General features: G+C 49.1%; 2 pseudogenes across 2 annotated transcripts in view; both read left to right on the forward strand.

The window, feature by feature from the left end:
* The window catches only part of LOC309890279 (delta-1-pyrroline-5-carboxylate synthase-like), an 18,062-nt pseudogene extending 17,172 nt beyond the window's left edge, over positions 1-890 (forward strand). The window contains exons 10-11 of the transcript in view: positions 1-76; positions 688-890. The exon at positions 1-76 is cut by the window's left edge and continues 11 nt beyond it. The product of the transcript in view is annotated as a delta-1-pyrroline-5-carboxylate synthase-like (transcript). The remainder of the gene's footprint in view (positions 77-687) is intronic.
* A 36,128-nt stretch (positions 891-37,018) lies between these two features.
* Positions 37,019-54,946, forward strand: LOC309890280 (delta-1-pyrroline-5-carboxylate synthase-like; annotated as a pseudogene). Its single transcript has 11 exons — positions 37,019-37,117; positions 37,586-37,730; positions 39,982-40,055; positions 40,281-40,389; positions 41,491-41,717; positions 49,741-49,878; positions 49,988-50,183; positions 50,414-50,535; positions 52,314-52,500; positions 54,046-54,132; positions 54,744-54,946. The product of its transcript is annotated as a delta-1-pyrroline-5-carboxylate synthase-like (transcript).
* The last annotated feature ends 16,369 nt before the right edge of the window (positions 54,947-71,315 follow it).

The following is a 71,315-nucleotide window of genomic DNA, read 5'->3' on the forward strand; positions in this document are numbered from 1 at the left end:
GAGTTCTTCCTCCAGCATGTGGACAGTGCTTGGAATGCCAGTAACCGATTCTCTGATGGATAGAGATTTGTACTCTGTATGTGCCTGTGGTGTGCAGGCAGCTAAGCACCACAAAGCCGTTTGCTCCCTCAGCAGTGTGGGAGGAAGGAAAGACTGGAACAAAACTGAGTATCAGTTACCTAAGTAAACAGGTGCACATACTAGGAAGTGCAGAAGACAAGGGAAACATTAATTCCTGAGGTAGAAACTACTAGAAATCGCTGTAGCAGGCTTGAACATGCAGTGCTCTGTGTGTTAAAAAATTGTGTTTAGGGTTTTATAAGATCACGCAATAGTCTGTTTAAGAAGAGGAAAAACAAAAAAGGATATAAGAATGGAATCCTGACTAACTTAGTTCTTATTGTTCAAAGGGTAAACCCTCAAACAAATGTACGATGTATGTAAGACACACGTAGCTTTCTGGCTTCTTTCTCTCTAAAAGTGAAGCTGAAACTGACAGAAGTATAAACATTCCAATTTAGAATAAAGCTCCTCTGATCAGAACAGGTAAAAATAACTTCTGACACTTGGGGAGGAGTGAAGGAAGGGAGGTGAATGACTGCTTCTACATAAAGATGCAGGGCTATATAGTACAAAGTTGAATATCTTCTGAGGATCAACTACCTTTACCTTGTGTGTTTTCTACAGGTGATGAAGTTGGAATTAGTACTTCTCGTATCCATGCACGCGAACCAGTGGGAATTGAAGGACTCTGAACTACAAAGTGGTTACTGACAGGGGACAATCATGTTGTTTCTGACTTCTCAGAGCACGGGAGCATGAAGTAGCCCCATGAGAGCCTACCTCTCCCTCAGAGAAATACCGAGTACATTGAGAAAACTCATCAATAAAATGTTTATTGAAGACGTTCAGGCTTCAGGGTACTCTTTGGGGAAAGAGATTTGCTTTTCAGCTCTGAGATCATTGTTCTTGGTCATTGTGCAGTACAATGAATATGAAGTGATCCCATCCGTGACACGCATTATTTGTTGCTGTCTCTTACTGTTTCCTTAGATAGTATCTGCAAACTGACCTTGCTTTTGCCAGAGAGGTTTCTTTAAAACATACAGATACCGTAAGGAAAAGTTGAAATATCTGCTGCGTTCTGTTCATGCCCTTGGTCCCCTCCAGCAAAGATGCCTGGTGGTAGAGTGTAAATTTTTTTCCCTGTCTTTAATCTGAACACCTGTCTTGGTGAACAAACTCGGTAGCTTTCCTTTAGTCACGTGACCACAGCAGCTCTTGAAAGCTCTAAAGCTTTAAGACACTTACTGTCTTTGTCTGATCACTCTGTGATTCCTATGCGTTTGGAACGTATATTTCATTAATGTTTTGACCAAGCAACCTTTTTTATCTAATTTCTTTGTATTTTTGACAACTGTAGATAAATAGCGCAACTGTATACGGTGTGAATTTTGTTACCTCTGTCCACCAGACATTTATTTCTCATGGGTTTTCTGTGAAATGTAATCCCTCCAAACCCGTCATCCAGATGCAATACTACCTTGAAGTTTAAAAGAAGCTCTGAATAAATGCTGCCTTTTGCGTACTGGAACAAAGGAACTCACGTGTGCATGCTGCAGCCAGGGCTCAGGGAAGCCCTCCATAGGTCAGGGTGGTTGGAGTGTCAAGGTGCATGGGGAGGGAGTGGAATGGTGCCACACTGCAAATGCTGGCAGGGCAGGGAGTGGGATGGGTGCAGCCTGCACAGGGACATTCTCTCCTGTGCATCCGTTTCTTGCTGCTAACTTGCCTCTGCATGCTTTGTTGACTGCTGGCGTGTGCGTGGTACTCAGGAGCCAACATAGTGGCACACAGGACCTATCCGGGCATCTGGGTGTCTGCTGGGTAGCCATGTTACCGCACTCACCCATTTAGGACCATTGCACTCTACTCTGCAACCCTGAGAAAGCCATTATGCCCCACGCTCCTCTTGTGCTTCTATGCTCTCCTGAGACTTTGTGACAACTGCTTGCACTGCAACCACAACTGGTACTGCCCATCAATGATAAAAGCACTGATACTGCAGCACCCAGTACTGCACGCCTGCAGTAGCGTTCCCTGCAATTCCTCTGTCCAGCTACCGCTGTTACTCCTTCCTCTGTCCCACTCGTCTCTTGATCTTTTTTGATTCCTCTGCCCTTCTCAGTGTCTGTCTTCCTCTATCCTTTCCCCTGGTCTCATAACATCTAATCTAACTCCCCTCTTTCTCTTTTAGTTTGGAAACTTCCTTGCCCTGTCATTATCTGTCTGAGCAAAAAGTTGCTCTCCAACTTTTTTTATAAGCCACCTTTAGGCACTGAAAGGCGGCAATTAGCTCTCCCTGGAGCTTTTTCTTCTCCGTGATGAACAACTCCAGCTCTCTTGGCCTGTGTTCAGAGGGGAGAATCCCCATCATTTGTTCTAACTTTCGTTGGGTTAACCATTTCCATTAATGAGGGAACGGTTAAGGCAATTACTCCACAACTACCCAAAGCAGCGATAGTGAGAAGCCCACTTCCAGCATCCATTTCCCATGCAGGGACAGATGGACACCGCTTGATGTCTTGCCCCCCAGGAGAAGGGGAGTCGCCGCCTGTCCGTGTTGTTTTTTTTTTTTTTTTTTTTTTTCTTTTTTCTGCGAGTGATATTATTACATTGTTTATTTACATGTTTTTGTTTTTGGTGTGTAATCTGTTATGCTCCTAGATTTTTCTTCCTGTGTAAAAGAAAGGTTGAGCTACTTCCAGCTGAAAAAGCTGGGAGTTCGGTTACTTGCTTGATCATATTGTTCTTTCAATATTCAAAGCTGAAGCAAAAGCATGGGGATTGCTGCTTGTAGAGAAACACCAGTTCTCTCACTAGAGTACAACGCTTTCTCAAAAACATGACAGGCCATTAGCTCAGGGTAGCGATCATGCAGCTTATCGGTCACAGTGCGCACAAGAGCATCAGGTCCCCCTCTCGTCACAGAGCCTGTCCGTGGTGTCTCCACTCCACTCTGTGCCCCATCCCGTTCCTTAGAGTCAGCACACGGATATCTCCTACTGCGACAGCATGTAATGTTGGAGGCGTTGGAAGTCCTGATCCATCCATTCGGAGCAGGAGACTGTGTTTTGATGCAAATGTGGAAAGAATCGAAGCTGCAACGTGAGTGGGAAGGACTGTTCCAAGTGCTCCCGACTCCTGAGATGGCAAGAAGAACGGCTGAGAAAAGTGCCTGTTCTCGTCCTGGTCTCCATTCTGCCAACCTGCTCCTTTTCATTCCTTCTTTCTGCTTCTTTATTGATGACATAACTTCGTCACATCGTGTTGCCTTCCTTTTTGTTTTTTTTTTTTTTATCTTGAGGGCAGGCTCCCCTCCTATACCCTTCTCTCCACAGCAGTTCTTTTCAAAACAACTTTTCATTGGTCAAACAACTTTGCAAATAACAGTAACAGTAAACACCCAGAAACTTCCATGCCTCAATGGCTGGAGAACAAGAAACCCGAGACTGCATGCAGTCTCCTGAATCACCCTTCTCTGTTCCCTCTAAACTCTTTTACATTCCTGATGGCCTCATCGAGAAGAGTCTAGTGTTAGGGTGGTGTTAGTGTCTAGTGTGGGGCTTTCCAACCCCCATGGCCACCCTCCCAAATCTTCCCCTTCTTTATTAATATCAACCATTTTCTTGACATGAATTACCACTCCATATATAATACTTCCAATTAGGTGGTAAATTCTTCCTTGCCCTCCCATCACCACATAGCCACCAATACCCTATACCTAATTTTCACCCACTTTCCAAAGATCCATCCACTCCAGACTCCTTATCAGGGTCGTATGCTACTTGGATAGTAATATTACAAAATGACCTTAAATTGGCTAGATTATATCCCCCTGCATTTACAGTTTTTGAACAGTCGGGTTCCCGACCAAAACTAAGCCCCAGATCACGCAAGATCTTTTGTTCGCTGCCATCATTGACCGCCATACACCGACTTTTAACAGTAACGTTTCCCGTGCTTGTAAAGCAAATTTCGGTCCCTCAGGGAGGGTATAATTTACCCTTTCCACTCCCCAACATTGAGCGGACCACGTCTGATTAGTCTATATAATGCATTGTTCCAATTTCTGGAGGGTATCCCATATAGCGGGATTTCCATATTGCCCCTCGGAAGTGCAGTACATATCCAACAGTCAGATAAATTTAAAGATCGGGCGACTCTTTCAGGTATGTTTACATTCGAGTTTTCCTTCCATGCTTGAGCTGATACAATAGTTACAAGCAATGTCCAAAGTCCATACGTGTTGCCTTTTCAATTTCAACTTATTGGGTCCCATCGTTTCAAGTGTCCATGGACCTTGCGTTGACTTCTTGATTCCCATGTGGTGAATCCAAGCAGGTTGTTCATTAATTTTTACTGCGGTGTATGATGTAAGCAGCACCTGAAAGGGTCCTTCCCATTGGGGTTCCAAAGTTTTTTTCTGCAAGAGACTTTACATATATAGATGTATAATCTCCAGGTTGTACATTGTGTATAGGTCTATCCAAAATGCTACTCCGGGTTCCAGCTACATATTTTCCAATTTTGTCTAATTGTTTCCCTAATGCCACCATATAGGATGTCATAATTTTGTCTCCTGCTTGTGCGGACATCGCCTTCTGTATTCCATAGGGTTGTCCATACAGGATTTCAAAAGGGCTCAGTCCCTCCTTTGCTCTTGGCCTTGTTCATATGCATAAGAGAGCCAAAGGAAGAGACTGAGGCCAGGCCAGATTCGCTTCCTGTCCCAACTTTACAATCTGTTGTTTGATCAAGTGGTTCGTCTTTTCTACCTGGCCACTTGACTGAGGGCGATATGGGGTATGAAGTTATCAATCTATACCTAGATGGCGGCTGATATGTTGCACTATTCTTGAAATGAAATGAATATCCTGTCAGAGGATATAGTAGCTGGTACCCCAAAACGTGGTATTATTTCCTGTATTAGTATTCTTACCACCTCCCTAGCCTTGGCTGTTCTGGTAGGAAACGCCTCTGGCCAACCTGAAAAGGTGTCAGTTAATACCAACATGTATCGGTACCCCCCTTTTCTTGGCAGTTCCAAAAACTCAATCTGCCATTGTTGTCCAGGCCCATTACCTTTTCCAATTTGGCCTATCCCTAATTTTGGAGTAGTTTTGGGATTAGTCTGGAGCCAAAGGTCACACTGCTGAGTCAGTTGTCTCGCAGTAGTTCCTTGCTACAATTTCTCTGATCCAATGTTTATATAAGGCTTCAGTCCCCCAGTGCCTCTTTCTATGTTCCTCTCTTATCAAGGGCCATATCATATAAGAGGGAATAATCATTTTCCCTTGGGGTAAGAGCCCACCCTTCCTCATTATAGGAACCTGCTAGATCAGTAATTAATTTCTGATCTTCCTTGGTATATTTGGGCTTACCTTCTAGGGAGATTTGCCCACTGGGGATCAGGGCCCCTTCTGTTTTTACCTCCCTTTTGGCCGCATGTTTTGCCTCTCTGTCTGCCAGCTCATTTCCTTTTTCCAATTCTGAGTTTGCTTTTTGGTGTGCTCTGATGTGCACGATTGCCACTTTCTCAGGGAGTTGAAGTGCTTCCAACAACTTCAAGATTACTTTTGCATGCTTGATATTTTTGCCATGCAAATTCAGTAATCCCCTCTCCTTCCAGATCACTCAATACGCATGTACAACCCCAAAGGCATATTTTGAGTCTGTATAGATGTTTTTGATTTTGTCTTGGGCCAATTCCAAGGCTCGGGTCAGATCAATTATTTCCACCTTTTGTGCAGAGGTGTTCGCAGGTAAAGGCCCGGATTCTACTGCCTCTTTACAAGTGGTAGCTGCATAACCATTGTGTCGTTTGCCACTTACGACTTAGCTGCTCCCATAAGTGAACCAGTTTTCTGTGTCTTCCATAGGATTGTCTTTCAGATCTGGATGGCACGAATATACTGCTTTGATGGTTTCCAGACAGTTGTGATGCACTGGGTCCCTTGTGTTCCCACTGAGAAAAGAAGCTGGATTGACAATGTTGGTGACTACAATTTCCACATCATCCTGTTCCACCACTGTAGCCTGATATTTCAAAACTCTTTGTGGGGAGAGCTAATGTCCACCTTTTGCTTCCAGTACTGCAGATACCGTATGGGATGCTAACACGGTTATTTTCTGGCCCAAGGTAAATTTTTGGGCCTCCTGGATGTTTAGTACTATGGCCGCAACCGCTCACAAACATCCAGACCATCCCTTTGCAGTTGTGTCCAATCGTTTGGAGAAATAAGCAACTGCCCTACGGTATGGGCCCAGGTCTTGTGCTAATATTCCCAGGGCAATCCCCTGCTTCTCGTGGGAAAAAAGGTAAAATGGCGTACTCACATCTGGGAGTCCCAAAGTTGGAGCTGACATCAGGGCCTTCTTCAGTAGCTTGAAAGCTTGTATTGCTTCCTTGTTCCATTGAAGGCATTTCTGTTCAGTAGTCGTGAGTGCATACAGGGGTTTAACAAGCAGTCCGTAATTCTAAATCCATAGATGGCACCACCCGCTCATACCCAAAAAGGTCCATAGTTCCTTCACTGTTTGTGGTCTTGGAGTTTGGAATATTGCCTCTTTTCGAGCCTGTCTCAAGGTCCTTTCCCCAGCACTGATTTCATATCCCAAATAGGTTACCTGTTGTTGTACTACTCGGGCCTTTTTCTTAGATACCCTGTACCCTTGGAGTCCGAGAAAGTCTGGCAGATTCACCGCCCAAGTCAGGCAGGTGTCCCTTGTTCTAGTAGCAGTCAGAATATCATCAACATATTGCAGCAATTTCCCTTCTCCTGGTGGGGCCTCCCAGGATTCAAGATCTTTCGCTAACCGATTTCCAACTATTGTGGGGCTATTCTTGAAGCCTTGGAGTAACACCGTCCAGGTGAGTTGGGTCCTACGCCCACTCTTGGGGTTTTCCCATTCAAATGCAAATCTTTTCTGGCTGGCTTCATGGAGAGGGAGGCAAAAGAAGGCATCCTTTAAGTCAAAAACTGTAAACCAGGCTAGTTCTGGTGTTAATACAGTTATTTATTGCCCGTAGATCCTGGACCACCCTATATGACTCATCCAGCTTGTGGACAGGTAATATAGGGGTATTAAAATTGGATTCACATTCCCTCAACAATCCTACTTACACTTTTATTATTGGTCAAATTCCTTCCCTATCTTCCTGCTTTAGAGCGTACTGCTCGATCCTCACTGGCTGCTTTCCCTCCTTGAGTCGAATCTCAACACGTGGGGCATTTTTAGCTCTCCCAGGTTCATCAGTAGCCCATACGCCTGGGTATACCTGGTTTACGACTTCTTCATTAACTTGTCCTTCCATTGGCAGGTTGACTAGGGCTAAACTCATTACCTGTATATATTGTTGATCCTTTACCTCCAGAGTAATCTCCCCTTTTTCAAATTTTATTACTGCTCCTAATTGCTCTAATAAATCTCTACCTAAGAGTGCCCTTGGGGAGTTAGGCATATATAAAAATCTGTGTATGCCCCGTTGTTTCCCTAACTTGTACTTCAAAGGTTGACAAAAATAAGCCTTTTCAGGTTGATTGGTTGCACCTTTTACCCTAACATAATCATTCCCTAAAGCCATTAATGCTTGATTTAGAACTGAATATGTTGCCCCCATACCAATAAGAAATTTCACTTCCGTTTCTCCCCTATCTTCATTATAACCAGTGGAGGATCCGTTAGGGTAGATTCCCCAGGTCCCCGTTATTTCTGCCAAAATCAGGGGCTGATTACCCTAGGAAAAGGCTAGTCAGTTTGTTCTCTGAATCCGAGAGATCTGGGTCCGAATTTTTTTTATTTATTTTTTTTTCCATTACATTTTAAAGTTGGTCCAAAAATTCCATGGGGGTTTCTTTTGGACCTTGTTGGAAGCATATTCTCAATTCCCAATTCAAACAGATTCGAGTATTAACTTAACTTCATAATTTTCGGGATGATTAGGGTCTCAGTGGGGTCGGTCAGGGGAATGCAATTGTCAACAGTTCCCTGAGCGGTCCCATTGGCAATCTGAGCTTGCACATGAACTCAGGTTGTTTTAAGAGTTAACTGCTTTTCTGTTTCCATAACAACTCTCTCTGGGACCCATCATGATCCCTTTGCCCCAGAGGGCTAACACCTGTGATTTTGAGATCTCAGCCTGGGGCTGAGACAGAGCTTTTAAAATTCCTACATCCTCTTTCCCTGCTCATTCAACTTTAAACACCTTTAACACCTTCAACAACCCTTTTATCACTTCCTTTTCCTTCACTCCAGCCTGTACTTTTCTAATGCCAACACCAAAGGCTCAGTCAAGGGCCAATTAAATCCGCTCCTTTTCTCTCTAAGATGCTGAAACAACATATCTGTATACTACATTTCATCCTATTTTCCTTCTCTCCTCAAAGGACTTTATTGACTGTAATGAAGGACATATTGACCGTAATACGGTGTTATGATTAATAGTTCCATTGTGGGGCCACTCCTCTCCATCCTCTAGTTTATAAAGTGGCCACCACTGATTACAATATTTGATAACAGTTCTTTTACTCTCTGTCCCCCCTCTTCCCATTATATCCCTCCAATGTGTTAGTATACATTCTAGGGGGCTTTTCCGCGGGATTTCTTTGCTTTGACCTTTTCCCATTCTAATCTATAGCAGTTAATATTCCACCATTTTCCTAGGAGCTCGTTACTAGTCAATCCCAATCCCTCCAAAATCCACAATATATAGAGATACACAAGTAAAATCAGACCACTGTAAATTAACTGCCTGTAGACAATTACACTGAGGACATTTAAACCCGACGAGCAGATAATATGCCTGGGCAAATTTCGTTCCCTTAGGCATACACCTCAATGGCAGTTCTTATATTATATTTACATATTCACATATTAACATATGTTTAAAAGAACACTTTAACAAAAATGCCCGGGCCTTTACATATACAACATACAGTTATTATTCCAGTTAGAATTATTCCCCAGCAGCTGCAAACATTATGCCAGTTACCATTAAAGCTCGCCTACCCTCCTCCCGTCTCTTCTATGATCTTCAGGATGTTCCTTGTGGTTCCTAGAACCAGGGTATGGCAGCTTCTACTCAAAACCCCTTTTGGCCGCTCTATCGGCCACCTCCGTTTGGCCACTCTACCGGCCACCTCCCAAGACGCCTTCAGGGTTCGTGTTGCATGCTAGACATCTCTATGCGGCTTATCGACCTCCCCGGCCAATTGGCTTACCTTAATTAAGGTGTACCGTTTGCCCGCAACCACAGGAACTTCCTGTATCCCTGCAGTGAGCGGCTGGGAGAGGAGCTCCTCTGAGAGAGAAAAAGGGGCTCGGGGTGCGCCTAGGAGGTCTGCTCCACAGTCGATCCTGCAGCCGAACAGAGTCCTCCTGCCTGGCTCGCCAAACTCATGCGCAGAAAAGACTCCACAACTATAGGGTTGCGATCCTGGGGTGTCATGGCATACCGCTACTTGTGTTTGGGGAGCTGGTCAGAGCACCCACCTCCATTTCTGTTTATGGTGGCTGAGTTTGTTCAAGTAATCCCTGACTTGATACCTGTCCCCTGCTGGTGGTTCTGCGGAGTCTTGCCTTTAGGCACAAAGACCCAGGACCAGCCCTTCAGAAACCCACACTGGCTACTTCTGATCCCTCCGTTGTCCCGCATGTCAGCTGCAGCGCCTTCCCTGGCCCAGGCTCAGTGCTCATCACAGCAATGGCTGACATCCCAGCAGAAGCCAGCCCGCTCTCTTTGGGCGCTACCTCAATGCATGACTTTGCTCACTTTGGCCCCTCCAGCTCTCTCCCCACTCCCGGTGCAAGGACGGAGTGAGAGAGCAGCTGTGTGGTGCTCAGCTGCCCACTGGGCAGCCAGCATGGGGCACAAAGGATTTGAGATAACAGCATCACTGGCGATCACCTGATTTTCACCTACGTAGAAGCAAGCAGCTCCAACGCAGCCGTGTACCTACTGCTCCATGGGATGCTACTATGCAGTCTAACCCCTCATGGTTCTGAACTACCCCTGCTGATAAGGATGTGACCTCCTGTAGCGCTGAGGTGATAGAATCTGCCGGAACATTAGTAATTTGCTCCACTGTAGCGGACGTTTAGTAAAGCATGTTGTGTTAAAGGATAAGGAAGTTTGGCAGGACCTAAACCCCCTTGCGTTCCAACTTGTCCTCAGATATCAGAGGGGCTGGGAGTGGCTGGGTTTGGATTCTGAGCGATGCCCTGTTTGGAACTATAAATCCAGTTGTATTCAATAGACTAAATTATCGTGATCATGGGTGCACATATCGTGTAATACACTTTCAGTCTAGTAAATGACTGGTGTAGTTTATTGGAGCAACACGAGCACAGGTTCTTTTGGATTGCCGCTGATGAAGACTCTGTCTGCAAAGCACGTGCAAATACCAAGAATATGACTAACACAACCAGCTACATATACGTTAACTTGTGGAACAACTCTATAGAGAATGTTAGGTTTCCCAGGGAAGCACTCGCTGTAACTGAGGGTTCAGACCTCACCCTGTAGGCATCCCTGTAGGGGGGAAGAGAGGTTCAGCACGGCAGCCTTCGGCTGATGCCAGGAGTCAGCGACGTCCTCCCTACTTGTCTGTGGTGGTGTCTTCCCCAACATTTTCCTCTCTTGAGCCCTTTTTTTTACTATGTTCCTGCTTTTAGGTAGTGAGCGACTCAAGTCATATGCGCCTTTGTTGTGACTGGTATACATTTTCCTGGCTTTTGTTTTTGCTCAGGGAAATTCAGAGCGTGTGCTCAGTGAGAGGTAGTTGCACCTTGGAGGCGGGTAGCCTTGGGGATGGAGGTGTATTTTGGCACTGTAGTGAGATTATAATGAGCAAAGTTCATCCAGAGGACATGAGTAGGTTGTCAGTTAGACTCAGGGCTGGCCATGTAATCTCTCAGTTCCGTACCATCAGGCTCACTCTAAAATCGCGCTGTTCCTAGCAAAATGGCCCGACGCCCAGGAAGGACGAGGCAGTGGGTTGCTCTAACACGCTGTGGCCAGGGAAGCAAAAGCTTTCCTTCCTCTTGGTTTCACAGCCTAGCAGAGCAGCTTGGTGCCGTGGAGTTTTCTAACCATTCAGTTTTCACACAAAAAAATGACACGTTCAAGCAGTGAAGAAAGAGGGCTGTTTCTTTGGGGAAAGTCCAGCAGAGAGGTTACTCGGCGGGGCCCGAGGGCTGGAGCTGGGCTCAGCACTGAGCACAGCTGCAGCAGCATAGCCAGCCAGCTCTCGGGACACGGGGCCTCCTCTCCCACACCCTCCGGAGCCGGTAACGTAGTGCTTGCAGGCTGAATGTGGAGGAAGTTCTCAGGACCAGGATGGTTTCAGTCACCAGGGAGGAGACTGAAGGGCTGCTGTAGCCCTCCATGCTTCTCAGGGCTGACATGGAAAGGAACAGAGGGCAGCTCAGAGCCTGTATCACTGGGAAGCACGCCCAGGAACCCCTCCTGCCAAGCCCACCCCACCTCCTCAGCTGGGGCAGGGGTCGCAGCTCACTGCCCAGGGTCTTTTCTCCTCCCAGCCAGTTCGTGCTGATACCCCACTGCCCTCACTCACCCTCGATGATGTTCTCTAGCTTCTCCTTGCGCCCATCCACCAAGTGCTGCCCAGCAAGCCCTAGGTACACACAGCCCGTCACAGATCCCGCTGGCCAGCTCGCCCCAGACACAGTTCCCCCCTCAACATCCCTGCCGGCTTGGCCATGTGTGCCCAAGTGTGACACCACCCAAGGAGGCTGCGAGGCACTCGCTAAGCTTCCCACCAGCAACCACTGCTTGGGCAGGGGGTGGCCGAGGGCAGCAGGGAGCCCCCACAGGCACTCCAGACCCACTCTGAGCTGGCAGTGCTCTGCAGCCACGTGGCTGATTCGGCAGCAGCTGGGGCTGCGGCCAAGCTGCTGTGGGGCACAGAGGGCCCATGGGGTTGTGACTCACCAATGAACCTGATGGCCGCCTCTTGCAGGGGCTCCTGGGGGCTCCACAGGTATGGCAGGCTCTGGCACAGGTAGTCATCCACTCTGCTGCTGTGCCCCACCAGCTGGAAGAGAATAGTACATGTGGATGGGGCTGGTGCAGCCTTGCCCCTTGGCCAGGCCAGCCCTGTACGTGGGACTGGCTTCCCCTGCTGGGATAGCCTGATGCAGTGGCTAGAGGCAAGGGTAGCCACCCTGCACCCTGGGCCAGGGCTGGCAGGCCTTGTCTGGGCCAGGTTTTGGGAGCCCTCGGGCAGTTGTCCTTACCAGGCACTTGCCAATCCTCTGTGGCTGCGCTGTCTCCAGCAGGTTCCTGAGCTGCTTCCACTTCAGGAGCTTGGCAGCACCAAGGAGGGCTTCCCGAGAGGCCTGCAGAGCAGCAGAGAGTGGGAGATGAAACCACTGCGCATTGGACATGCCCTGGTTGTCCTGCACCTTGGCGAGGCTTGGGGGCTTTTCTGGCCCTTGCTGGGGAGGTGCAGCAGCTGGGGAAGGCATCTGCCAGAGGGTTCAGTGCTCGGGCAGAGGTGTGGGGCAACCACCAGCTCCGGCACTTCATGCTGCTGGGGCTGCAGGACAGAAGTCCCCCAGAGCTGCTCATCTGCAGCCAAGGCCAGCAGGCAGGTGAAGCGCTGCAGTCACTGAGGCACCAGGGCAGGAGGCAGCCAGGGACGCCACGCACGGGGACCCCAGCAGGCTGTTCCCTAGGGCCTGGGCTCCAGAGCCCGCCACCGCGGACACAGGGCCAGACCCCTGCCCTGGCTGCGGCTCCCTTCCCAGGCTGGCAGCCATGCTGGCTCCTGCAACCCCTGGCAGGGGCTGCACCCTTCTGCGTGGCCCAGGGCAGCCTGCAGGCCAGGGTTTCTGCAGCGAGCACGCTGGCGGCTCCAGGGTGCTCATGCCCAAGAGAGCAAAGGAGCATTCAGCCTAGGCATCTGGCGGGTCCCTGTGCATAACATGGGGTCGACAACTGTTGGGCACCTCACCACTGGCCTCAGACACCTGCAGGCACAGCTGGGATGCCCGTGAAAACTCTAGTGCCTAGGTATCTGTGGCTACGCAGCACTGCTGAGCACAGCTGGGAGCAGGCAGGGCAGGTCTGGAAAATGTCCGTGCCCACCTTCTTGGCCCCTGACAGCTCTGGGGCTGCAGGAAGCCTCCCAGTGGGCTTTTCTGTGGAGGGCTGCATGCGGGGCTGGATGTGGGGCAGGGAGAGGCCCCTCCGCTCTGGCCCTCTGTGCAGGCGGAGGTGTAGTAGGGGCAAAATGGCTGTGGTGGGCCTGGTGCAGGCACAGAGGGGCTCTGCACCTTTCTTTTGGATTCGGGACCTTTGGCCCTGAGGTGAGGCACATTCAGAGGGAGCCTTGCTAACAGCCCATGCCCCTAATGCTCAGGCCCTCCTGAGGGGTGTTGCCCCCTCAAGTGAATGCTCAGCTTAGTGTCCCCACCTCAGCCACACGCTGGTCCTGGTCATGCAGGTGGAAGAAGAGGGGGAGGATGGTGCTCTGCACTTGCTTCTTCATCTCCATCTTATGGGTGCCCTCTGCAACCTCCATGGCATCCTTGCAGAGAAGGATGGAGAGCTCTCTCATGCAGCTGGACTCCTGGTGAGACAGAACAAGGGAGGACCTCAGTCCAGGCTCTTCCGAGCTCACAGTGAGCAAGGGGTCGGTGTGGCAGACAGGGAGACACACGCTCCTGGCTCTCACTCTGCAGTGAGCTGTGGCAGGTAGGCCAAGTGTGTGGGCAGTGCAAAATGGCTCAAGACACAGGAAGGGCAAGGCAGTGGGTTGCAGATGGTCCACCCTGGGGCTGGCAAGGGGACACATGGCAAGGGGAGAAGCGGCCATGGGCAGCAAGGGGCCGAGGAGAAGTTGCCATTGTGGAGCACACATCTGCAGGGCTCTGCACAGGGAGGGGCTGCCCCAGCAGGAGAGCCCAAGAAGCAGCAAGCAAAACGTTTCCAGCCCGTGCCCAGGGATCGTGGTGGGCGAAGAATCCGCAGGCCAGTGAGACACGCGGAGAGGGACGCACCACCCCCAGGCCACATTCACGTGCCCCGTGGCCACGCTAGCCAAACCTCCTGCTTGCCCACCAGACTTACGTTTTCAAAGAGGGGCAGGAGCCTGTCAGGCAGCTGCAGAGCGATGGGGCCAGCCACTTGCCCATCTGCTAGGCGCAGAGTGTTGCGGAGGACAGTCACGGCCTTCATACTGATGTCGCTGTTGGCATCCTGCAGTTGCTGCACGACCTCTGGCAGCAGGTCTTGCAGAGTTATTGTCTACATGAAACACAGCAGTTCTGTTTCAGAAACACCGAAGACCATCCTGGCAGAAGCCCTTTGCTTACAGCAGGCACAGCCCAGAGCAGAGGTCTGTCTCCAGGAGCGTGCTGAGGCCCCTTCAGACAGAAGGCTGCTGCCTTGGGTTGCAGAAGTAGCCACTTGTGTCAGCCTGGCCCCGTGCGGGGCCTCATCTTCCCAACCTCAGCAGGATGACTGCTCTGGGTAGAGTGCTCCTGCAGCTGAGGCAGCCTTGCGCTGGCTGGCCTGGGGCCTGGCATTGACCTCTTTCTGGCACAGCAGGAGGTGCCTTTGAGCGGACACTGGTGCCGCTCGCCTCGTGCTGCACAGTCCAGGCAGGGGCTGCCCAGAAGCGCTCAGGGGCTGATGAAGAAGGCAGTGAGAGCAGTGGAGCCACTACCGCCTCTCCCGATTCTTGGCAAAGTCCAAGCAAGCCTCTGCGGGCAACAGCACCTGCAGCCCAGCCCCAGGCAGATGCCGCCACTTGGCCCAGATGCCCCCACTCACCATCTTGGGTCTCGTAGACAGCGTGACGAGGCTTGTAACCGCCATCCTACGCAGCACCGAGGACTGACTGCGCAGGTGTGAATGAAGAATGTCTGGGATGCAGGCATTGACAAACTGCTCAAAGTCTACGCAGTCCAGCAACTGAAAGACACCCAGCAGCCCAGTGAGAGCCTGGCCCAGCCGGCAGGACTCCTGGCAGCACGCTGAATCTGCCAGAGAGCCCAGAGTTTCAAGGCACCTTGGAGAGGCACCGCTTGCTGCTAGGCCCTACCTCCATGAAGACAGCCATGGCGGTGATCTCCTTGTGCTTCTGTCTCTGGCGGAGACATATGACTGCCTCTTCAAACGCCGAGGCACCGAAGAGCGGTGCTTTGCTTCGCAGAGCCCTGGCCAGGGGAAGAACGCATTGGTAGTACCAAGCTGGGCAAACAAACCTCCTTGGGACTGTGCTTTCAGCGCTAGCTGTTATCCCATGGGCCAGACCAGGGCAAGGCTTGCATTTCTGCACTCTGCTTCAGCAGCTGGTGCCATCCACTTGAGGAGAGGCCGCCCGCCCTTCACCACATACCTTGCCTTTGCAAACATGGAGGGTGACGAGCACAGATGTGCTCGATTCACTGAGGGATGCCCTGCCTACACACAAGTTGTGGCCTTCCAACAGATGCCATTTCCTGACCACTTTGGATCCCCAGGCCACTGAGCCTTCCCGCGCTCTCTGGCCACCCTTCCGGCTGCTCTGCCACACAGCTCCAGTGCAGGCTGTGGCATTGCCTGCAGAGCCAGCCCCAGCACTCTCCTGCACCACTGGTCCCCGAGGAAGGAGTGCATTGGAAGGTGACAGGTCCTGCGAGTCCTCCTCTTGCACTGGGCAAGAGCAGCCCTTCACCAAGGAGCTCTCAGAGGCAGCAGCATGGAAATCATAGAATGAATCGTAGAATGGCTCGGGTTGGAAGGGACCTTAAAGATCAAAGAGGCCACTTCCCCTGCCGGTCTCTCCTGAGATCCCTCAGTCACCAGCACTGAGGGTCAACGCTGTCCCTCGGACCCCTGGGGACACCTCACCAGCCACGAGGAAGGGGATCACGTGGGGCCCTCCACCTCTGGGGGAAGAGTGCCAGGGGAGACAAGGACAACTGATGAGGCGCTCACCTAGTCAGCACAGCAACACCTGTGTGGAAGGTCTCATGTCTTAAAAGCGTGCACCAGCCACCCTGCGTCTGGATGTCTTCAACCAAAGTGGCACCCCCCACGTGTTGGAAAAGAGCTCTCATGGTCGTCACCGCAGTCCTGCATGCAGAGCACAATGCGCGTCACATGTGGCGCCCCAGCGCTGGCTCCGGCCTGGGGCACAGACCTGGCAGAGGGGATGGAGCACCTGAGAAAGATGCCTGGAGGCCACATGCACTCCCCCATCTGACTGCTGCTCCTGCTGAAGTCCTGCAGTGTGCACTCATGGATGAAGGAGATCTGGAAGAGCACGGCAATGTAGAGCTTGTGGAAAAGTGAGTGCGCAATGTTTTTGCTGGAGGGCAGCTGGAAGATCTTGTTCATGGCACTGGTTACCTGCAGAAAACAGTCAGGTGCAGCTCTCAGTGCACAGGTGTCCCTGCAGCACTGCCAGAGCTTGCGGGTTGGGGGGTGAGGGAGGTGGGGGTGAGGCGTCGCTCTGAGCTGATGGAGGCACCGGGCCAGAGCCCGCTGCCTGGCTGCCTGGCCTGGGGCCCAGCCCCAGCGGCTCCCTGGGTTCGTCTCTGCTTTGTGGCATGGGCAAGCCAGCTTTTCGTGTCCAGAGCAAAGGGCCCAGCAGGCCCCGGGGGTCTTGCCAGCTGTCCTCAGCTCCCTGGGCCAAACCTTGCAGCCTGCTTGGGCCAGGCAGCCGCCCTGCCCGGGGCTGCCCAGCAAGGCAGGAGCAGGCGGGGAGGGAGGAGGACAGAGAGCGGCAGGGCAGGGGTGGGCTGCATGCCTGTGCGCAGTGGGGCCCCAGCAGTGCATGTGGCCCTGCTGGGCTCTGGCTCCCAGCCCCCCTGACTGGGGAGCCCCAGGGAAGGCTGTCGTTTGGGGACAGAGGAAGAGGGGAGGAGGGGATGGGGAGGGGAGTGCAGCCCCACTGGGGGTGAGCGAGGCCTGGTCCAGGAACTCACAGCCCAGGAACGGACACAGTTGTGGTGTGGGCCAAAGCCATCGTGCCCAGGCCCTATGCGTTGCATCAGCAGCTTTCTCAGCACGTCCTCTGCAACGCAGGGCTCGGAGACCATCGTCTGCCACATGGCCGTGGCAACCCTGCAGAGACAAAGCATGCTGTCGATGGGGCCACCCCAGCCACTGCCCCTTGGCCTGTGCCAGCCCTGAGGGTCCTGAGCTGTGCCAGAGGTGGGTGGGGGGGCCCTGTACCTATCGCACCACGGGAAGACCTCCAGCAGGCCCTGGACCGCGTGCTCAGGGTGCAAGGAGGTGATCTGGAAAAGGGTCCTCTTCAGGATGTCCAGGAGTGATTCCTTGCTGACCGACGCCAGGCGGTCATGGATGATCTGCATGACCCGTGGCACCTGGAGGAGAGACGAGGGAGAATGGAGCGGAGCACAGCCATGGCCCCAGCTGCCACCAGCAAATGCTTCCCTCCTGTGGCTCTTTGCCAGCCCGAATGGCTGTCGGGGACTCCCAAGCCCTGGACCCGGGCCAGGGAGAACGGCCCCCGAGAGGGCAACAGCACAGGGCAATCTGTCTGCAAACTGCTAACCTCCTCCATCTGTGAGTCTGTGATCATATCCAACATGCGAGCAACCACCTTTGTGTCAGAGACCCTGGGGTGTGTCATGCCCTCCAAGATGGTGAGGATGAAGTCCGTCCTCTCGACAGGGAAGAGGAAGCTGCCAAATACCTGCAGGAGGGAAGACATGTCACACAGCCTGCCTTGGTGGCGGGCTGCAGCTGAGCAGCGAGGGCAGCTCTGGAGAGAGAGCCAGGGCAGTGCTGGCACTGTGCCCCCAGCACAGGCAGGAGCAAGAGCTGGCGTGGGCTTGCAAGGGCCGGCCTGGGCTGGGATGACTGTAGCCTCAGTGGCTGCGGAGAGGGAACTGCCCCGCAGGGTGAAGGCAGGTGGTGGAGGTCAGGGTCAGGGCACACTTGGTGGTGTGTAGGCAGCCAGGCCTTGTGGGTGGCCAGGACAGCTGGACCTGCAGTGCTGACGCTGGCCACTGACATTAGCCTTTGGCTGCTCCCTGCTGAGATATGGTGGGACCCTGCAGCCGGCTTGCTGGGAGGCCGTGACGGACCCTGCCTCCTGCCCGCAGTTCTTGGGGCACTGGTTCATCCAGGTCTCCTGTCAACCTCACAGCCAAGAATCCCAGGAAGGGAGGGGCTCATTACCGTTGGTTCGTTAGCAGCGTCCTTGGGCAGGAAGGTGCTTGGGCATTCCCGCTCCAGCAAGAGATACGGATAGGTAGGTGTCATCAGGTGGCCTGGGCAGCAAGGCAAACAGAGAGTGGGTGAGTGGTAGGAATGATGCAGAAGCTGCTGCTTGGAGAAGACAGCTGAGAACACCAAGCAGAGCTCTGATTGTGGCAGGGCGCTGTGTCTGTCAAAGAGGGGCACTCTGTGTTGGGTGGAGGGTAGGGGGTGGGGACAGGAGACATGCCAGGGAGGAAATGGGTCTTCTGTTGCAAGGGGGAGGAGGGCAAACCGCCTCGCAGTCTGCAGAAAGGCCAGAGAGTTTGGTCCGGCTTTCTGCTCTGAAGCAGGAGAGAAGCCCCACGATGCTGCTACTGCTACAGGCTCTCCAGTCCACTGGTTCTCAGGAGTGCTACTAAGCCACTGCCCCAGGGGACATCCTGCTGCTCCAATAGGGGCTGGGGGAGCCCCCTAGGGTTGGTGCAGCACGGCTGCTCCCCTGCTCCACCCTTGGAGGAATGTGCTGCTCTTTCCTCTAGCTGGGGAGGGCGGACAAAGCGGCGTATCACCATGCCTGGTCTTGACTGGGCCCTCGTGTCTGAAAGGTGCTAGCCCACCCCAGCCTCTCTTACTCTGTCGCACCATCACGATCCTGTGGATGGCGTGAAGAGCCTCTGCAGACCCACAGCTGATGTTCTTGTCCTCCTCGGCACAGCACAGGGTGAGGCACCCCATCAGCTGCCCCAGGAGTGGCACAGGCTTCGTCTGGAAGGTGCGAACGCTGACCGTGCCCACTCTGTTTGTGAACGAGTCCTGGGGTTGAGAGGATGGACAGTGGCAGCTTGGCTGAGCTAGTGCACTTGAGACAGCAGGAAGGGGTGAGGGAGTGCTTAGAGGTTGCCTGAACCACCAGCTCCTTACCTGCATCAGAGAAGTGGGGATCAGGGCCTTGCTCAGACTGGCAATCCTCCCCACGGCATACCGACGCTTTGCCACTTTCTCGGATCTTGTGAGGGGCAGCAGGGCCTGAGAAGAGAAAAGCTGCTGGTTTGCCTTGGGATGCAGTGGCAGCTCCCGTAGCGGCAGCTCTGCCAAGCGCCGGGCAGGGTTTACGCAGCGTGCCCAGGCTTCTCCTGAACAAGAGAAGAGCCTGGAAAAGGGGTATAGCCCGTCGCGGCCTTGGGGACAGACCTGCAAGATGATCTCCAGCATAGTGGCAGTGTAGTCCGATGAAGTACACACCAGCACTTTCAGCACGTTGTCCAGAGATTTCAGAATCTGTAAGGAAGACAGAGCGGGTGGTGCTTTTTTGTTGGTCCTTCCTCATGGGAAGCTGGCTTGAATGCCTGCTGCCTGAGGCAGGCCTCAGCTGCCCAGTGGTGCCAGCAACCTGCCCAGTGGTGTCTCAGGATCTCCGTTGTCTTTCTGTTTCTCCCGTGGTCTTTCAGCAGCCAAAGCTAACTAGGAAAAAGTGCGCAGGAACTGACTGGCAGCAGGCTCTCTGTAGCTCACTCGCTGCTTACCTCAGCATAAAGTGAAGCATCCAACTTGCCCCTCTCCGTCTCTGAAGCAAGAGAGCCAATGGCGTTGATGCAGGGGCCGAGGTGCTGTGACAGCAGTGCTAGGTTCTCTTTGCTGCAAGGAGAGGAGAGAAGGTGCCCGTTGGAGGCTGGCACTAGGAGCAGTGCCCAGATGCCCTGGGAAGGTGACCGTAGATGTCAGGGCCTGGGGTCACCAGGTGGGACCCGTACTGGGTGGGCAAGGCTTGTGTGGAGGCATCTTCTCCCTCTCCCGTGCTGCTGAGCCAGGGATAGAGGGCAGTCATGGCATGCAGTGCACAAAGCCCTTTCCAGCTCCTGCCTCTCTCCCTTCAGGGAAAAAAGCTGGGAAGGGAGACAATGGAGAGCCCCTGCCGGCACTGCCGGCTGGCTCTACTGGCATGGCACCCTCTGCCCTCCTATCTGGTGCAGGGGAGAGCTGAGGCCCTAAGACAGAGCACCAAAGTCCTGCCCGGGTGGGGGAAGCCCGCTGCTGTCAGGCCCATGCTGTGGAGAGGCCCTGGCCGAGCCAGGGTATGGGGCAGGTACCTCCTTTCACTGATGGCATACGCAGCTTGCCAGCCCAGGAGCATCACAGTGCGCAGGTGGTCGAAGGGAGACTTAGGCAGTTGCATCTGGAGAGAGACAACATGGTCAGGATGGGACACGGGAAGCTGCCAGGGGCTGGCACTGATCTGCAGGGCAGGCAGAGCATTGCTGGCACTATACCAGCATTGGCGTCAAGACCGGGGGGCTAAGGGGGGCACAGGCCAGGCTGCTCTGTTCCCACAGAGGCCCGTCCCACCCTCCCCTGTGTGCAGAAACCCCTGTGCTGTTCTGACTGCTGGGCTGCTGCCCAGACAGCTCACCCTTCCCCCCTCCCCGCCCCACTGGGTATCCCCTCACCTTCTTCTCCACTCCCAGCTCGTCGCTGGGCAGGTACATGTGTGTCCTCTCCATCCTGGTGCTGCAGATGGTGCGGATCGAGGCCAGAAACTTCAGCTTCCAGTCCTCTTCCTGACAGTCAGGGAGCAGAGAGACAAATAGGGAGGGTGAGAGGGCGGCGACATGGCCAGCAGGGCCACTGCACCACAGGGGTGCAGTGATGGCACAAGGGGCCAGGAGGGCAGCAGCTCAGCACAGCCAGCAGCCCTCCAAAAGCCTGTGTGTGGGCAGCAAACATGGCAGCCCCCAGCTGGGAGAAGCAGGCTGAGCCTCACGCACTGACAAAGTCTGCAGTTACCATTTTGGTGCCAGTGAGAACAGCCCAGAAGTAGTCACAGGCTTCCACGTCCTTGGGCTCCGGAGACATGACGGAGGCAGCAGAAGCATCATCTGATTAAAAAAGAATGGACAGAGCTGTAGGCGGGGCAGGAGGCAGAGGGAAGAGCCATGCCCTTTCTTGAGCCCTGTGCCCACCGCCCTGCCGACTGCAAGCCCTGGGTCGGAGCACTGATGCCCCCTTTCCTCAAGGTTGCCGCTGGCAGCAGAGCAGGAAAGGTCCCTGTCCTGCAGCACTCCTGCCAGGTGAGCAGCCTTCTGCTGCCTGTCCCCACAGCAAGAGCTGGGTCCCCTCCACTTTCTCCCGCTGGGAGCCTCCCCTGCTGCCAGGGGAGGCTGTGCTGGGGCTGGCTCCTGGCTCACAGCTGCCCTGCCCTTCAGGAACCGGCATGCCCCCTGCCAGCTGTACCCCTCTGCTGATGTTCCAGGGAAACGGGCTCCTGCTGCAGAACAGCGTGCACTCGCTGACTTTGGTCTCGTCCAGCCCGCTGGGGACCCTCGCTCGCTTGGCTTCCTCAGTTGTGGCAGTGGCATGGCAGTGCCATGCTGTGGCACCCGTCCCTGGTGGAGCCCCGGCTCCAGCTTGCTGGTGAGCCTGGAGCCTGGGGCCAGGCTGGACGGGCCCAGCAGTGCCTGCGTACTTACCCCTCTGAAGCACATGGGTCTCCCACGTAGAATATGCAGCAGATCTGCTATCCTTCTCAGCGTTCAGGATCTCGGGGACAAGTAATAGCAGCCCCGCCAGGGAAAAATCGTCAGTGCCCCTTTGGCAAGGAGCCGCACAACTCGTGCACTGTCCCATTGTAATCCTCGTGGACACTGTGGGGCTGCCCTGCTGGTGCTGGGTAGTTGTAGCTGTCCCAGGGGTGAGTCACAAAGGGCTCTGCTGTGATGTCACCCAGGACAGAAGGGGGACGCTGTCTCCAGGGTGGAGGGCGTGAGGCCCAGGCACCTGACTCCTCTCAGATGCCACAAGGCCGCTGTGAGATGGGGAAGATGCTAAAACTTATCCAAATTAGTATTTAGCTACATATATGGTAAAATATCCTAATTATAGGGATGTAGATGAGAACCTTATGAGCAGCAGATGTAAAAAGGAAGATATTGCTCAAGGCCAACGGGTGAGGGAAGGACGAACAACTCATTAGGGAAGGATGAACAACTTGTTGGCAGGAAAGAAAGCAAAGATAAACAAAAAACTTCTACATGCTGTCCAGCAGCAGGTCCAAGTCCAGAAAGGTAAAGAGAGTTTAACCTACTCTTCCTCACTGCGTTCAACCTGAAAGACCTCTGCCCACGACCACCAGGCTACGCTGCGCAGGTGCAACCGGGAGGAGCTAAGGGCGGGGAGTATGGAAATGAGTACTTGGAAGAGGTCTGCCTTTTGGGGAAATCAATGAATATGTATGAGAGCTCATGTAATATGTAACAGTATTCGTGTATAAAATTGTGAGAGATGAGCGGGCAGGTGTGCACTTTTTCAGGGAAGCCATTCCAAGTGCGCCTGGTGTACCGCAATAGTGTACCTACTTTACAACCCTATGGTTGTGGAGTCTTTTCCGCACGTCACCTGTGTGCCCTCACACCCTCTTGGGACCACCCTGTGGCTCTGTGGCGTGTCCCAGAGCGCCAGTGTGCCTGAAGGACCTCCCTTTGTCTTCATGGGCACACCAGAGCCTTGCCTCTCCCACTCAGTGGCCAGAGCAGCCATGGATGTGACCTGGCAATCCTGGGAGACATTCTGACAGCAAAGGTCTGCTAAAACACTGGCAGACACAACTGCCAGTCAGCCTGCAAACTGCTAATCCTTGAGAAGGCCCAAGTGGCCCCTTGGAACTTTGGCTGTGCACCTAAGAAGCAGAAACCTCCTGAGCGACCACTGATAAGGGCAAAAAGGAGGAGCTCTAACAGCACTTCATTGTCTGAAAAGGTGAATATACTTTGGGAAAGTGTGGACATGGACACCTTCTGGGCCACTTTCCCTGCTTGTTCTACCCTGACCCCACAGCTTTTAGAACAGGGAGAAGCCCCTGTCTGCAGGGTCTGCAGAGAAACTTCTATAATTTGAGTTGTTTGGCCTGTGAGGAACGTGATCTCCACACAAGGGTGCCTTCTGGTTGCTATTGAGCAATCTAGAAAGTTCTCTAGTGCCACATAGAAGTAAATAACACTGTCAGCCTTCAGCTTGGAGGCAGATGTGGCGATGGCACCCTAGTATCCTGCCAAGTGTTGCCATCACAGCTAACTTCTTTTGTTGGTATCAAAACTTACCAATTCTTTTGTGATCTCTTGCTAATCATTAATCCTTCCTGTGATAATACTACCCTGGCCACACCGCTGAGTGTGTGAGGCGCAGATGCTCTCTCCCACTTTCTGCAGTTTTTGGCATATCACATTTACATCCTTTCCCTCACGCTGAAATCTCTTTCAGTGCCAGGAAGTGCTTTGCAAAAAAGCCTCTACATTGCATTTTCCGTCCTTCTGAAAACATGGTCACACATCCAATAGACAGAGAGAGCGAGCACAATTTAGAGCACATCCAAAAATCCTGCCCATAGGGAGACATTAGAAAACACCTGCGACTTTGGCTTTGGAACTGGAAATGGCACATTTTCAGAGTCCTGGGGTGACTAGTGTCATCATGTGCTCTGATCTCACCGCCTAGTCCTGCTGGCCACGCTAGTTCTCATGCCGTCCAGGATGAGACACCTGGGCACGCTGCTGGCTCACGTTCAGCCAGCCATCAACCAGCATTCCCACGTCCTTTTCTGCTGGGCACACTTCCAGCCACTCTTCCCCAGGCCTAGGCGGCTGCATTAGGTTGCTGTGAACCAAGAGCAGGAGCCAGCACTTAGCCTTGTATAGTGGCACGAGATTGAACTCGGCCCATCGATCCTTTAACCCGGCTGGCAGCTAAGCACCACACAGGTGCCTGTACTGGGCTGGAGTGGCCGCAGGGGCTGGAGTGGTAGCAGTGCTGCACCTGGCCCTTGCTGGGGAGGTGCAGCAGCTGGGGAAGGCATCTGCCAGAGGGTTCAGTACTCAGGCAGAGGTGTGGGGCAACCACCAGCTCTGGCACTTCATGCTGCTGGGGCTGCAGGACAGAGGTCCCCCAGAGCTGCTCATCTGCAGCCAAGGCCAGCAGGCAGGTGAAGCGCTGCAGTCACTGAGGCACCAGGGCAGGAGGCAGCCAGGGACACCACGCACGGGGACCCCAGCAGGCTGTTCCCTAGGGCCTGGGCTCTAGAGCCCGCCACCGCGGACACAGGGCCAGACCCCTGCCCTGGCTGCGGCTCCCTTCCCAGGCTGGTGATGATGCTCTTTTTCTTTCCCTCGATGATGTTCTTTAGCTTCTCCTCATGCCCATCCGTCAAGTGCTGCCCAGCAAGCCTTAGGTGAGGAGCCACAGTCCTCAGGGGCTGCCTTTGTGTGACTTAGGGGGGCACTCCTGGCTCCAGCAAAGCCTCATTAGCTGCCCTCGTGAGGGCTGCCGGCTTCTGGTGGTTCCCTCAGCTACTTTGATGGCTGCACACTGTGATCCCCACTCCACTGTGGAATACATCTGCCCCAGAGCCGATCGCCTCAGGCGAGTGACTGTTAGATGGCGGTTAACAGTGCTCACAACAGAAGGCTTTTCATAGTCCACAAATTCCTTTAGCTGCCATTTCACAGCTCCACTTACAAAGGGAGCCCGAGCTTTCTCTCTCCCCTAAGCACAGCCCTAACCGACGCGCGGAAAAGACTCCACAACCATAAGGTTGTAAAGTAGGTACGCTTTATTGCGGTGCACCGGACACACTGGGAATGGCTTCCCTGAAAAAGGTGCGCGCCTGCCCGCTCGTCTCTCACAATTTTATACACGAATACTGTTACATATTACATGAGCTCTCATACATATTCATTGATTTCCCCAAAAAGGCGGACCTCTTCCAAGTACTCATTTCTATACTGCCTGCCCTTAGTTCCTTCCGGCTGCGCCTGCGCAATGTAGCCTGGTGGTCGTGGGCAGGGGTCTTTCAGGATGAAGGCAACGAGGAAGAGCAGGTTAAGCTCTCTTGACCTTTGTGGACTTTGACCTTCTGTTGGACAGTTTAGGCCTTTTTTGCTTGTCTTTGCCTTGTTTCCTGCCAACAAGTTGTTCATCCTTCCCTCACCCATTGGCCTTGAGCGATATCTTCCTTTTTACATCTGCTGCTCATAAGGTTCTCGTCTACATCCCAGATAATTAGGATATTTTACCATATATGTAGCTAAATCCATCAATGCAAAATGGACTTCCTTTACCGGATGCGGGGGGAAACCTTGTTACAAAAGATGAGGAAAAGGCGGAGGTGCTTAATGCCTGCTTTGCCTCAGTCTTTAGCGGCAATATCGGTCGTTCTCTGGATACCCAGTACCCTGAGCTGGTGGAAGGGGATGGGGAGCAGAATGTGGCCCTCACTATCCATGAAGAAATGGTTGGCGACCTGCTACGGCACTTGGATGTGTGCAAGTCAGTGGGGCCGGATGGGATCCACCCGAGGATACTGAGAGAACTGGCAGAGGAGCTGGCCAAGCCGCTTTCCATCATTTATCAGCAGTCTTGGCTATCGGGGGAGGTCCCAGTTGACTGGCAGCTAGCAAACGTGACGCCCATCTACAAGAAGGGCCGGAGGGCAGACCCGGGGAACTATAGGCCTGTCAGTTTGACCTGAGTGCCAGGGAAGCTCATGGAGCAGATTATCTTGAGAGTCCTCACGCAGCACTTGCAGGGCAACCAGGCGATCAGGCCCACTCAGCATGGGTTTATGAAAGGCAGGTCCTCCTTGACGAACCTGATCTCCTTCTATGACAAAGCGACGTGCTTAGTGGAGGAGGGAAAGGCTGTGGATGTGGTCTACCTTGACTTCAGCAAGGCTTTTGACACCATTTCCCAAAGCCTTCTTTTTCTCTCCCTCTTCTGTGACTGAAGCGGCATTGAGGCACACATTCCCCGTTATGGCCTTTTCTGTATCCTTGCTGTATCTTGTGCTGTCTCAGTGGTCCTAGCAGACACCACAAGGTAGCTTATAACTCATGAAATGCAAGCAATCCATGCTCAGTCCAGTCTCACATTTCCCAAAAGTTAAGTTCTTTCTGCCCAGCTTACAAACACTGCCTCTCCATTTCCCCCATCTGCAACATGTTCTGTACAGTTATCCATTTCTTAGTGAACAGCGCTCGCTTCTGACTTAGGTGAATTCAGGTCTGTGCCAGGTTTTGCAGCATGTACCTCATTGCACGGAACTTCAACAACTTTCTTCATAACCTTCAGCTCACTGGGATGAGGGGTTTCTCTGCGCTGTAGGCCCTACCGAAGAAAAAGCACTCATGCAGAGCATGACATTTAACAATCAGAGGAATACGTGTCATACCTCAAGATTGAATCAGTTCAAATGACATGTTTTATCAGACCACTAGAGCCCAAGCTGGACATGAACAAAACGTCACAGAATCTGATGTGGACTTCTCTGCTATTACAGTGTGCAGCTGGGTACAGGACTTCATTCTGGTCTAACCAAAGCTCGCACAAGTTTGGTAGCACTCCCAGAGTTATCTGGCTGTAACAGAGCAGGGCAGTAGCAGTGTCACAGCAGTAGCAGTGTCAGTCCTTTCCAGGGGAGAAACTGCTCTAGGATATTCCAAATAATATCCTAAATAAATAAATAATATTCTAATATAATATCCTAATATTCTAATAAATAATATCCTAAATAAATAAATAATATTCTAAAACTCTGCAAAACTCGATGTTACTGCTTTCACACCTCCTACAACCATTCACCAAATGGTTTATGAAACTAACATTTTGGTGTGCCACAATACTGCTGCAAATATGTTTGGAAGTGTCTGGGTTAGCATACTGGCTGCGGAAGCTCCCAACAGGAAACATGGAAGACAACAGGAAGGACTGTCCAGTAGCAAGGTTTTGGAAATGCTGGACCCACAGTAGAAATGTTTCTTTCTCCCCCTCCTCCCGGACATGAATAAAAGCTTTTGGTTAACACTGACAATCCCAACATGATATAGCAGCGCTATCAGCAACGGTAGACGTGTTCATAGTATTGCTCCTTTTGTTACCTGTAAACACAACACACACTGATGAGTGTTTGGTTTAGGAGTTAAAGCACCACTCGAGTGCTGTTCAAGCATCAGCCAACTGTTCTCACAAGCAGGCTGCAGCTTTGTGCATAGGAAGCTGCAAAATCTCTTCTGTCTCCCATTTTAGTTGGCTTTCTGCCAAAAAGCATTTCAGAACATTAAGAACAGGGTTCAGTAACAACTTGATCCACAACTGCAAAGGTAAATATCACTGGATTTCCCCCAGTGTCAAGACGAGCTGTAATTCAAGATTATGCACTGGCTCTCAGCGTACTTAGGTTTAGGCTTGGGTTCAGAGCCCTCCATGGAGGCACCCTGATCCAGAGGGCACCCACCACATGCTAGGCTGACATCACTGTCAGGAACAACATGGAATGGTCCTGTACTTTCTAAAGGAGAAAATAAATTACGAAGGGAAATGCAGAAAGTCAGCCCAGCAGAAGTGAAAAACGACAGCTGGTGGCAGTGAAACACAGCAGAGAAATAAAGTACCAGACAAGAATTTCATTGGAAAGGAAAGATCTTTAGGCAGCTAGATAGCAACAAAGAATGCCTCAGAGCAAAGGGGCTTGGAAAAAGCAGAGCAAGGTGTGTATAAGGGTAGTAGAAAGTGAAACAGGGCCAACACGCAAAGAAAACATTACACTGGGAACAATGACTAGGCCATCCTGGGCAGATCAGAATCTTCCCAAACAACCTGAGGGTCTACTTCTTTGCATTTCAGACAAAACAAAACAAGAAACACTTCCAAAAAGGTACAGATGCTACCCCTACCAACCACCCATATTCCCTCCCCACCATGCCTCACCTACCAGTAATTCCAGGTCATTAGCACCAAGGTCCAACTGTTCTAACTTGACAAGGAATGAGAGTGAACTGCAAGATACAGGGAATAGAAAGGGGACAGGAGAGGAAAACTAATAATACTGTGTACAAACAAGTGATGTACAATGCACCCGCTGACTGATGCCCAGGCTATCCCTAAGCAGCCAGACCCCCCACCCCGTCCAGCCCCCCATATAATTGTTCAGCATGATGCCATATGGTGTGGATTAGCCCTTTGGCCAATTTGGGTCAGCTGTCCTGGGTTTGTCCCCTCCCAGCTTCTTCTTCACCCCAGCCTGCCTGCTGGCAGGACGGAGCAAGAACCTGAGAAGTCCTTGGCTTAGTGTAAGAACTGCTCTGCAACAATTAAAACATCAGGGTGATACCAACGTTAGTCTCATACTAAATCCCAAACACAGCTCTGTAACCTGCCCTGATACTGACATCAGGCTGACGGGCCTGTAATTCCCTGCAAAGTCCTTCCAGCCCTTCCTGTTGCCTGGAGGCACGTCTGCCAGCCTGCAGTCCACTGGGGCCTCCCTCATCCCAGTGGGCAGCAGAAGAGACCTGCTGCGCTCCTCCCTTGCCACGGGAGCCCCACGGCTCCCACTGTCCCCCCAGGCCACAGTGAGCTCCACAGCCCTTCCAAGGAGGCAGGAGCAGCTGGTGCAGCAAGGCTGCCTCTGCCCTCCGCAAGCAACCTCAGGGCCCCATATACAACAGCCTGGCAGCATGGCTCTTACCCTCCAAAACGTCGCTCATGTAGTCATTGAGTGTTTGTGCCAGCTCGTCAGCACCTCTGTCTGTGCCGCTCTGCTGGACACACTTCTCTGACAAAGAAGTGAAACCTGCAGGAAGAACAGGCAGAAATCAGGACATGTCTACGTGGGCCACAGGGCCTGGCAGCCAGTCCCATGCTGCCAAGCCTAAGCGCCTGTCAGTCGCTGCATCGCAAGAGAAGCCAATCCGTGCTCTCTTTAGCCATCACAGCAGGAGTCCTCAAGAGCGACAAGATAGCTGTGCCATCTACGGGCCAGGGCCCCCGAGGGCCTGGTGTGTCCCAATGGCTCGTTTCCGGGGAGGCTCTACCGTGCCCAACCCACCTGAAAAATCCGCTAAGAACAGCACTCCCACGATAAGCCTGGGGATCTGGCTGTCCCAGGTGAAGTCCTCAGAAAGAAGATCGGGGAGGAGCACGCTCCTGTTCTCCATCTCAGAGTACGGGTACTTCCCCTCCCAGGCAGATGCTATGGTCAGTGCCCTGTGGTACCGGGGTACCTCAGCAGAAGACAACCATGCCCAGCTGGGAGGGAGGAGATGAAGACCCCTCAGCACCGGACGATGCAGTGAGCCTGGGGCCTTCTTGAAGGACAGTTTGGTCTCTGCCACCATGGGTCATCACAATCACCTGGTTGGTAGGTGATGACCTGGTTCATAGGTCATCGCTTAGTGGCTGCCCTCCAGCAACACGGTGGGCTAACAGTGCCATCCTCCATAGATCAATGCCTGCTGAGCAGCAGCCGCTGTGACCCCGTACAAATGTATAGAGCTACTTCTTCCAATGAGGTTATTAAAAAAAAAAAAAAAGGAAAAAAAGTACAAATAGGATTAAGACTGGAAGAGGGTAAAGAACATTCATATATTCATGACAACATTCACCACCAGAACCTTCCAGAATGGTTGCTCAGTTCTTCTGTTCTGGGGGGGTGGTTAGGGGCTGGTGGCAGGGAATGCAGGCTGCTGGTCAGTTAAGTCAGCGGACCACTGACACAACCAGAATGAAGAATGCTAACACATAAATAAAATTCAGAAATTATTCTATTCTGGCTAGAAAAGTTGTTTCATGTTGCTCCATCCATCCAAGAGGAAAGGTTGAAAACAACAGTGGCAACGTGAAGTTTAAGAGAAGAAGAGATAAGGAGTGAAGGATGGAGGATGAGGATGGTAACATAAGCAGCAAACGGTGGTTAGTAATTAACCTCTTAGAAGATCACTAGAAAAGAGATATTTAAGTAGGAGATTTGTTTTGTTTTGAAAACACTGGCTTGTGCTTTTAAGGGTCACCGATTACCTGAACTGTTTGCAAGGTCACTGCTTGAAAACTGGAAAACTTGTTCAATAAAATTAACAATTCTGTATTTTGAAAATGGTATGGTTTAAATATTAAACTTCATAAATGTTCTCATTTGTGTATTACATTTATGAATCCAGTAGTTCTTAACTGAAAACAACCAAATGTTTTCAGTAAGGTTTAATAGCAAATAAATGCATTTCAACTTTCCAAACTCGTTTTTCAGCAATTTTAGCCTACTGTAATTCCAATTACTTGATTCAAATCATGCTTCAGTCTGGTGTAATGACAAAATCAAGTTTAACTTTCATTATTCCATTATTGCCTACCATTTTCCCAGAGTAAACGTAATTTAAATGGATATAAAAGACACCGCATGTAACCAGCACAAAAACAGTCACTTCATTTTAAATGTGCATAAAAAAAAAAAAAAAAAAAAAAACAACAACAAACCACACAGAAACCCAAACACATGAATGGTTAACTTTTTGTTCCCTTTTTCTCAGACAAAACCTTTGTCTTACTTCGGAGAGCAATGTCTTGATATCTGAAGGAGCTCCCTCCTTGAAGTCATCCATTCCTAGAGTCAAAACGATCAGTAATTCATCTACTCACAAGCATCTTTTCGGCTCTGCTTCCACAAATTATGTCTCATCTCAGAGCAGAGCCATGCTACTCTACCATGTTATTATACCTTCAGCTGGGATTTACATGGCTGGGATTGGTGTGCTTTTAGACCAGCAAAGATCATTCAATACATTCGTTTGACCTCCTGCGTGCTACAAACCACAGAGTTTCACCTCAACATTCCCACATCAACCCTGCAGCTCCCAGTTCAGCTATTTTATGGTTTACGATTATATATATTGTAACTATATATAGTTACAATTCCAAGGACAGCTTGCAACATAATTATTCAATTCAAATTACAAATAGGTTCTCGGGCCCCCATACTACCTCATTCAGGTTCCAGGTAGCTGGTCCATAATGCTGTATGATTCTTTCAGGAGGCCATTCATTCTCTCCCCATTCTTGGGCACTACGCCCAGCTAAGGAAGCATCAATAGATCGTTTTACTCTATTCAGATAAAAACAAACAAACAAAAAACTCTTTTCAGCTGGAATTAGCTCAAACCTTTCTTTACATAGAAAGAAAAATCTAGGAGCGTAACAGAATGACACCAGGCAGAATGACAACTCCCAGAGGGAAGCCCTACAGTGACAGCGAGTCAGAACAGATGATCTGTGGCTACCCCAGGGACAGACTCAAATGCCATGACCTGCGACTGAAAGTGACCGCCAGAACTGGGATGATGGACGCATAGAATGCTTGCCTTTAAGACAAGAGACCGGAAGGATGGGCAGTGCAAACCCCTTAAGAATAACGCTTCAGAAATGAATTCCCCAGCCTGAGCTCCTGGTGAAGCCCAGATAACTTCCACAACAGTGACGATGGAAACAGACACAATCTGAAACCAAATATGCACAAGACCCAAAACGCATCTGCTCTTTAAGCTGTGACTGCAAGACAAGAAGTGCTTGGATCAGTCCTATGATCACAGAATCACAGAATTGATGACGAAACAAGCATTTAGGACCTTTAGTGTGGCTACCAAGTTGCCCATCTAATCCGTCCAGTGGAAGAAGGCGATGAGGATATCAAAACCTGAGGAGCGCGTAACACATAATGATCATATCAGGAAACATTCGATATAAAATAAAAGTTACACGCACGGAAGAAGTGATCCCTTTAAGCTCCTACTGCAAGACAAGAGGTGCTCAGCTCCCAGTTGAACATCAGCGTTATTCCGATGAGGTCAAGTGTTCAATACTCTCAGGATGGCTTCCCCAGGGCCTGCCGAGCACCAAGAGCAACAGCACAGCACAGACAACAAGCTGGGACTGCCCTGCCTGGCACGTGTTCACGCTGTACGTGACAGAACTCCCCACACATCATCTCTGCCTGACCTGATCAATCCTGAAAGGCCCCATCCGCTGCAATGACTTACAAGCACAGACCCTTGCCCTATGGGTCCATTCACAACCCCAACTCAAACATAGCACTTGCCCCCCCAGCTTAGCTTGGGAATGCTGGGAGGCAGGTTCCATCCTCATCAAGGAACACAAAGGCTAGCCAGGACACTGCTTCAAGCCTAAGGCTCCTCTTCACCTGCAGAAATAAAGTGCCATCAGGCACCAGCACGCCAGCCAAACTTCTTCCAGGGAAGCACCCTCCTCAGAAACAAAACAGTAGTCAACTGACCTGCTCTGCTACTGAAATCAGATAGACACCCCCTAGACAACTCCCTGCCTCCCCCTGCCAACACACAAGATTTGCCCCTGAACTTAATTCTCAGGGCTCAGAATCCATCCTCAGTGTGGACCACAGAGACCAGCTAGGATGTTCCCAGTACCTTCTTCATCCCTGGAAAAGAGGAGTCACCCAGAGGTGGACCAATAGACTACCAAACCAAAAACAATGCCTGTTTTCCAACTTTTCTCCACTCACCTTCCCAACCCACACCCAGCGCTTCCATTCACTGTGCCAAGCCAAGCCCACGGGGCTTAGATCAAGGAGAAAGAACAGACAAACGTGACAATCCATAAAACGGTCTATACCCACTCCTCTTCTTTCATCCCCTACCGCAAGAGCCAAGAAGCCCCAGACCCGTGTTCCCCAGCCCAGTATCACCGCTTCGCCCACCTAACACCCCAAAGAGATGCATCTCCAGCATTTCAGGAACTAGAACTGCTGACGTCTGGCGCGCCTCAGAAACGTGGCAGGAGACGTACTCTGCTGTCGCAAGGTAGTTTGCCCAACAGGCAAAGCAGACTAACACAGTCCACTGACCAACTCAGGGCCCACACTGCTGTCCACTCACCCTCGTGCTTCGTTCAAGTTTCCGTGCCCATGCCCTGGGCTACAAGAAACAAAGAGAGAAGGTCATGCCCACGATGGACACGCAAACAGTACAGCTTCTTGCAGAGGACTCAAACACAGAGACCAGAGCCAGAAAAAAAAAAACACACCCTCAAGTCCACAAATGCCAAAAAGCCATGAATGCACAGCAGTCCCAGCAGGGGTAATTACAGACTTATCCTTTACAGATGAAAAAGGTGACCCTGCTCAGTCTCTTCGTACTACTGCGCTTATGCAGTCGAGCCCCTTGCAATGCGTGCTGAAGCTCTTTGTGAATCCTCTGGACAGTGACACAAATGGCTTGATATATCTAAAGATTGAAATGTAACGCCCCATGATTTCCCAAAAACAAGTTAGCCAGCAACCCCTCCTAAGCATCCCTCTTCTAAGTGAATTCCAAGCTCTTAAAATCTAGAAGGATGCAAGGTCTAAAGACTCAACAGCCAGCAAAACCACAGGCAAAAGCTGCAGAAATATAACAAACTGTCCCTAACCCTGAACAAGATTACACCTTACATGCCTACTGCTGCTGGTTTCAGATACATGCTTACACAGGGAGCTTCGACAATACCTTTCTCCTAAACCCTGCTCCCTCACTTTGCCACCAAGGTTGTAACTTTGATAGTATTTGACATACAGGCAAAGACTCACAGTAAGCCCCGTAATCCTGCAAAAATCCTGAGGGACCCAGAACCACTAAGCAAACACACAAACTAACATTATTGTCCTATCCATGAACATGCCATAACAGTGACTCACCTGAGAAAGAACTGCATGCAATAAAGGCACCTAGTACTATATCAGTTGCTTTACTCTACCAGATCCTACTAGTTGCTACCTTAAAAAGATGTGCGTACCGCTCTCTACTTGGAAACGCATCAGTCCGTCCGTAGACTCTGACCCACCTAAAGAGCCCTGCAACTGACTGAAGGAAAAACAAAGCACTTACCCCAAAGAGCAGCCCAGGCAGAAGGAGCTCTCTGATGGCATACCTGGGGCTCATATACCGTTTGGCCGCGCCCAGCACCCAAGCCCAATCACCTGGGAAAGGGAAGGGGCAAAGCACAAGAAAGTAGAAAGAGAGCAGAAGGAGAAGCAGCAGCTGGCGTGTTTTTGTTCGTTTGTTTGTTTTTAATCTGATTTAGCTCAACAGCAAGCAGAGTGCAGACAAGAGAATCGGGCTGTTTCTAGAAGCTACGTTCCGCATGCTTAGGCTGCAGCTTTTAATCTTGAAAGGACAATATGACCAAGCAAGTAACTGGATTTTTTTCAACTGAAATTAGCTCAAACCTTTCTTTACATAGAAAGAAAAATCCAGGAGCATTAAAAAAAAAAAAAAAAAAAAAAAAAAAGCACAGCACAACATGCCAAAGAAAACCAATTCAATGTAATAATATCACTTTATCACTTGCAGGAAAAATCACATACTTGAGTAGGCTATCTGAGAACCAAAAGGCCATGCTGACGGGTCAAAACACGCTACAGGACGCTGGGTCCTGGCCCTCCGCTGCACTGACTTGAAACCCATCCCTAACACAGCATGAAAACTTGAAACCCAACCCAAACACAGACACAGCATTTCAGCCTCAACACAGTTTTGGGAACTGCTGGAAAGCAGGCTTCATCCTCAATGAGGTGTGCTCAGGCTACACAGCATGGGGCTTCAGGCACCTCTTCCCCTACGGAAGAAGACCGCCATCAGGAACCGCCACGCAAGACAACCTTTTTCCTCTACAACACCTTTCTCAGGAACAACGCAGCATTCCAGAGACCTGCTTTGCTCCTGTTCTAAGGGCTATCACAGCCCACCTTGCCTGTGGCACCTGATAAACAGAGGAGAAAGCAACCACAGCAGCAAAACCCACAGCAGCCTTTGGACAGTTACTCTCATCCCCTCCTTAACCTCAGCCTCTTACCTGCCCCACGTGGCAGATGCTTCCACCTGTTCTCTTAAGCCACTTAAAGCACCTCTAAAAGGCAAACTGGAATTTTACTCTATTGGATGTAGGAAAATAACTGCAGTGACAACCGCACCCCAAAAACAACTGCTACCTCTGTTCATCACTCACCAGAGTCACTCCAGAGGCAGCTCAGGTCATGACGTCCTGGACTGCACACTGAGTTTCAGCCTGAACAAAGGAAAACACAGCCAGAAGACAAACTTTCAGCTGCCAGCGTTAGCACCCATCCCTCATCAACACAAGCGACTCCATCTTTAATTGTATCCTTTCAAAACAGCGGTCCACTTGCCTCTGTACCTGGAAATTAAGTCCAAGCTCAGAAGGAGTAGACAGCATCACCCATGCCACCTGGGAACACAAAAGGACAAAATGACCACTGTGCTTGCAAACAACCACCTGCCACACTGCTCCTCTATCCCAAACAGCCTCACCTCAGACCCTGAGGGAAACACCTGAGTGTCTTCCGTTCGCTTTGGATAAGGGATGACCAGGCTGAAAACACTCTCACCTTCCCTCACTGCTCCGTGACATGGGGATTTCCCTTCCCTGTCCAAGACTGCACGAAGCACCTGCAGAGACAAGAGAGAAGCACACCCTGAGGCACCTCACAGCCAGAGTGTACCTGCTGCAATACTCTCTCTTCCCAGCTCCGTTACTCCAGCTGCTCACCAGCTTTAACTGAGATTCTTGGCTCACAGCGCCAAAGCAAACTCTGCCCAGGCCACACAACACACACTACACAAGCTACGTTATTTAAGACACACGAGCTGGAACGTTCCTGCCCAAGAATCAGTCGCATCACACAGGAAGGATGCCGCATGCTCCTAGAAACCAAACCTACCAGTCCTGAACAGCTTCCCTGCCAGACAGCTCCCCACCTCCTCCTGCCAACCACGCTCAGCACACGCACTATTTGCCTCTCAAAAACAACAACAACAAACAAACAAACAAACAAAAACCCACAAAAAGTAAGAACATACACACACAAAAGCGACTGAGCTCCACAGATGCCAAAAAGCCACGCACACACAGCAGCCCGGCAGGGGTAATCACAGACCCTTTACAGATGAAAAAAGGTAACTCTGATACGACCCTGCTCAGTCTCTTAGTAATACTGTGCCTACGTGGTCAAGCCTCTTGGAGCATGTAATCAAGCTGTTTTTAGTTCTCTGGAGAGTTACACAAGTGATTAAAATATAACTCAAAACCAGAAGTGTATCCCACCATCCCTAAAACCAGTGATCCAGCAACCTCTGCTAAATATCCCTCTATTAAGTGAATTCCAAGCACTTAAAATCTAGAAATCCATAGACTCCAAGCTGCCTAAAGAAGCACCCGTAGAAACAAGAGAAAAAGCACACCCTGAGGCACCTCACAGCCACAGCATACCTGCTGCAACACCTCTCTCTTCCCAGCTCCTTTACCTCAGCTGCTCATTAGCTCTATCTGAAATGTGTGCCCAGGCAGCGCTGCACAAAATTGTGCCATCAGACTTAAAAAAAAAAAAAAAGGCCCACAGAACAACAGCTGCTGCTCCTTCTGTGCTCTCTTTCTACTTTCTTGTGCTTTGCCCCTTCCCTTTCCCAGGTGATTGGGCTTGGGTGCTGGGCGCGGCCAAACGGTATATGAGCCCCAGGTATGCCATCAGAGAGCTCCTTCTGCCTGGGCTGCTCTTTGGGGTAAGTGCTTTGTTTTTCCTTCAGTCAGTTGCAGGGCTCTTTAGGTGGGTCAGAGTCTACGGACGGACTGATGCGTTTCCAAGTAGAGAGCGGTACGCACGTCTTTTTGAGGTGACAGCTAGTAGGATCTGTTAGAATAAACTAATGTAGTACTAGGTGCCTTTATTGCATGCAGTTCTTTCTCAGGTGAGTCACTGTTACGGCATGTTTACGGGTAGGATGTCAATGTTAGTTTGTGTGTTTGCTCTGCTGTGTCTGTGGGGACACGCTGTGCTTGGCTGGGAACCTGGGGCGGAAGTGATGTCAGGGCCTGTCTTCAATCAGGGCGGAAGCACTGTGTGATTGGCTTGGAGGAAGCCAGGGCAGAAGCAGCATGCAGGGCTTGCCGGCGCCATGGGCAGAAGCTGTCGGGGCAGGCCGGGACGCCGAGGAGGGGTGGCGCAACGAGGTTGGTGGTCGGTGGCGCGCCACGGTGGGCTGGATAGGGAGGGGGCGAGGCGGCGGGTGGTTGGTGGCTTCTGTGGAAATGGCCCTTGTGCGGGGTGGGGGCGGTGCATTCAGAGGAACCTTGACAGGCTGCAGATAGGGGCAGGCAGGAACCTTTTGAAGTTCAGGAGAGGGAAATGCCAAGCCCTACCCCTAGGGAGGAACAACTCTATTGAGCAGCACTAGATATCTGGGTACTAAATAAGCATTTCTTCATGGAAGGGGTGGTTAGGCATTAGAACAGGCTGCCCGGGGAAGTGGTAGAGTCCCCATCCTTAGAAGTATTCAAGAGACGTGTGGACATAGCACTTAGGGATATGATTTAGTGGTAGCATTAGGTTGATGCTTGGACTTGATGGTCTTAAGGGCTTCTTCCAACATAAGAATTCTTGTGGAGGATGGGGATTCAACTAACAAGTGCATTTTTGGGAACTGGCTCTCTCCTTCACTGTAGGTGACAGCAGCTTTGTGGGCCCTGCGAGGAGGCACCTCTGTAGTGATTGCAAATGGAGTCCACCCGAAAATCTCGGGTCATGTCATCACAGATATTGTAGAAGGGAAGAAAGTTGGAACTTTGTTTTCACAGGTAAGACCTGCAGGTGAGTACGGAAGTAATATGTACGCTGGGAGCAGTAGAGATTCCCTGGAAGTTTAGGGTTGAAATTTGGCTAGGCCTGCCTGTTCAACAAATGGGAAACTATGCTCTGCTTGACAAGCGGCTTTGGAAAGGTAAGTTTCAATGTTGGAATGGAACATCTTGAATCCTCTGCTTGGGTTCCTTCCAGCTGATGACTTGCTGCATCAGCCTTGCATTCAGAGAACTAAGTAGAATTTGTCTTGTTTTCAGTCTTAGAGGTTATCGTCTCTTATTGATGATTTCAGGCTGAAAGCATGCATATAGAATGTAGTGCTGAACTAAGATAGTGTGCGGTTTCATTTTTTATCCTAGGTTCTTCTTATGACTCAGTCTTTTGTTACTGTATGTAGCAATGTTTTCCTGCCTGTGTGTTGCTGTGACAATGTAACAAGGGCCGCAGAAAGTCAGACCAAAGATCTGTGATCTTAGCAGAATAGAACAAGTATAGAGTGATACTCGTGACTTGCACTGTAAGACAAGCAAACGCCTTGGAGTATAAAAATGCTAAATGGATTTCTTGTAAAAATTGGCCATATCCTTTGGACCGAGGTAAACACTTAGCATTCATGGGTCACAGGAGTCACGAGCCTTAACCAGGTATTGTGTGTAAACTCTGGAGCTAGCACTATGTGAAGAACTGCTTGCTTTACTTTGTGTGTGCTTGTGGGCAGGAGGAGTGAAAGTTGCTTCCTGCTAGCTTTTGATGCCCCCACCTTCTGTATGGAAAGAGAACGTGGGTGATCGATCTCTGTTCAACTTCTATGATGAGACATTGTCTTTTCCCTCATTGCTTTTTCACATGAAAAAGGTGTTTTCTTAGTCCTTTTCTACAGAAACTGTTCCAAAGATCTGTCGATCCCTGTTTCTCTTGGCTGAAATGGTTTTTATTCTACTGTGACCTTTTCAAGGTGAGCGAAAATAAAAGTTTGTGTAGCGTCCGAGATGCAAGTGAACCTTCAGTTTATGAGATAGCAAGGCTAACTTTGAGTTTTGATTAGATTGTGGATGGTTTTTGTTGCCTTTCCTAGGCCTTCTCCAAAAGCTTAAACAGGGAAGTTGCTGTTCAACGCTGATGAGCATTGAAGTGATGTTTTCGTAGGATTATGTGCACTACCAAGGCCTGATTTCCCCTTTTGTCTCTGCGTTGCTTCATGTTTATCTGCTGTGAATTGTACTTGCTATTTTGTTGCATAGTGGCTGCAAAGGAATCACAGGCTGGTTGAGGTTGAAAGGACCTCCAGAGGTCACGTGGTCCAACACCCCTTTTGTGTTCAAAGAACACAAAAATACACGCCACATTATAAAGTATGACCTTGCTTTAAAAAGCTGTTTTAACAGTCCTTCATTAAGTCTTATTAATCAAGTGTCCCTTAGTTCTTTTCTTACGCTTCCCACTATACCTCCTGTTATTTTCCTTACCGTGGGAATTCCTGCTCTGGCAATTTCTGTAGGACACTTCTTGAATAGAAGTCCGGGCATATTAGTCACATGCCAAGTCATCTGTTCTACAGACAATTTCAAGAGTTAAAAGTGAAAACGTAGCTTATCCAGGAGCTCCTTGAGAACTCCTTAGTGAAATGCTGCCTGAGCCTTTTGACTTGTTACTTCAGTTTCTGTTTCAAAACTTGTTCTGTATCATTTCAGTTTGAGATGGATTCTTTGACATCCGTGCCAAGAAAAAAACCTCTCCTCTGTAGGAGCCCTTCAACGTACACAGAGCAGAGAGAGAGCAGCTATTGTGCAAGCTGTTGCTGAGGCTGGTTTTGGCTTCCTGTATTGTTTGCACATTCCCAGGTTGTTTTGCAATCTTTTCTCTTTTCAGTAGTTATGTAATTAAACTTTTTCAAAGGATGCCTTCCTTTTTTTGCAGTAGCCTCCCACTCCCTGAGATGTAGCTGTCCTTGTATTCTTTTGCTCTTTGTCAAGTCTTCTTGTTACAGGTTGTATACTTGTTTGTCCCCTACGACATGGATGATCTTACTGAATCTCTGTGATGCCTTGAAAAGGGCTATGCTCGGGGACCGTGGCAGCATTTTGGTATCTGATACAAATTTTCCTGTTGTGGCATACAGTAAACTTCTTTGATATGTCTCTTAAGACCGTACCTGTTTTTCTGCTTTGAGTAAGGAGTTGAAAGTTGAAAGGTTAGTGTTCATTTCCTTCCACCTTTGTCTGCATGTCTTGTGGTTGCGTGTGTGTGTTTGTTTTGGCAGGCCCTACAGTAGAGCAGCAGGGTGGAATGTCTCGAGCCGGTAGCAGGACGCTGGCAGCTCTGCAGCCTGAGCAGGTGAGAGAACAGTATGTTCTCGCTCTTTAAGGCTGTGAACATGTGGCAAGTTTTAAAATACAGGTTTATAACACAAACGGGTCCTGGAAAAAATCAGCTGGCTCCAAGTATTCAGGGCATCAAGCCAGTGAGAAGATGTGTCAGTAGGAATGAGCTGAAGTGAGCCAGATGTCAAACACCATGGAGTTCGTGTAAGAATGCAGTTCAGACACTTTTCTCTTTCAGAGAGCAGAGATTTATTTATTTTTTTATCATCTCGGTGACTTATTAACTGATCAGAGAGAAGAAATTCTCTTGGCAAACAAAAAGGACTTAGAAGAAGCTGAAAATAAAGGTAATATTACGGGTCCTTTCATGGAACACCTGTTGTCATGAGCTTTTCTGGGCCTCAAAGGAAAGGAGCAGAACAAGAGTAGTCTGTCACCTGCAATTGGATATTATGGCCGTCACAGATTAGGGAACCCAGGACTTTGAGAGCTTGTCAGTGTAAGCAGCTGCAGCTTCCGTAAGAGCTGTCTCTATCAGAGAAGATGGAGAGAGAGGCCTTTGAAAGCAGCAACCCACAGCATTGTTTAAAAAACTAAAAATAGAACAGTGTTTTCTTTTGCCAAAGGAGGCTCACTTTAGAAATTAAATCTAGCAAGGATCTTCCCTGTTATCATCATGCATGAAATAGCATGAATATTCTCCTGGGCTGGTTAACGTAATGTTTGGCCCCTGTGGGGAAGGTTGTTACTTAAAAATGATGCTTTCCAGAAAGAACCACCTTACCTTCTGACTGAGGAAAGTACAGTTCAGGCAGCACAGACTAAATCCATTCTTTTGTGTAAGAGTGGTGCGTGAGGAAGCTGGTCTTGGGTTAGAAAATGTGTGGAACTGGCGCATCACAAGTTGTGAAGTTCAGTAAAAGGCATACGGCAACCATTTTGTACTGAGGAGAATGCCTGGAGGGACATTTCTGAGTAAACTTCCTACCTGAACGTGTTCAGACTAGAAAACTCCGGCAGCTCTTGCCCAATCTGAAATGCTATGCGTTCCTTTGCTCTTTGGGATTTCTATCTGTGAAATAGAAAGAGGCAATTACTGCGCAAACCTTCCAGGAATATTGCAAGGGTAGAAATTGGTAAGAAATTCAGGTACACGGTTGTGTAACGGTACTAGAAATAGGACAAACTTTGTCTTTGCGGATGTTACTTCATATACAAATCATTCATATCGTATTAGGTGTATATGTGATGGTAGGTGAAAGCGTTGTCAAATTGGAGCAGTTTGATTGTAGCTACTAAACTTAATGCTTTACATTGTTCATCTTAGGTAGGTTTCTTGCTGCGGCGTGGGAAACAGCGGCTTTTTTTCCTGGTTTGACCATTAGGTCACTTTTTCTTGAAACTAGCCAGATAAATCTATCTTGAGCGCAATTTTTTCTTTCTTCTAGGAAGATTGGCACTTCCTTTGTTGAAACGTCTCAGTCTGTCTACATCAAAGCTGAACAGCTTGGCTGTTGGGCTCTGTCAGATTGCAGCATCTTCACAGGACAGCGTCGGCAGCATAGTTCGGAGAGCACGCATAGCAAAAGATCTAGAGTTGGAGCAGGTGACAGTGCCTGTTGGGGTCTTTCTTGCGATTTTTTTGAGTCCCGTCCAGACTGACTGTCTTCCACAGGTATGTGAGGAGGGCAGAGAGATCTTTGATAACAAAAGTGTATTTCTACTGGTGAGTTATTGGAAGGCTGCAAGAAGTCTTGCCTCAAAAGACTTCTGCTTGTATTCTTCTGAAATGAATTCTGCTGTCATCCCATTTTTTTTTTTTTCCTACAGAAAACTACAGTCTTCTTGGGACTTGCTTCTGCAATGCTGAGAGTTATTCCGCGTTGGTTTTTGATACCCAACGTAGAGAAGGAGTTAGCTTACATTCAGGTGGTGCAATTTCTGCCCGTGTCTTATCACATAGCTTCCCTGCTTAACTTGCAACTTACAAGGCTCCTACCAATGAGCACTTTTCTGTCCATGCTGACTACAGCTGAATTGCAGGCTACGATTAAACATCAAATGTTTAATATAGGTCGTTAATAACAAACTGCAACTGTTAAGAATATATGCTGACAAGATCAGCACGAAGTAGAAGTTCTAGGCTCTGAGTGGTCTGTCCCATACTGATACTGCATGTTTGCACTGAGGCAGAATGATATCTTTCCACAAGCGTGTAAAAGCTAAGTCTAGGCTCTTACTGCCGGTATCTTTAGCAAGACTGATTGAGCGTTTCTCTAACATATGAGCAAGTATTTGAGGAGCAAGGGATGGGTATGGGCACTTAAAAAGAGACTGCCGAAGGGCAGCTTCACAACTGAATTTTGTGAGTGTTTGTCCTCGTTCCATACTGAAGGGGAGTCTGCTCTAGGCAAAGTTCATGTGAAAGGAAAAGGCAGTAGTCTCCCTTTCTGCCATTATTGCTTCCTTGCTGCTCGCTCTGTTCTTCATAGAAAACCAGTATGTTTCCTTGCCAAATTCTAGTCTGCCTTCCTAGACTCCAGCCTTTGCCTCCTGGGTGTCTTGCCTTGCCTAGCCAAACTCTCCCATTCTCCTCTTCTTTATCTCATTTGTTTTATCAGGCTGATTCTTACTGGCTTCCCACCCTCAACCCCCCCCTCCCCCCCCCACCTTTCTTTTTTTTTTTTTTTCTTTTTTTACAGACTTAGGATGTCTTGTCTTGTTACTTTTCTTCCTGCCAGCCCCCATCCTCAAGTTCTCCGATGTAACTTCAGAGGATCATCCTTGATACCTCTGCATCTGAATAATATGGTTTCTCTCCCATGCTGTAGCTGATAGTAGGATGGACTCTGAGTGCAGAGGAGAGGTTGCTTCCTCCATAGTTTACTATTGCATCTCATACTGGTTTGGGTAAGCAATTACCGAGGAAATTTGACTTCTCCATGGAGTAGTGTGTGCCTGATAGCTAGCTGGAGATAGCATACACGGAATTGAGTCAGTGCTCAGAGTTCAGTCTTGAGTTGCAGTAAAGGTGAAACAATTGCAGACTAACAGTTTACCTTCTAGTGAGCTGCGAAGCGAGTGCGGAGTTCCGATCCGCGGTTCCGTATTCTCCGTGAGGGGAGCGGCCGGAGACGAACGAAGTGCGTGACAGACCAAAAAGAAGTGCTGTTTTCACCAAGTTTTGATTGGTGGTGCCCAATATGTGGGCCTGGCAGTGTATCTTGTGATCCTATTTTTGCTCTTACATGCTTTGAGTGTGACAAGAAAAAAAGGCGGGAGCGTTATCTAAGTAACTAACAGTTTAGAAGTGTTGGTGTATTTGCTGTGGCGTTTGGTCAGTTTGCCAAGTACTGGAGAGGTGGAGGGGGCTGACTGATTATCAAAGCGGTAGAACGGAGAGAGTCCTTTCTGTGGTGGTTTGGGCTTGAGCCCTGGCAATTTGGTAAGAAGGGGGAGAGTGAATTTATTTAGGTGTCAATGCCTTTTTAAATGGTATTTATTGACGGATACACAGGAGTGATTCCTTGTTTTGTATGGGCTTATTAACAAAGTGCATGAGAAAACTTGGCATTTGGCTCGAAATTCGGTCCTGTTGAAATGTAAATTTTGTGGAAAAGGTGGTAATGTTTGTCTAGAAGATGAAAGGCTGAGTGCTTCAGCTCTTTTCCTGAAGTTCCATGGATTTATGATTGGAACATGGAACGGGGCTCCTTAATAACCTGAAATAGTAAAGTTTGTATGCGGGAAGAGGCATTTAATCCCGGAGAACTGGGACATTTGGGAAGAAGATTAGGAAAAGATAGTAAAAACCCACAGTAAAAAGGTTTGCGTGGAAATTGAAACAAAGGACAGTAACTAATAAGGAATAGTAATAAATAAATAAAAGGGAATGGAAAATCAAAGGAATGAGTAATATCCAAAACAAAGATGTTTTAAAGAAAGCCTCCTTGGGTGCACGCTGGCACATTCAAAGGATATTGTTAGAACTGGGAGCGCAGAAAGGAAGAGGACTTTCACTAAGTATTGCAATCAGTGGTGGCCACTATATAAGCTAAATGGCCACTTTATGGATCAGTCGACTATAACACTATCTGGCAATTCATGTTTTTGAGGAGAGAAGGAAAATAGGATGAAGTGTAGTATACTGATACGTTGTTTCAGCATCTTGGAGAGAAAAGGAGTGGAATTAATTGGCTCTTGACTGAGCCTTTGGTGTTGGTGTGAGAAAAGTACAGGCTGGAGAAAGATAAAGGAAGCGTTAAAAGAGTTGTCCCCGGTGTTAAAGGTGTGGCATGTAGTATTTAACAGAGCCCTTTGAAGTTGAATGAGCAGGGAAGGAGGATGTAGGAATGTTAATAGTTCTGCCTCAGCAGGAAGCTGTGTGTTTTTTTTTTTTTTTTTTTTTTTTTTAATAGCAAAACAAATTACGCAACGTTGCTTAACTTGTCAGAAGATAAATAAGAAAGTGTTTTGACAAGCAGCCACGGGAGGGAGAAAAACAGCTTACAGGCCTTTTGAGAAAGTACAAGTTGATTTCACTGAATTGCCCAAGGTAGGGAGGATAAAATATCTATGGGAAATAGCAGATCATTTAACACAATGGGTAGAAGCTTATCCCGTAGCTCGAGCTATGGCACAAATGGTGGTAAAAGCTCTATTAGAACACCTGATACCTAAATATGGGATAATCCAGTACATTGATTTTGATCAGGGCACACACTTTGCTTCTAAAATAATAAAATTATTATGTCAATCATTAGGTATTCAGTGGGAATACCATACTCCGTGGCACCCACAAAGCTCAGGGAAAGTAGAAAGATTGAATCAAACACTAAAACAACACTTGGCTAAATTAATGATCGAGACACAAATGCCCTGGATGAAATGCTTACCATTGGCACTTTTAAACATAAGAACTAAACCACACAGTGAGAGCGGATTATCGCCATATGAAATGTTATATGGTATGCCTTATTCTCAAGGGATGCCTCTAGGAAAAATGTAGTTGAGGAGCGTAGCATCCAGAAATACGTAATTACCATTGGAAGGAGGTTACAAGAGCTAAGAGAAATTGGAATGATGGCTCAAACACCACCTTTAGGATTTGCTGTTCATAAGATACAACCAGGAGACAAGGTCTTAATAAAAACCTGGAGGGAAGAATCATTGAGCCCCCGATGGGAGGGACTGTAAGTAGTAAGTTTTACTTACTACTGAAACAGCTGTGAGAACAGCGGAAAGGGGTTGGATCCACAGATCCAGAATAAAAGGACCAGTAACTACCGAAACCTGGAGGGTTGAGTCCACTCCTGGGGAACTGAAACTAAAGCTAAAGAAGAACTCATATTCTGGCAATGAGGCTCTGCATGAATTAAGGACGCCAAATAAAGGGGACAAGCCTAAAGGGAGGAAAGGGAGAAGGCAAGACCGGGGCAGGACCCTCCACTGCAGTGTGTATGGTCTACCGAGGGAGGCGATGGGTATTGACTGCCGAGTGAGAGGGCCTCGACCGGACTTCTCCCACACTAAGGTGAGGTTGTCCCGAGAAAATAACGTAAGAACTTTTCTTTTTAAACCCATATAAAATTGTGATTCGTTTTCCAGGAGCTGGATCACCCCGGCAGGCTGAACGGTATCACAAGCCCAAATTGACCCTGAAAGTGGGCCCAACCCCTTGATTGAAGGCGTCTTGCCTATTATGATCCAGCTACATGGGCAGAAGACGGATCCTGGGGCTATAGGACCCCAATATATATGCTTAATAGAATAACTAGGTTACAAACTGTAATGGAAATAGTTGTAAATAAAACCGGAGGTGCACTTGGCTTAATTGCAAAGCAAAATACCAAGATGAGGACTACTTATCTACTTATGTATCAAAATCGCTTAGCTTTGGATTATTTACTAGCACAAGAAGAAGTCTGTGGAAAATCTAACCTTAGTAATTGCTGTTTAGAGATTAATGATGAAGGTGTTTCTTCCTAGTAGCTGGTAGAATGCTACGTTTTGGTTTAGGATGAGAAGAGCGCTGATAACATGCTGATGTTTTAATTGTTGCAGAGCCGTGCTTACACCAAGCCAAGGACGTTTCAGCTTCTCACTGTCCTGCCAGCGAGCAGGCTGGGGGTGCAGCAAGAGCTGGGAGGAGGGCTGGACTGCTCGGGGTTAGGCTGGGCATCAGACAGCTGGGCATCAGCGGTGGTGAGCAATTGCATTGTGCATCACTTGTTTCATACACATGAGTAGTAGTAGAACTATCATCATTATTGTCATTGTCATTATTATTATTTATGATTATTTATTATTGTTATTTTCTTGTCTTTATCTCACCTCACAGGCTTCACTTTCCCATTTCTCTCTCCCATCCCAGAGAGGGAGGGGGTGAGGTGAGTGAATGGCCGTGTGGTGTTTAGCTGCCAGCTGGGTTAAACCACAACAGAAAGAAAAGCTGTAAATGAACTTGTAAAAGAAATGAAGAAGATTGCACACGTCCCAGTTCAAACTTGGAATGGAATCGATCTAAGAAGATTATGGGAGGGGGCTTTATGGGCAGTGATTGTTTTGCTAAAATGAGGATGGTTGTATTGGGGATATGTGGAGAATTGTTAATAATTCCATGTTTAATACCTTCTATTACCAGGCTGATACACTCCAGTTATACAAGGAATGCAAATATCTGCAGTACCTGTTGTGGGAATAGGAATGTTGTTTTTGCAGAGTTACGTTGTTTAGAGGGCAGGAATGTGGTACTGAGATATGCTTACAGTGATAAGAAAGCTTAGCAGGCGACCTTGTAAAATGCAGACAACCAGACTTCTTAGGACAATTAGGTGAAAATCACGGTGTCAAGTCAGACAAGTGAAGAAACATTACCTCTCCAAGCAGTAAAAATGTCAAAAGAAATCTGAAATTTAACAGGCCGGCAAGTGAAGGCCATGCATTGTTTGTGAAGCATCGGATAGATGGCGAACCTGGATTACCCAGTCAGTGGGGAAACAGGGGAGGGTCCTGTCATCAAAAAGTATATAAACTGTGTTTTGGAACTAGTAGGTGCGCTCTCCTGCTTGTGGGGCGCCCGCCATTGCAATCGCGAACAAATTACTTCTTCGCTGAGATCCTCGCCTGAGCCTAATTACTGGCTACGGAGTTTCTCACACTGTTGACCCAGAACCAGGGAGAAGAGAAAACCCATTGCCTGACGATAATAAAAAGAAAAGAATATCCAAAATTGATACCAATTTGGCAAGTATTGACTCGATTGGAAAGGAAAACACGGATCAATACCATGAAAAAAGAGATGGGGGACTGTGAAATATGTTCATCTGATTCGTGTCAATATGGAACAATGCTAGGGCCTCATAATGAAATGTGACCTTCTGTCTTACATCCCCTTGTATAAATAACCACAAGTCCAAGAGAAACAGAGTGGTTAGTGTATATAGTTCTTGTATCTTGCAAAAGAATGGTCTAGCAGTTTGTGTTGATAGAGGGTTTGAAGGGTAAACCTTGAGACTCGGGTCTGGGAGATAAGAGAATAGGGGGGAGTTTTTTGAGATAACTGCTGACTATTGCATGAGACACGACTTTCTGGCATCTGGCCCAGAGACTACTAAATAAGGGGAGGGGGGGGGAAGCTGAAGAACGACCGAAGGACAAAACTTGTGAGGAAGACTACGAGCCTTCAGTATGAGCGACCCTCAGAGGGACCACTGGAGACTGATACGCATGCATCCGTGGGATGGTTCGGGTTCCGGGAAACTAATTATAATACCCCTGCCTTTTCCAAAAGTGGTGATGAATATGTATTAGCCTAGGAGCATAAAAACCAGCCGCCTGATTTAACTGGTGTGCGTCTTCGTGGAGCAGAGACTCCCAGCGCACCCAGTGCTGTTTGCTTACCTCTGTTCCTTTAATAAATTGTAAACTTTGATTGTAACCCTATGCGGGACTCAGTCATTTATAACAATATACAATAGCATGTTTGTCTCTAATACTTACAAGGCGAAGTTCTGAGATCATATTTCACAGACTGCTTCTTACAGATTTCAAGAAATCCAATTGTTCTGAAGTATAGCCATGCTCTATTACTATCTAAAGGGAACAAACTGTTTTCAAACCCATTACAGATTGGATTTTTTAAATTTATTTAAATAAGCTTGTCTCTGCAGCTTTCCTTTGTGATGCTGATCTTTGGAGAGTCAGATTCTTAACCAGATACAATCAAATTGCATTTTAATGTCTAGTTTTGTATGTTAAAGACACACAGTATCTGGGTACAGCAAGGTTCCACTAATTGACAAGGATCTTTCTGAAGTATTCCTTATTTTTTCAGTATTCTTTTCAAATTGTGGACAGCAGGATGAGGTAGAATATCAAACGTGGTGACTGTTTTTTACCCAGAGGACACTAGTAGGGAAAAGGAGTTGGTCTGAGTTGACCTTGACATGCTTAAGGGGTTGGTACATGAGAACCTCGTGAAGTTCAAGAAGGCTAAGTGCAAGGTTCACCACCGTCATCAAGGCACTCCCAAGAATGAATGCAGGCTGGTTGATGAGTGGATTGGGAGCAGCCCTGCAGAGAAGGACTTGGGAGTGTTGATGGATGAAAAGCTCTACATGAGCCAGCGATGTGCAGTTGCAAACCAGAAAGCCAGCCGTATTGTGAGCCACATCAAAAGTATGACCAGAAGGTCCAGGGAGGTGATTCTCGTTCTCTACTCCACTCCTGTGAGGCCCCACCTGCAGTGCTGCATTCAGCTCTGGGGACTCCAACATAAGAAATAAATGTGTTAGAGCAGGTCCAGAGCAGGGCCAAGAAGTTGATGAGGGCTGGAGGACCTCTCCTATGAAGACAGGCTGAGAGAACTGGGGTTGCTTAGCCTAGAGAAGAGAGGGCTCTGAGGAGACCTTATAGTGGCCCTCTAGTACCTGAAGCAGGCTTCGGGTAAGCTGGGGAGGGACTTTTTGTCAGGGAGTGTAATGACAGGACAAGGAGTAATGGCTTTAAACTAAAAGGGTAGATGTAGATTAGAATAAAGGAAGAAATTCTTTACTATGGGTGGTGAGGCACTGGAACAGGCTGCTTGGGGAAGTTGTGAATGCCCCATCCCTGGAAGTATTTAAGGCCAAGTTGGATGGGGCTTTGAGCAATCTGGTCTAGTGGGAGGTGTCATAGAATCATAGAATGATTTGTGCTGGAAGGGAACTTGAAGGTCATCTACTCCCCCCTGCCATAGGCAAGGACACCTTCTGGTTATAAACGTAAAATCAGCGTGATTAAACAAAAGGCTTCTGTATAAGAGAGCACAAGTAAAATGTTCGTCGTAGGAAGAGCTCATTAGCTACTTCCAGCCAGAATGATTAGGGATAAGAGTTCTTGCATCTGAAATAGTTTTATACAGCTAGCGAATTTGTGCCAGAGCCTATGTTCAGGGTTTCCTTTGACTTACTGCAGTCTCCCTTTGCCAGTAGTACCCTGAAGCTCAAGTTTGTTTCTGAAACGTTAAGATACTTCATTTCTGGAGTTACACGTTCTGACTCGGAAAAAATTCTTGGTGCTGTATGTTAATATTGAGTAAGTCAGCAGAATGCAAAATCCTGTTCTTACTCTATTTTGCAGATGTTATTCTCCCAGAGGAGTCAGATCACTTTGTTGTTGTTGTTGTTGTTGTTGTTGTTTTAATTCCCTTCTGACAGGTGTCTTCTTTGGCCATAGCTAGCGGAAATGGCTTGCTAATAAAAGGAGGGAAAGAGGCAGCATACAGCAATCAAATCCTTCATCATCTGACTCAAGAAGCACTCTCCATTCATGGAGTCAAAGATGCAGTGCAAGTAGTAAGTGTCTAGAATTAAAGCAACAACTTTTGTGCTGTAGCATGTAGAAGAAGCACAGGCAGAGCTTGAGAATTCAGGCCATTGACTGTTTGTGTCACAACTTTCACGTGTGAATACAAGCAAGGAAGTGGAAGATGTCTGCCATTTGGAGAAGCTGGTAGATCTAATCATTCCACATGGTTCATCCCAGCTAGTCAGGAATATCCAGAAAGCTGCTAAGGGAATTCCAGTGATGGGACACGGTGAATGGATCTGTCATGTGTATGTGGACACAGATGCCAGCGTGGAGAAGGCCACATGAATAAGTAAGCTGTGAGAGGGTGACTTGGATACCATGAGTGTAACTGAACTACACATTTGGAATATGTGGTATGGTTATAATATTATTATTATTATTATATTAATATATTATTATTATATTATAATAATATATATATTAATATATTATTATAACCATACGTAATAATAATTCACGTGCTCTTCAAATTCTTTGTCATAAATGTTACGTAACCAATTGTTTACTCTTAAACCTCAGTCAGAGACTCAAAGTGTGAATATACTGCTGCCTGTGATGCTCGGGAGACACTCCTAATTCACTGAGACCTGCTGAGAACCCCGTTGTTTGATCAGATCATAGACACGTTGAGAGTAGAACAGGTTAGTCATTTATACTTGTGTTGGCTTTTGTTTTGTTTTATTTACTTGTTGTTCATTTTAGGAGCCCTTGGTCTTGCTGACATAGCCCTATGTAGTTTTATGATAACATAACACTTACGTTACCCACATGTCTCTTTGTACACCTTTGTACTCTTTTTGGAGAGCTTTCTTGGCTTCTCCATGCAACCCCAAGCTTTTCCATAGAAACGATCTGCAAGCAGCTTCTTTGGGGTGGCTGCATGCCATTGCTGAAATACGACTACTTCCTTTTACATAGAAAAAAATCATTCTCTGCCTTGGAAGAGCATTTCCCCAACCCTTTCTCTACTACTCTTAATTCTGACTTCCTGGCTGGCAACCTCCCGGACCCAAATACTATTCTGATTAAATCTATTAACTTACCTTCTTACCTCAGTCGTTTCCCATTTTATGTTTCTCCTCCTCTAATCTGCTTCATCCACATATTTTGAACATTTTGTCTCACTTGCCTTTATTCCCACCCATTTTCCCGCCCATTATTTCCCCCTCCCACTGTTCCACAGGAACAAAGGCCACTGTCCTACATAGTTGCTTTGACATGCGTAATGTTTTGTAGCAGAGATGCATCACGAGAGAAATATTTGTGAAGTACTTAAATTACACTTAAAACATGGATTTTTCACATAGCATTTCCATTTGGCAAATAGTGTATACAAGCAGTGATTGATGCAGGAAAACATGGAAAATAGGTCATGTTCCGATAATGTTAAAGTCATATTAAGAGAAGCTTGCCAGATAGCTAGTCAGGAGCAAGTCCTCACTCGCTTGTGTTTTCTTTTTGTCTTTGTTTTTTTTTTTAATGTCTGGTTTGGTTGTGTTTTGTTTTGTGTTTTTTTTTTTTTTCATAGAATACCCTGAGTTGCAAAGGACCCATGAGGACTACCAAGTTCAACCCCTAGCTCCACACAGGACCACCCAGAAATCAGACCATGCATCTTGGAGCGTTGCCCAAACACTTCTTGAATTCCAGCAGGCTCAGTGCTGTGACCACTGTCCTGGGAGCCTGTTCCAGTGCCCTGCCACCTCTTGGTGCAGAACCTTTCCCTAACATCCAGCCTGACCCTCCCCTGTCACAGCTCTATGCCATTCCCTTGGGTCCTGTCGCTGTCACCTGAGAGAAGAGATCAGCACCTGCTCCTCCACTCCTCCCTCTCATTGTTAAGGTGTCTTAGCTGCTACGATTAAATTCAGAGATTGACGATGCATTAGATCTTCTTCATCAGGATCGTAAAATAACTGAAAGTCCTTGCCTTGTTTTGGGCCCAGTAACTCTTTTGTGTCTGAAACATACACTTTGGAGAGGGCTGGTGTCAGTTTACAAAAGAAAAGGATAAAAACAGGTAAGGTCTTTTGTAGGGGAGACTTGCAAACCTGGAAATATCTGCCTTCCTTGAAACTCCCCTCCCCTCATTTTATATTGCTGACTTTGACATTATATGGCATAGGCTATCCCTTTGGTTAAGTTTGAATCGGTTGTGGTTATGTGCTCTCCTAACTTTTAGCAGACCCTCGACCTTCTCACTGTGGGGGGAGAAGAGAAAGCCTTGGAACTGTGTGAGCACTGTTTAGCAACAGCCAAAACAGTGGTTTGTTTAAGGCAAAAATCCAAAATGTAGCAGTATAGGAACTGCTATGAAAAAAATTAACTCTATCCTAGCTATACCCAGAACAACAAGCTGCACTTTTTGCCTGTTACGCATTGGTACAATCTACAGCACAAAATACTTCTGGTATTGCAGGTGAAGATTCATGCTGGCCCAAAGTTTGCCTCTTACTTGATGTTCAACCCCTCAGAAGTGAAATCTCTCCACGACGAATATGGGGATCTGGAGAGCTGCATTGAGGTTGTGGACAGTGTACAAGAGGGTGTCGAACATATCCACAAGTATGGAAGTTCTCACCTGGATGTTACCGTCACGGAGAATGGTTTGTGACCAATCTGTTCCCTTAAGCTTCTGCTTTGGTTTCACTGTGGGATCTTGTTATTAGCATAACTACTTACATTGCAGTAGTTTCTCTTATCTTGGTTCTGTAGTGAGCATAATCAGCTGGAACCCTATGAGCTAAATCTATCTGTAGTTGTGTTTAATTCAAGGAAAACATGTTGTGTGCCCTTATTCCAGGAGGTGAAGGCATGTGTTTGAGCAACTGGCCAACGACAAGTCAACGCATGCTCTTGTCAGGCAGATTGCTTTGTGTTCCTGTATTGTACAGACTTACCACATCAGACAGTTTTGCAGAAACATCTCCTGAATCCTGGAGACGTCTTTAGGCCTCCGAAGGAGGAAGAGGTGAGCTTCTATAGAGGGAATATGGGCTGTAGGAAAGATCAGACTATATACGTTTTGTCTTCCCAGGTTGCTTTTAAGCCTTGCAAACAAGGACCACAAGTGTTTTTCTCCATCTCTCCCAGTCCTTTATTTCCCAGTTCCGCATCTGTAGCGTAAAAGCTGCATGTATCTCAGTTCCCAGTTTCTTGCTCCTTTGATGCCGCGAACTTCTGTTCCTATGCGCCACTCTGTGCTTCTTCCACTCCTCTGCATGAGGTTTGAACACTCTGCCACTTCAAAACGTAGCTAGAACTGCTCCCAGCCAAAGGATGACTCTCCATACAAGGCTAAAACTTCTGAGAGTCAGCTACAGTAAGGTCATTTTGATTTGTGGCTCATCAGTGTGAGATTCAAGCAGGCATCTGTTTCTGTACCTTCTGCAGAAATTAAACGAGTAGCACCGAAAGGCATGCATTTGATACTGTAAGCCACTACCTGGTGCACTAGTGATTTACTTGGGTGTGTACTGGAGATAGAGTTCATCTTTAGCATTCGTCCCATTGCTCTGGGCAACTGACTTGCAGCTTACAGCCTTACAGAGAAAGGCATCCTCCAGAGTACTAAGGCTCGTACAACTCTGCTTGAGGTTGCTCCAGTCTCGCATGTTCTGTGTTGAACTGGGTTAGTTAGCTGACTTCATGTGGTGTTTCGGCATTCTCTTTCCCAAATACTATTTTCAGTATAAACTTAATATAGGACTTTCTATTAATTTCCATTAATTCCATTATGATAGGACTTTCCATGTTCTTTATAGAACAGTTCCATGTATCCGTTGAGCTAATGTAGAGCTGAACATGTAGTTTAACTGTCTGACTGCAAAATGTAGCTCGGGGCTGCTGTCACGTCTTCCCAGTCATACAACTATCCCTGTTTGCGAGGTCTAGGCTGTAGTAAGAATTAGACGTCTTTTCACTTCTTGTCTTTGCAAGCTTCTTGTAATATTTATAGTTGTGTCTATGTGATAAACATATTACGAAGAAGGTGTGTATGAACATGCTTTAATCCAGGCTGTTAAATACTGTCTGATAATGTTGCAGGTGAAAGTTCTGTTCTTGTATCTCTTCATGGTATGAGGCTGTGCCTATTGGACTGCATGATCACTCTGTACTGTATCCTATTTTCTTCTCTGCCTCTTTTTCAGAGAAAACAGTGGAGTTCTTCCTCCAGCATGTGGACAGTGCTTGGAATGCCAGTAACCGATTCTCTGATGGATAGAGATTTGTACTCTGTATGTGCCTGTGGTGTGCAGGCAGCTAAGCACCACAAAGCCGTTTGCTCCCTCAGCAGTGTGGGAGGAAGGAAAGACTGGAACAAAACTGAGTATCAGTTACCTAAGTAAACAGGTGCACATACTAGGAAGTGCAGAAGACAAGGGAAACATTAATTCCTGAGGTAGAAACTACTAGAAATCGCTGTAGCAGGCTTGAACATGCAGTGCTCTGTGTGTTAAAAAATTGTGTTTAGGGTTTTATAAGATCACGCAATAGTCTGTTTAAGAAGAGGAAAAACAAAAAAGGATATAAGAATGGAATCCTGACTAACTTAGTTCTTATTGTTCAAAGGGTAAACCCTCAAACAAATGTACGATGTATGTAAGACACACGTAGCTTTCTGGCTTCTTTCTCTCTAAAAGTGAAGCTGAAACTGACAGAAGTATAAACATTCCAATTTAGAATAAAGCTCCTCTGATCAGAACAGGTAAAAATAACTTCTGACACTTGGGGAGGAGTGAAGGAAGGGAGGTGAATGACTGCTTCTACATAAAGATGCAGGGCTATATAGTACAAAGTTGAATATCTTCTGAGGATCAACTACCTTTACCTTGTGTGTTTTCTACAGGTGATGAAGTTGGAATTAGTACTTCTCGTATCCATGCACGCGAACCAGTGGGAATTGAAGGACTCTGAACTACAAAGTGGTTACTGACAGGGGACAATCATGTTGTTTCTGACTTCTCAGAGCACGGGAGCATGAAGTAGCCCCATGAGAGCCTACCTCTCCCTCAGAGAAATACCGAGTACATTGAGAAAACTCATCAATAAAATGTTTATTGAAGACGTTCAGGCTTCAGGGTACTCTTTGGGGAAAGAGATTTGCTTTTCAGCTCTGAGATCATTGTTCTTGGTCATTGTGCAGTACAATGAATATGAAGTGATCCCATCCGTGACACGCGTTATTTGTTGCTGTCTCTTACTGTTTCCTTAGATAGTATCTGCAAACTGACCTTGCTTTTGCCAGAGAGGTTTCTTTAAAACATACAGATACCGTAAGGAAAAGTTGAAATATCTGCTGCGTTCTGTTCATGCCCTTGGTCCCCTCCAGCAAAGATGCCTGGTGGTAGAGTGTAAATTTTTTTCCCTGTCTTTAATCTGAACACCTGTCTTGGTGAACAAACTCGGTAGCTTTCCTTTAGTCACGTGACCACAGCAGCTCTTGAAAGCTCTAAAGCTTTAAGACACTTACTGTCTTCGTCTGATCACTCTGTGATTCCTATGCGTTTGGAACGTATATTTCATTAATGTTTTGACCAAGCAACCTTTTTTATCTAATTTCTTTGTATTTTTGACAACTGTAGATAAATAGCGCAACTGTATACGGTGTGAATTTTGTTACCTCTGTCCACCAGACATTTATTTCTCATGGGTTTTCTGTGAAATGTAATCCCTCCAAACCCGTCATCCAGATGCAATACTACCTTGAAGTTTAAAAGAAGCTCTGAATAAATGCTGCCTTTTGCGTACTGGAACAAAGGAACTCACGTGTGCATGCTGCAGCCAGGGCTCAGGGAAGCCCTCCATAGGTCAGGGTGGTTGGAGTGTCAAGGTGCATGGGGAGGGAGTGGAATGGTGCCACACTGCAAATGCTGGCAGGGCAGGGAGTGGGATGGGTGCAGCCTGCACAGGGACATTCTCTCCTGTGCATCCGTTTCTTGCTGCTAACTTGCCTCTGCATGCTTTGTTGACTGCTGGCGTGTGCGTGGTACTCAGGAGCCAACATAGTGGCACACAGGACCTATCCGGGCATCTGGGTGTCTGCTGGGTAGCCATGTTACCGCACTCACCCATTTAGGACCATGGCACTCTACTCTGCAACCCTGAGAAAGCCATTATGCCCCACGCTCCTCTTGTGCTTCTATGCTCTCCTGAGACTTTGTGACAACTGCTTGCACTGCAACCACAACTGGTACTGCCCATCAATGATAAAAGCACTGATACTGCAGCACCCAGTACTGCACGCCTGCAGTAGCGTTCCCTGCAATTCCTCTGTCCAGCTACCGCTGTTACTCCTTCCTCTGTCCCACTCGTCTCTTGATCTTTTTTGATTCCTCTGCCCTTCTCAGTGTCTGTCTTCCTCTATCCTTTCCCCTGGTCTCATAACATCTAATCTAACTCCCCTCTTTCTCTTTTAGTTTGGAAACTTCCTTGCCCTGTCATTATCTGTCTGAGCAAAAAGTTGCTCTCCAACTTTTTTTATAAGCCACCTTTAGGCACTGAAAGGCGGCAATTAGCTCTCCCTGGAGCTTTTTCTTCTCCGTGATGAACAACTCCAGCTCTCTTGGCCTGTGTTCAGAGGGGAGAATCCCCATCATTTGTTCTAACTTTCGTTGGGTTAACCATTTCCATTAATGAGGGAACGGTTAAGGCAATTACTCCACAACTACCCAAAGCAGCGATAGTGAGAAGCCCACTTCCAGCATCCATTTCCCATGCAGGGACAGATGGACACCGCTTGATGTCTTGCCCCCCAGGAGAAGGGGAGTCGCCGCCTGTCCGTGTTGTTTTTTTTTTTTTTTTTTTTTTTTTCTTTTTTCTGCGAGTGATATTATTACATTGTTTATTTACATGTTTTTGTTTTTGGTGTGTAATCTGTTATGCTCCTAGATTTTTCTTCCTGTGTAAAAGAAAGGTTGAGCTACTTCCAGCTGAAAAAGCTGGAAGTTGGGTTACTTGCTTGATCATATTGTTCTTTCAATATTCAAAGCTGAAGCAAAAGCATGGGGATTGCTGCTTGTAGAGAAACACCAGTTCTCTCACTAGAGTACAACGCTTTCTCAAAAACATGACAGGCCATTAGCTCAGGGTAGCGATCATGCAGCTTATCGGTCACAGTGCGCACAAGAGCATCAGGTCCCCCTCTCGTCACAGAGCCTGTCCGTGGTGTCTCCACTCCACTCTGTGCCCCATCCCGTTCCTTAGAGTCAGCACACGGATATCTCCTACTGCGACAGCATGTAATGTTGGAGGCGTTGGAAGTCCTGATCCATCCATTCGGAGCAGGAGACTGTGTTTTGATGCAAATGTGGAAAGAATTGAAGCTGCAACGTGAGTGGGAAGGACTGTTCCAAGTGCTCCCGACTCCTGAGATGGCAAGAAGAACGGCTGAGAAAAGTGCCTGTTCTCGTCCTGGTCTCCATTCTGCCAACCTGCTCCTTTTCATTCCTTCTTTCTGCTTCTTTATTGATGACATAACTTCGTCACATCGTGTTGCCTTCCTTTTTGTTTTTTTTTTTTTATCTTGAGGGCAGGCTCCCCTCCTATACCCTTCTCTCCACAGCAGTTCTTTTCAAAATAACTTTTCATTGGTCAAACAACTTTGCAAATAACAGTAACAGTAAACACCCAGAAACTTCCATGCCTCAATGGCTGGAGAACAAGAAACCCGAGACTGCATGCAGTCTCCTGAATCACCCTTCTCTGTTCCCTCTAAACTCTTTTACATTCCTGATGGCCTCATCGAGAAGAGTCTAGTGTTAGGGTGGTGTTAGTGTCTAGTGTGGGGCTTTCCAACCCCCATGGCCACCCTCCCAAATCTTCCCCTTCTTTATTAATATCAACCATTTTCTTGACATGAATTACCACTCCATATATAATACTTCCAATTAGGTGGTAAATTCTTCCTTGCCCTCCCATCACCACATAGCCACCAATACCCTATACCTAATTTTCACCCACTTTCCAAAGATCCATCCACTCCAGACTCCTTATCAGGGTCGTATGCTACTTGGATAGTAATATTACAAAATGACCTTAAATTGGCTAGATTATATCCCCCTGCATTTACAGTTTTTGAACAGTCGGGTTCCCGACCAAAACTAAGCCCCAGATCACGCAAGATCTTTTGTTCGCTGCCATCATTGACCCCCATACACCGACTTTTAACAGTAACGTTTCCCGTGCTTGTAAAGCAAATTTCGGTCCCTCAGGGAGGGTATAATTTACCCTTTCCACTCCCCAACATTGAGTGGACCACGTCTGATTAGTCTATATAATGCATTGTTCCAATTTCTGGAGGGTATCCCATATAGCGGGATTTCCATATTGCCCCTCGGAAGTGCAGTACATATCCAACAGTCAGATAAATTTAAAGATAGGGCGACTCTTTCAGGTATGTTTACATTCGAGTTTTCCTTCCATGCTTGAGCTGATACAATAGTTACAAGCAATGTCCAAAGTCCATACGTGTTGCCTTTTCAATTTCAACTTATTGGGTCCCATCGTTTCAAGTGTCCATGGACCTTGCGTTGACTTCTTGATTCCCATGTGGTGAATCCAAGCAGGTTGTTCATTAATTTTTACTGCGGTGTATGATGTAAGCAGCACCTGAAAGGGTCCTTCCCATTGGGGTTCCAAAGTTTTTTTCTGCAAGAGACTTTACATATATAGATGTATAATCTCCAGGTTGTACATTGTGTATAGGTCTATCCAAAATGCTACTCCGGGTTCCAGCTACATATTTTCCAATTTTGTCTAATTGTTTCCCTAATGCCACCATATAGGATGTCATAATTTTGTCTCCTGCTTGTGCGGACATCCCCTTCTGTATTCCATAGGGTTGTCCATACAGGATTTCAAAAGGGCTCAGTCCCTCCTTTGCTCTTGGCCTTGTTCGTATGCATAAGAGAGCCAAAGGAAGAGACTGAGGCCAGGCCAGATTCGCTTCCTGTCCCAACTTTACAATCTGTTGTTTGATCAAGTGGTTCGTCTTTTCTACCTGGCCACTTGACTGAGGGCGATATGGGGTATGAAGTTGTCAATCTATACCTAGATGGCGGCTGATTTGTTGCACTATTCTTGAAATGAAAGGCGGTCCCCTGTCAGAGGATATAGTAGCTGGTACCCCAAAACGTGGTATTATTTCCTGTATTAGTATTCTTACCACCTCCCTAGCCTTGGCTGTTCTGGTAGGAAACGCCTCTGGCCAACCTGAAAAGGTGTCAGTTAATACCAACATGTATCGGTACCCCCCTTTTCTTGGCAGTTCCAAAAACTCAATCTGCCATTGTTGTCCAGGCCCATTACCTTTTCCAATTTGGCCTATCCCTAATTTTGGAGTAGTTTTGGGATTAGTCTGGAGCCAAAGGTCACACTGCTGAGTCAGTTGTCTCGCAGTGGTTCCTTGCTACAATTTCTCTGATCCAATGTTTATATAAGGCTTCAGTCCCCCAGTGCCTCTTTCTATGTTCCTCTCTTATCAAGGGCCATATCATGTAAGAGGGAATAATCATTTTCCCTTGGGGTAAGAGCCCACCCTTCCTCATTATAGGAACCTGCTAGATCAGTAATTAATTTCTGATCTTCCTTGGTATATTTGGGCTTACCTTCTAGGGAGATTTGCCCACTGGGGATCAGGGCCCCTTCTGTTTTTACCTCCCTTTTGGCTGCATGTTTTGCCTCTCTGTCTGCCAGCTCATTTCCTTTTTCCAATTCTGAGTTTGCTTTTTGGTGTGCTCTGATGTGCACGATTGCCACTTTCTCAGGGAGTTGAAGTGCTTCCAACAACTTCAAGATTACTTTTGCATGCTTGATATTTTTGCCATGCAAATTCAGTAATCCCCTCTCCTTCCAGATCACTCAATACGCATGTACAACCCCAAAGGCATATTTTGAGTCTGTACAGATGTTTTTGATTTTGTCTTGGGCCAATTCCAAGGCTCGGGTCAGATCAATTATTTCCACCTTTTGTGCAGAGGTGTTCGCAGGTAAAGGCCCGGATTCTACTGCCTCTTTACAAGTGGTAGCTGCATAACCATTGTGTCGTTTGCCACTTACGACTTAGCTGCTCCCATAAGTGAACCAGTTTTCTGTGTCTTCCATAGGATTGTCTTTCAGATCTGGACGGCACGAATATACTGCTTTGATGGTTTCCAGACAGTTGTGATGCACTGGGTCCCTTGTGTTCCCACTGAGAAAAGAAGCTGGATTGACAATGTTGGTGACTACAATTTCCACATCATCCTGTTCCACCACTGTAGCCTGATATTTCAAAACTCTTTGTGGGGAGAGCTAATGTCCACCTTTTGCTTCCAGTACTGCAGATACCGTATGGGATGCTAACACGGTTATTTTCTGGCCCAAGGTAAATTTTTGGGCCTCCTGGATGTTTAGTACTATGGCCGCAACCGCTCACAAACATCCAGACCATCCCTTTGCAGTTGTGTCCAATCGTTTGGAGAAATAAGCAACTGCCCTACGGTATGGGCCCAGATCTTGTGCTAATATTCCCAGGGCAATCCCCTGCTTCTCGTGGGAAAAAAGGTAAAATGGCGTACTCACATCTGGGAGTCCCAAAGTTGGAGCTGACATCAGGGCCTTCTTCAGTAGCTTGAAAGCTTGTATTGCTTCCTTGTTCCATTGAAGGCATTTCTGTTCAGTAGTCGTGAGTGCATACAGGGGTTTAACAAGCAGTCCGTAATTCTAAATCCATAGATGGCACCACCCGCTCATACCCAAAAAGGTCCATAGTTCCTTCACTGTTTGTGGTCTTGGAGTTTGGAATATTGCCTCTTTTCGAGCCTGTCTCAAGGTCCTTTCCCCAGCACTGATTTCATATCCCAAATAGGTTACCTGTTGTTGTACTACTCGGGCCTTTTTCTTAGATACCCTGTACCCTTGGAGTCCGAGAAAGTCTGGCAGATTCACCGCCCAAGTCAGGCAGGTGTCCCTTGTTCTAGTAGCAGTCAGAATATCATCAACATATTGCAGCAATTTCCCTTCTCCTGGTGGGGCCTCCCAGGATTCAAGATCTTTCGCTAACCGATTTCCAACTATTGTGGGGCTATTCTTGAAGCCTTGGAGTAACACCGTCCAGGTGAGTTGGGTCCTACGCCCACTCTTGGGGTTTTCCCATTCAAATGCAAATCTTTTCTGGCTGGCTTCATGGAGAGGGAGGCAAAAGAAGGCATCCTTTAAGTCAAAAACTGTAAACCAGGCTAGTTCTGGTGTTAATACAGTTATTTATTGCCCGTAGATCCTGGACCACCCTATATGACTCATCCGGCTTGTGGACAGGTAATATAGGGGTATTAAAATTGGATTCACATTCCCTCAACAATCCTACTTACACTTTTATTACTGGTCGAATTCCTTCCCTATCTTCCTGCTTTAGAGCGTACTGCTCGATCCTCACTGGCTGCTTTCCCTCCTTGAGTCGAATCTCAACACGTGGGGCATTTTTAGCTCTCCCAGGTTCATCAGTAGCCCATACGCCTGGGTATACCTGGTTTACGACTTCTTCATTAACTTGTCCTTCCATTGGCAGGTTGACTAGGGCTAAACTCATTACCTGTATATATTGTTGATCCTTTACCTCCAGAGTAATCTCCCCTTTTTCAAATTTTATTACTGCTCCTAATTGCTCTAATAAATCTCTACCTAAGAGTGCCCTTGGGGAGTTAGGCATATATAAAAATCTGTGTATGCCCCGTTGTTTCCCTAACTTGTACTTCAAAGGTTGACAAAAATAAGCCTTTTCAGGTTGATTGGTTGCACCTTTTACCCTAACATAATCATTCCCTAAAGCCATTAATGCTTGATTTAGAACTGAATATGTTGCCCCCATACCAATAAGAAATTTCACTTCCGTTTCTCCCCTATCTTCATTATAACCAGTGGAGGATCCGTTAGGGTAGATTCCCCAGGTCCCCGTTATTTCTGCCAAAATCAGGGGCTGATTACCCTAGGAAAAGGCTAGTCAGTTTGTTCTCTGAATCCGAGAGATCTGGGTCCGATTTTTTTTTTTTTTTTTTCCATTACATTTCAAAGTTGGTCCAAAAATTCCATGGGGGTTTCTTTTGGACCTAGTTGGAAGCATATTCTCAATTCCCAATTCAAACAGATTCGAGTATTAACTTAACTTCATAATTTTCGGGATGATTAGGGTCTCAGTGGGGTCGGTCAGGGGAATGCAATTGTCAACAGTTCCCTGAGCGGTCCCATTGGCAATCTGAGCTTGCACATGAACTCAGGTTGTTTTAAGAGTTAACTGCTTTTCTGTTTCCATAACAACTCTCTCTGGGACCCATCATGATCCCTTTGCCCCAGAGGGCTAACACCTGTGATTTTGAGATCTCAGCCTGGGGCTGAGACAGAGCTTTTAAAATTCCTACATCCTCTTTCCCTGCTCATTCAACTTTAAACACCTTTAACACCTTCAACAACCCTTTTATCACTTCCTTTATCTTTCTCCAGCCTGTACTTTTCTAATGCCAACACCAAAGGCTCAGTCAAGGGCCAATTAAATCCGCTCCTTTTCTCTCCAAGATGCTGAAACAACATATCTGTATACTACATTTCATCTTATTTTCCTTCTCTCCTCAAAGGACTTTATTGACTGTAATAAAGGACATATTGACCGTAATATGGTGTTATGATTAATAGTTCCATTTTGGGGCCACTCCTCTCCATCCTCTAGTTTATAAAGTGGCCACCACTGATTACAATATTTGATAACAGTTCTTTTACTCTCTGTCCCCCCTCTTCCCATTATATCCCTCCAATGTGTTAGTATACATTCTAGGGGGCTTTTCCGCGGGATTTCTTTGCTTTGACCTTTTCCCATTCTAATCTATAGCAGTTAATATTCCACCATTTTCCTAGGAGCTCGTTACTAGTCAATCCCAATCCCTCCAAAATCCACAATATATAGAGATACACAAGTAAAATCAGACCACTGTAAATTAACTGCCTGTAGACAATTACACTGAGGACATTTAAACCCGACGAGCAGATAATATGCCTGGGCAAATTTCGTTCCCTTAGGCATACACCTCAATGGCAGTTCTTATATTATATTTACATATTCACATATTAACATATGTTTAAAAGAACACTTTAACAAAAATGCCCGGGCCTTTACATATACAACATACAGTTATTATTCCAGTTAGAATTATTCCCCAGCAGCTGCAAACATTATGCCAGTTACCATTAAAGCTCGCCTACCCTCCTCCCGTCTCTTCTATGATCTTCAGGATGTTCCTTGTGGTTCCTAGAACCAGGGTATGGCAGCTTCTACTCAAGACCCCTTTTGGCCGCTCTACCGGCCACCTCCCAAGACGCCTTCAGGGTTCGTGTTGCACGCTAGACATCTCTATGCGGCTTATCGACCTCCCCGGCCAATTGGCTTACCTTAATTAAGGTGTACCGTTTGCCCGCAACCACAGGAACTTCCTGTATCCCTGCAGTGAGCGGCTGGGAGAGGAGCTCCTCTGAGAGAGAAAAAGGGGCTCGGGGCGCGCCTAGGAGGTCTGCTCCACAGTCGATCCTGCAGCCGAACAGAGTCCTCCTGCCTGGCTCGCCAAACTCATGCGTAGAAAAGACTCCACAACCATAGGGTTGCGATCCTGGGGTGTCATGGCATACCGCTACTTGTGTTTGGGGAGCTGGTCAGAGCACCCACCTCCATTTCTGTTTATGGTGGCTGAGTTTGTTCAAGTAATCCCTGACTTGATACCTGTCCCCTGCTGGTGGTTCTGTGGAGTCTTGCCTTTAGGCACAAAGACCCAGGACCAGCCCTTCAGAAACCCACACTGGCTACTTCTGATCCCTCCGTTGTCCCGCATGTCAGCTGCAGCGCCTTCCCTGGCCCAGGCTCAGTGCTCATCACAGCAATGGCTGACATCCCAGCAGAAGCCAGCCCGCTCTCTTTGGGCGCTACCTCAATGCATGACTTTGCTCACTTTGGCCCCTCCAGCTCTCTCCCCACTCCCGGTGCAAGGACGGAGTGAGAGAGCAGCTGTGTGGTGCTCAGCTGCCCACTGGGCAGCCAGCATGGGGCACAAAGGATTTGAGATAACAGCATCACTGGCGATCACCTGATTTTCACCTACGTAGAAGCAAGCAGCTCCAACGCAGCCGTGTACCTACTGCTCCATGGGATGCTACTATGCAGTCTAACCCCTCATGGTTCTGAACTACCCCTGCTGATAAGGATGTGACCTCCTGTAGCGCTGAGGTGATAGAATCTGCCGGAACATTAGTAATTTGCTCCACTGTAGCAGACGTTTAGTAAAGCATGTTGTGTTAAAGGATAAGGAAGTTTGGCAGGACCTAAACCCCCTTGCGTTCCAACTTGTCCTCAGATATCAGAGGGGCTGGGGGTGGCTGGGTTTGGATTCTGAGCGATGCCCTGTTTGGAACTATAAATCCAGTTGTATTCAATAGACTAAATTATCGTGATCATGGGTGCACATATCGTGTAATACACTTTCAGTCTAGTAAATGACTGGTGTAGTTTATTGGAGCAACACGAGCACAGGTTCTTTTGGATTGCCGCTGATGAAGACTCTGTCTGCAAAGCACGTGCAAATACCAAGAATATGACTAACACAACCAGCTACATATACGTTAACTTGTGGAACAACTCTATAGAGAATGTTAGGTTTCCCAGGGAAGCACTCGCTGTAACTGAGGGTTCAGACCTCACCCTGTAGGCATCCCTGTAGGGGGGAAGAGAGGTTCAGCACGGCAGCCTTCGGCTGATGCCAGGAGTCAGCGACGTCCTCCCTACTTGTCTGTGGTGGTGTCTTCCCCAACATTTTCCTCTCTTGAGCCCTTTTTTTACTATGTTCCTGCTTTTAGGTAGTGAGCGACTCAAGTCATATGCGCCTTTGTTGTGACTGGTATACATTTTCCTGGCTTTTGTTTTTGCTCAGGGAAATTCAGAGCGTGTGCTCAGTGAGAGGTAGTTGCACCTTGGAGGCGGGTAGCCTTGGGGATGGAGGTGTATTTTGGCACTGTAGTGAGATTATAATGAGCAAAGTTCATCCAGAGGACATGAGTAGGTTGTCAGTTAGACTCAGGGCTGGCCATGCAATCTCTCAGTTCCGTACCATCAGGCTCACTCTAAAATCGCGCTGTTCCTAGCAAAATGGCCCGATGCCCAGGAAGGCCAAGGCGGTGGGTTGCTCTAACACGCTGTGGCCAGGGAAGCAAAAGCTTTCCTTCCTCTTGGTTTCACAGCCTAGCAGAGCAGCTTGGTGCCGTGGAGGTTTCTAGCCATTCAGTTTTCACACAAAAAAATGACACGTTCAAGCGATGAAGAAAGAGGGCTGTTTCTTTGGGGAAAGTCCAGCAGAGAGGTTACTCGGCGGGGCCCAAGAGCTGGAGCTGGGCTCAGCACTGAGCACAGCTGCAGCAGCATAGTCAGCCAGCTCTCAGTGTGATAAATTAGTGGGGGTTAGTTCATTGTCTTTGAGGAATTTGGAGAATCTGCTGAAGGTGATAAGGTTGCACAATTTAACAGCCTTGATAAGGGGGACGATTAAGCAAGCATATAGCAGGAGAGGGTGTTGGGTAAACATCCTTGTTAAAGCAAAGATTCTGTAAGATACCACCCACCCACTGCAAGACATCCTGTTTTGCCCCCACCTGAACACAAGCACAACACGTGATCACCAGCAGAGGAACAACGACCCCCCTCTCAACAATAGACTGCGCAGCTTCAGCCAGTTCAACAAGTCCTGACAAGCCGGAACTCGACTGCTATAAAACAGCAACCCTGGAAAGGGAAGTTGCGTGCTGTTGCAGAGCTGGAGACTCCCCAGCTGGCCAGCACTGTTTTGCTTGTGTCTGCTTACTTAATTAATAAAATAATTTCAATAGACCAGAAAATTGTGTGGTCTAATTTATTACATCGGGACACGGGGCCTCCTCTCCCACACCCTCCGGAGCCGGTAACGTAGTGCTTGCAGGCTGAATGTGGAGGAAGTTCTCAGGTCCAGGATGGTTTCAGTCACCAGGGAGGAGACCGAAGGGCTGCTGTAGCCCTCCATGCTTCTCAGGGCTGACATGGAAAGGAACAGAGGGCAGCTCAGAGCCTGTATCACTGGGAAGCACGCCCAGGAACCCCTCCTGCCAAGCCCACCCCACCTCCTCAGCTGGGGCAGGGGTCGCAGCTCACTGCCCAGGGTCTTTTCTCCTCCCAGCCAGTTTGTGCTGATACCCCACTGCCCTCACTCACCCTCGATGATGTTCTTTAGCTTCTCCTCGTGCCCATCCACCAAGTGCTGCCCAGCAAGCCCTAGGTACACACAGCCCATCACAGATCCCGCTGGCCAGCTCGCCCCAGACACAGTCCCCCCCTCAACATCCCTGCCGGCTTGGCCATGTGTGCCCAAGTGTGACACCACCCAAGGAGGCTGCGAGGCACTCGCTAAGCTTCCCACCAGCAACCACTGCGTGGGCAGGGGGTGGCCGAGGGCAGCAGGAAGCCCCCACAGGCACTCCAGGCCCACTCTGAGCCGGCAGTGCTCTGCAGCCACGTGGCTGATTCAGCAGCAGCTGGGGCTGCGGCCAAGCTGCTGTGGGGCACAAAGGGCCCATGGGGTTGTGACTCACCAATGAACCTGATGGCCGCCTCTTGCAGGGGCTCCTGGGGGCTCCACAGGTATGGCAGGCTCTGGCACAGGTAGTCATCCACTCTGCTGCTGTGCCCCACCAGCTGGAAGAGAATAGTACATGTGGATGGGGCTGGTGCAGCCTTGCCCCTTGGCCAGGCCAGCCCTGTACGTGGGACTGGCTTCCCCTGCTGGGATAGCCTGATGCCCAAGCAGCAGCCAGCTGGTGCTGGGGCCAGGCTTTGGAGGGAGCAAGGGGCAGGCTGCTGAGGTGCCACCCCGCTGCCAAGGGTCAGCTGTCGGTATGCCTGGGACCTGGGAGAGCGACGAGGCTGTCAAAGAGCCTGTACTGCTACGTGCCGGGGCATGGGGGTAGGGGTGCGTGTATGGCTGCAGGCTGGGGGCTCTGGCCTGCAGCAGTGGCTAGAGGCAAGGGTAGCCACCCTGCACCCTGGGCCAGGGCTGGCAGGCCTTGTCTGGGCCAGGTTTTGGGAGCCCTCGGGCAGTTGTCCTTACCAGGCACTTGCCAATCCTCTGTGGCTGCGCTGTCTCCAGCAGGTTCCTGAGCTGCTTCCACTTCAGGAGCTTGGCAGCACCAAGGAGGGCTTCCCGAGAGGCCTGCAGAGCAGCAGAGAGTGGGAGATGAAACCACTGCGCATTGGACAGGCCCTGGTTGTCCTGCACCTTGGCGAGGCTTGGGGGCTTTTCTGGCCCTTGCTGGGGAGGTGCAGCAGCTGGGGAAGGCATCTGCCAGAGGGTTCAGTGCTCGGGCAGAGGTGTGGGGCAACCACCAGCTCCAGCACTTCATGCTGCTGGGGCTGCAGGACAGAAGTCCCCCAGAGCTGCTCATCTGCAGCCAAGGCCAGCAGGCAGGTGAAGCGCTACAGTCACTGAGGCACCAGGGCAGGAGGCAGCCAGGGACGCCACGCACGGGGACCCCAGCAGGCTGTTCCCTAGGGCCTGGGCTCCAGAGCCCGCCACCGCGGACACAGGGCCAGACCCCTGCCCTGGCTGCGGCTCCCTTCCCAGGCTGGCAGCCATGCTGGCTCCTGCAACCCCTGGCAGGGGCTGCACCCTTCTGTGTGGCCCAGGGCAGCCTGCAGGCCAGGGTTTCTGCAGTGAGCACGCTGGCGGCTCCAGGGTGCTCATGCCCAAGAGAGCAAAGGAGCATTCAGCCTAGGCATCTGGCGGGTCCCTGTGCATAACATGGGGTCGACAACTGTTGGGCACCTCACCACTGGCCTCAGACACCTGCAGGCACAGCTGGGATGCCCGTGAAAACTCTAGTGCCTAGGTATCTGTGGCTACGCAGCACTGCTGAGCACAGCTGGGAGCAGGCAGGGCAGGTCTGGAAAATGTCCGTGCCCACCTTCTTGGCCCCTGACAGCTCTGGGGCTGCAGGAAGCCTCCCAGTGGGCTTTTCTGTGGAGGGCTGCATGCGGGGCTGGATGTGGGGCAGGGAGAGGCCCCTCCGCTCTGGCCCTCTGTGCAGGCGGAGGTGTAGTAGGGGCAAAATGGCTGTGGTGGGCCTGGTGCAGGCACAGAGGGGCTCTGCACCTTTCTTTTGGATTCGGGAGCTTTGGCCCTGAGGTGAGGCACATTCAGAGGGAGCCTTGCTAACAGCCCATGCCCCTAATGCTCAGGCCCTCCTGAGGGGTGTTGCCCCCTCAAGTGAATGCTCAGCTTAGTGTCCCCACCTCAGCCACATGCTGGTCCTGGTCATGCAGGTGGAAGAAGAGGGGGAGGATGGTGCTCTGCACTTGCTTCTTCATCTCCATCTTATGGGTGCCCTCTGCAACCTCCATGGCATCCTTGCAGAGAAGGATGGAGAGCTCTCTCATGCAGCTGCACTCCTGGTGAGACAGAACAAGGGAGGACCTCAGTCCAGGCTCTTCCGAGCTCACAGTGAGCAAGGGGTCGGTGTGGCAGACAGGGAGACACACGCTCCTGGCTCTCACTCTGCAGTGAGCTGTGGCAGGTAGGCCAAGTGTGTGGGCAGTGCAAAATGGCTCAAGACACAGGAAGGGCAAGGCAGTGGGTTGCAGATGGTCCACCCTGGGGCTGGCAAGGGGACACATGGCAAGGGGAGAAGCGGCCATGGGCAGCAAGGGGCCGAGGAGAAGTTGCCATTGTGGAGCACACATCTGCAGGGCTCTGCACAGGGAGGGGCTGCCCCAGCAGGAGAGCCCAAGAAGCAGCAAGCAAAACGTTTCCAGCCCGTGCCCAGGGATCGTGGTGGGCGAAGAATCCGCAGGCCAGTGAGACACGCGGAGAGGGACGCACCACCCCCAGGCCACATTCACGTGCCCCGTGGCCACGCTAGCCAAACCTCCTGCTTGCCCACCAGACTTACGTTTTCAAAGAGGGGCAGGAGCCTGTCAGGCAGCTGCAGAGCGATGGGGCCAGCCACTTGCCCATCTGCTAGGCGCAGAGTGTTGCGGAGGACAGTCACGGCCTTCATACTGATGTCGCTGTTGGCATCCTGCAGTTGCTGCACGACCTCTGGCAGCAGGTCTTGCAGAGTTATTGTCTACATGAAACACAGCAGTTCTGTTTCAGAAACACCGAAGACCATCCTGGCAGAAGCCCTTTGCTTACAGCAGGCACAGCCCAGAGCAGAGGTCTGTCTCCAGGAGCGTGCTGAGGCCCCTTCAGACAGAAGGCTGCTGCCTTGGGTTGCAGAAGTAGCCACTTGTGTCAGCCTGGCCCCGTGCGGGGCCTCATCTTCCCAACCTCAGCAGGATGACTGCTCTGGGTAGAGTGCTCCTGCAGCTGAGGCAGCCTTGCGCTGGCTGGCCTGGGGCCTGGCATTGACCTCTTTCTGGCACAGCAGGAGGTGCCTTTGAGCGGACACTGGTGCCGCTCGCCTCGTGCTGCACAGTCCAGGCAGGGGCTGCCCAGAAGCGCTCAGGGGCTGATGAAGAAGGCAGTGAGAGCAGTGGAGCCACTACCGCCTCTCCCGATTCTTGGCAAAGTCCAAGCAAGCCTCTGCGGGCAACAGCACCTGCAGCCCAGCCCCAGGCAGATGCCGCCACTTGGCCCAGATGCCCCCACTCACCATCTTGGGTCTCGTAGACAGCGTGACGAGGCTTGTAACCGCCATCCTACGCAGCACCGAGGACTGACTGCGCAGGTGTGAATGAAGAATGTCTGGGATGCAGGCATTGACAAGCTGCTCAAAGTCTACGCAGTCCAGCAACTGAAAGACACCCAGCAGCCCAGTGAGAGCCTGGCCCAGCCGGCAGGACTCCTGGCAGCACGCTGAATCTGCCAGAGAGCCCAGAGTTTCAAGGCACCTTGGAGAGGCACCGCTTGCTGCTAGGCCCTACCTCCATGAAGACAGCCATGGCGGTGATCTCCTTGTGCTTCTGTCTCTGGCGGAGACATATGACTGCCTCTTCAAACGCCGAGGCACCGAAGAGCGGTGCTTTGCTTCGCAGAGCCCTGGCCAGGGGAAGAACGCATTGGTAGTACCAAGCTGGGCAAACAAACCTCCTTGGGACTGTGCTTTCAGCGCTAGCTGTTATCCCATGGGCCAGACCAGGGCAAGGCTTGCATTTCTGCACTCTGCTTCAGCAGCTGGTGCCATCCACTTGAGGAGAGGCCGCCCGCCCTTCACCACATACCTTGCCTTTGCAAACATGGAGGGTGACGAGCACAGATGTGCTCGATTCACTGAGGGATGCCCTGCCTACACACAAGTTGTGGCCTTCCAACAGATGCCATTTCCTGACCACTTTGGATCCCCAGGCCACTGAGCCTTCCCGCGCTCTCTGGCCACCCTTCCGGCTGCTCTGCCACACAGCTCCAGTGCAGGCTGTGGCATTGCCTGCAGAGCCAGCCCCAGCACTCTCCTGCACCACTGGTCCCCGAGGAAGGGGTGCATTGGAAGGTGACAGGTCCTGCGAGTCCTCCTCTTGCACTGGGCAAGAGCAGCCCTTCACCAAGGAGCTCTCAGAGGCAGCAGCATGGAAATCATAGAATGAATCGTAGAATGGCTCGGGTTGGAAGGGACCTTAAAGATCAAAGAGGCCACTTCCCCTGCCGGTCTCTCCTGAGATCCCTCAGTCACCAGCACTGAGGGTCAACGCTGTCCCTCGGACCCCTGGGGACACCTCACCAGCCACGAGGAAGGGGATCACGTGGGGCCCTCCACCTCTGGGGGAAGAGTGCCAGGGGAGACAAGGACAACTGATGAGGCGCTCACCTAGTCAGCACAGCAACACCTGTGTGGAAGGTCTCATGTCTTAAAAGCGTGCACCAGCCACCCTGCGTCTGGATGTCTTCAACCAAAGTGGCACCCCCCACGTGTTGGAAAAGAGCTCTCATGGTCATCACCGCAGTCCTGCATGCAGAGCACAATGCGCGTCACATGTGGCGCCCCAGCGCTGGCTCCGGCCTGGGGCACAGACCTGGCAGAGGGGATGGAGCACCTGAGAAAGATGCCTGGAGGCCACATGCACTCCCCCATCTGACTGCTGCTCCTGCTGAAGTCCTGCAGTGTGCACTCATGGATGAAGGAGATCTGGAAGAGCACGGCAATGTAGAGCTTGTGGAAAAGTGAGTGCGCAATGTTTTTGCTGGAGGGCAGCTGGAAGATCTTGTTCATGGCACTGGTTACCTGCAGAAAACAGTCAGGTGCAGCTCTCAGTGCACAGGTGTCCCTGCAGCACTGCCAGAGCTTGCGGGTTGGGGGGTGAGGGAGGTGGGGGTGAGGCGTCGCTCTGAGCTGATGGAGGCACCGGGCCAGAGCCCGCTGCCTGGCTGCCTGGCCTGGGGCCCAGCCCCAGCGGCTC

The sequence above is a fragment of the Aythya marila genome (genome assembly GCF_965140915.1).
Source record: "Aythya marila genome assembly, chromosome: Z".
NCBI classification, from domain to species: domain Eukaryota; kingdom Metazoa; phylum Chordata; class Aves; order Anseriformes; family Anatidae; genus Aythya; species Aythya marila.